The sequence below is a fragment of the Macaca fascicularis genome, chromosome 4 (genome assembly GCF_037993035.2).
Source record: "Macaca fascicularis isolate 582-1 chromosome 4, T2T-MFA8v1.1".
Lineage (NCBI taxonomy): Eukaryota > Metazoa > Chordata > Mammalia > Primates > Cercopithecidae > Macaca > Macaca fascicularis.
The window spans coordinates 3,588,489-3,649,436 of record NC_088378.1 but is presented as its reverse complement, the minus strand read 5'-3'; the positions used below and the strand labels follow the sequence as shown (position 1 = coordinate 3,649,436).

The following is a 60,948-nucleotide window of genomic DNA, read 5'->3' as shown; positions in this document are numbered from 1 at the left end:
GACTTAACATGCATGGAGTTCAGAGAAAAGGCAAGAGACAAAACATGGTCCAGGGAATTTAGACCTGAGACTGGAATGAACACTTTGTTCATTGCCTGTTTTCATGCATTTGTACATTTACACGCTCTCAACCCTGTTCCAGGAAAGATTTAAAGGACATAAGTAAGAATGCAAGCCCGTCAAGGCTATTCTGATTTTAAATGTCAGTTCAGCTCCTACTTTCTGGGGTTTGGCAAATCGAGTTAAGGGCCTTTTCCTCAAATGCTCAAACATTCCGATCAGACTAAAGCAAGCAACTGGAATCACCAGAGACCAGATTCCATTCTCCCTCCGTTTTTTGAAATCGTCACTTCTTTATCACCAGCTGGGTTTTGATGACTCTTCAGGTGTAAAGGTCAACCTCATAGAAATGGGAAAACCTGTGTTGTTAGGAAGGATGGTTTTAAGTGAGCATTTGAAGTTTTAGGGCAAGAATAGCCTCGGGCCATCTGTCAGGAAAAGCTGCCACATCTGGGCAGTGTCTCTCCTAGGGTGAAACGTGCGCAGATTAAACTGAAGTAATAACGAGCTCACGTAGAGTCTGGGACGAGACAGGAAATTTATAGGCACGGCACGTGCCTTCGGTGCCTGGGCTATGGAGGAAAGAACACAGACGGTCTTTCTGAGGTGGGGCAGACAAAACCGCTGAAAGTGAAGGAGAATTAAGGCAATATACGGTGGCCATTCAAAAAGCCTCAGATTTCCACTCCTAGGAAGATGGAACAGGCGAGTGTTTTCCTCCTTCCCGCAGGTGCAACCGGAAACCTCGGGCAGGGCCCGTCAAACAAACGCAGGAAGACCAGGGGCGGAGAGAGGAAGCCCCGGGGATTCGGGGGACCATGAGAACGACAGGATGGGGCGTTCCTGGGTTTTCTTTTTGACTCTTCCACCCCAAACTGGGTGTTCACGAGGACGCAAAGGAATGCTGTCTCCAGCCAGAGCACCGGGAGAGGCGCGGCTCCAGGAAATATTTCAAGGACCCTGGGAAATGGGTGGAGATCTCCGAATGTGAAAAATCTTCAGGAGACTGGAAGTGTTTTGAAGTTGAAGGTTACGGTTCTTTCTCATTTTGTTTCAAAACAGGACCCCCATTTCCCTTACTGTAGGATTCGAGGAGACAACAAGAGGAGGAAAGGGGTGTCAGGGTCAGAGCCGCCTCGAAGGCGACGAGAAGCAGAAGCGCAGGCCTGCGAGGTGCTCTTCAGAGTGACTTCGCTGTGGGCTGCGGGAGGCAACAGAAGGAACTCGGCTTCCACTGGCCACGTTCCCCTCCCCGGAGCGGAGGACACAGCCCGGTTTCTTCAGGCGGCGGCTCCAGCCAGCTCCGCCCCACAGGGAAGGAGCGCGCAGCTCCCACACCCCGCAGGCGGCGCTGACAGACTCCGCCTTCCCGGAGCGCAGGCGCGTGGGGGGCGCCGCCCTCTTCGCCGTCGGGAGCCCCGCAGGCCAGTGACCTTCTGCCTGGTTCTCCCGCCTCTGCAAGCCTCGCCTTCAGGACTCCGCCTCGCCGTCCTCTTTTCTGTCGGGAGACTCACGGGGCCGTCTGTCTGGACGACGTGTGCACATTTCTCACCACGATTCCTCTGCACACCAGGTCCCGGCACCGCCGCGCTGGGGTCGGCACAGCTGAATTGCGCGGGCAGCGAAGGGGCCTCACGGGGACCGCTCAGCTCCCTGAGGGCGCAGCCCGCCTGGTCCGGGGGCGAAGAATGAACTTCCGCGGTTTTCAGTGACCCAGTTTGTGGCCCGGCACATGCTGAAAAGGTAAATCTGAACGCGTTACCTCAGAGATGGGCCGTGAGCTGCTTTGTGCCGCCAAATGACCTGTTTACCCAACAGCGCCCCCTGTAGCCCCGTGCTCAGAACGGGCTTTTCCATGACGTTCCTACATTGTGTTTACAGCCCTCTGTGAGGGGTTTGCACGCACAGGCCGACCTCGTTTTATTGTGCCTTGCTCTGTTGTGCCTCGCAGATACTGCACTGGTGAAACCCCGTCTCTACTAAAAAATACAAAAAAAAAAGTCTGTGGCAGCACCGTTGGGGCACATCAATGGGTCCCATTTTCTAACAGCTTGTGCTCACTTCATCTCTCTATGTCACATTTTGGTAATTCTTGTAATAGTTCGAATTTTTTCATTATAATTATGTCTGTCATGGTGATCTGCACCTAGTGATCTTCGATTTTACTTTGTAATTGTTTTGTAACCAACAACCACACCCAGGTAAGACGGAAAACATAATAAATGTCACCTGTGTTCCACGTGCTCCACTGACCAGCTGCCTCCATCTCTCTCCCTCCCCTCAGACCTCCCTAGTCCCTGAGACACAATTGTGGAATTACACCATTAATAACCTACAACAGCCTCTAAGTGTTCAAGTAAAAGGAAGAGACACACATCCCTCATTTTAAGTCGAAAGCTAGAGATGATTAAGCTTAGTGCGGAAGGCCTGTTCAAAGTTGAGATAGGCTGAAAGCAAGGCCTTTTGCACCCAGGAGTTAGCCCAGTTGTGAATGCAAAGAAAAACAAAGGAAATTAAAAGTGCTGCTTTAGTGAACACATGAATGACAAGAAAGTGAAACAGCTTTATTGCTGATTCAAAAAAGGCTGAGAGGAGTGAGAAAACTATGGAAGAAAAGTTTGAAAGTGGCAGAGGTTGGTTCATGAGTTTTAAGGAAATAAACATGTCCATAACTTAAAAGTGCAAGATGAAGTAACAAGTGCTGATGGAGAAGCTGCAGCAAGTTATCCAGAGACCTAGCTAAGGTAAGTGATGGAGGTGGCTACACCAAACCACAGGTCGTCAGTGTAGATGAAACAGCCTTTTGTTGGAAGAAGATGCCATCTAGGACTTTCATAGCTAGAGAGGAGAAGTCAATGCCTGTCTTCAAAGCTTCAAAGGACAGGATGTCTGTTGTTAATAGCTAATGCATCTGGTGACTTAAAATTGCAGCCAATCTCACTTACCATTCCAAAAATCCTAGGGCCCTTAAGAATTATGCTTAATAGGGAGGCTGAGGTGGGTGGATCTCCAGAAGTCAGGAGTTTGAGACCAGCCTGACCCATATGGAGAAACCCTGTCTCTACTAAAGAAAAAATACAAAAAAATTAGCCAGGCATGGTGGTGGGTGCCTGTAATCTCAGCTAGTTGGGAGGCTGAGGCAGGAAAATCACTTGAACCCAGGAGGTGGAGGTTGTGATGAGCCAAGATCTTGCCATTGCACTCCAGCCTGGGCAACAAGAGTGGAACTCTGTCTCAAAAAAAAAAAAAAAAAAGAATTATGCTAAATCTACTCTGTCTTTGCTCTATAAGTAGAATAAGAAAGCCAGGATGGCAGCACATCTGTTTACAGAGTGGTTTACTGAATATTTTGAGCCCATTACCAAGACCTACTGCTCAGAAAAAAAGACTATTTTCAAAATATTACTGTTCATTGGCAATACACCCAAGGGCTCTGTTGGAGATGTGCAAGGAGAGTAATGTTGCTTTCATGCCTGCTAACACCACATCCATTCTGCAGCTCATGCATCAAGGAGAAATTTCAACTTTCAAGTCTTGTTACTTAAGAAATACATCTCATAAGGCTATAACTGCCATAGATAGTGATTCCTCTGATGGATCTGGGCAAAGTTAATTATAAACCATCTAGAAAGGATTTACCATTCTAGATGCCATTAAAAACATTCATGATTCATGGGAGGAGAAACAATATCAACATTAACAGGAGTTTAGAAGAAGTTGATTTCATTCCTCATGGATGATTTTAAGGGGTTCAAGCCTTCAGTGCAGGAAGTAACTGCAGATGAGGTGGGAATAACAAGAGGACTAGAATTAGAAGTGGGGCCTAAAAATGTGGCTGAATTGCTGCAATCTCAGGATAAAATTTGAACAAATTAGGAGTGGCTTCTTATGGTTGAGCAAAGAAAGTGGTTTCTTGAGATAGAATTGACTCCTGGTGAAGATGCTGTGAACATTATTGATACGACAACAAAGGATTTCGAATAGTCCGTAAACTTAGTTGATGAGGCAGTGGGTAAGGTTTGAGGGGATTGACTCCAATTTTGAAAGAAGTCATACTGTGGGTAAAATGCTATCAAACAGCATCGCATGCTACAGAGAAACCTTTCATGAGAGGAAGATTCAATCAATGCAGTCAACTTCATTGTGGTCTTGTTTCAGATATTGCCACAGTCACCCCAACCTTCAGCAACTTCCACCCCGATCAGTCAGCAGCCATCAACATCCAGGCAAAGCCCTCCACCAGCAAAATAATTGTAACTCACTGAGGGCTCAGATGATCATTAGCATTTTTTAAAACAATACAGTATTTTAAAATTGAGATATGTTCATGTTTTAGACATAATGCTATTGCACTCTTAATAGACTACAGTATAACATAAACCAAACTTTTATAGGCACTGGGAAAACGAAATATTTGTGTGACTTGTTCTGTTGCAATATGAGCTTTATTGTGGTGGCCTGGAACCAAATCCACAGTATCCCCAAGGTCTGCCTGTAAGGTGAGGCAGCAGCCCCAGAAACTAATGCAGCCTGCCAGGTGCTCTGTGTTCCCAGCAAGCAAGGACACTTCCCTAGATATCAGGGGAAGTGATACAAAGACAGAAAGTTGTGGTCATTTGAGAATCAACTCATAATAAAAAATAATGAAATATGGTTAATTGAAGTAAGTTGATTACAAATTGAAAATGGTATTAGAAGAAAGAAGTTTTATACAAAGATGGTTGTGATACAAAAGAATATAATGACATTTAATTTTATTGCCTTGAATAAATGAGGAATGTGGTTTTATTCCTTCCATTGTCTGCTTCTAAAGTATAGATATAAACTTTGTCTATCTGCAGTTGCAGATAAGAAACCTGGGAAGCCACAAGAAAGCCAAGTAGCCTAGGAAAAAGTGAGCATTGAGCCACAAGCAAAAAATAACAGTCGATCCTGTTGGTGCCACCTGACAGCAGAGACAGCTGATGACCCCCGAGCGTGAGTCCAGAGAGCTGCCCGGCAGCCCCACCCTGCCTTTCCAGGATGAGTCTTCTCTGGGAAGCCACTGCTCATTCGGAAGGTGAAGAATGCCAGAGTTTCCAACACCAACCCCAGCTCTGCTGACCTCTCAGAACGGCAGGACCACGCGTGACGGAACACCAGGCAGGGGAGAGTCAAATATACAAGGTGGGACGCCAGGCAGGGCCAGCATCTCCATCAGGCACATGAGGGCCCACGATACTTTTAGGAGCCCATGAAAATGTTTTAATTTCTCTTAAAAATCAGAAGGAAACAAATGAACTCTTAGGTGTAAGAAAATGTTTTAATATACACGATTGATATATCCACCTTCATACAAATGCAGTAACAAAACTTACATGTTTAAATTTTTTAATGGAAAAAAGCTCCCACAAAGGCAATGACAGTCATGATGTGGCCTGATCCCAGGTTGCAAAAAACTAAAACTTCTGTGAATGGCGTTCATTAGAAACACAAGAATGCTAATGTAGCATGTCAGGTTTAACCATAAAGGTTGAGTATGATGTCCAGTGCCTTGAGTTTAAAATGCCGGAGGAGGAATAACCAGTGAGTAACACAGTTCCCGCTGTCACACTCACACCCATAGCAAGATGAACCACAGGATTTCTGTTTTTCTTTTTAAAGCAGGGAAACAAGTAAAATACAATATAGTAATAATTATAGTAATAATTGTACAATTATAGTAATAATTGTAGGAAAATGTAAAAAATATAGAATAATGAGAAAATGGTTAATACTGTAGAGTAGGTTCAAATTGGAGGTCTGTAAGAAGTCGGTGATAATCTGAATTGTTTGGTTCTGTCTCTTGTATAAAGTATTTGTTCAAAAATATCAACCATTCTAAACCTATAATTGCAGTATTAAGAAAACTTAATTAGAATCAATCTTTAAGTGCTCAAGAAAAGGTAGTTTCAAAGGTGAATTTGATAAACTGAGCATCAGACAGAGTCGTCAGTTTTGGGAGTCAGCCTCTATGTTGAAATCCCTTTCACTTTAGCACCAATAATCAGAGTTCACGAGGCCACTCTCCACATTCTCACCTCTTCGTTTACTCCAGAGCCTCCGAGGCTCCACTCTCCACTCTAGCTGCTGGGGAGCGAAGGTGAAGGTGACTGAGCTCCATCCTCAATGTGTTGTCTAGGTGGGGACAGGCAGGTCTGCAGGTCATCGGGATACAGTGTGAGGAGGACATGAGGAGTGCAAGGTTCAGTGAGCACTTGGGGGCCTTAGCCTGGGGGTGGGGGAGGGTGAGCCAAGGAATGTTTGCGGAAGGAACGATGAGTCGGAAGAAGTCGGGTTAACCTAAGGGAGGGCCTTCTGCATGATGTGGGCTGTGGGGAGCAGGAGAGGAGAGGCGGGAGGGGCTGCACCTGATGGCGATGAAACTTGGGGCCCATGCTCTGAGAGGACCTGTGCTCCTTAGGAAAACATGGAGCCCTGCAGGACTCCACGTGCAGAGAGAGGAGGGCTCCATCCAAGACTCCCTTCAGGAGCAGCACCTGGGTGGAATGGACGGGACGCCTGTCCTGCTCCCTTCTCATCCATCCCCACAACATCCCTGAGCCGTGCAGGGGATGAAATGTCACCCACTTAGGGAAAAGGAAGTGGGGGACAGCTGAAGATTTTTTCCAAGGTGGCAGTAGACAGTGGCCCAGATGGGTGTGACTCACCCCATCTCCCAGCCCTTTATACTCTGTCATTGTTTTGTGATGGTCTTAATGCTACCTTTTTGAACAAGTAAATGTGCTTGTTTACAATTTGTGCATAAATGTGCCTGCAAATAGGTTAATAGAGACCCCTCCTCAAAATTAATGTAATAAATATAATCAGATTGTACATCTAATAAGAAGCCTTTGGGAGATTGTTAAGAACTAAAAGTAAATTCTGACTTTTTGCAAATCAGTATGAAATGTTGTTTTAATAAGCTTGTACTGATTTCCAATATTGCAGAATGTATATTCCATGAAGGGCTTCCCGCACATGGAATGTATTAATTCCATGTGCACACTGAATTAATCTTATTTGGATGACAGATTTTGCACCCGTCACTACTGGAGAGTGTACTGCAAGATGATATTTAATGAAAACTTCCAGTCAGGCAGGTGATCTGATGCCTGCGCACGGCTTCCTGATAAAATTGCATGTTTGATTCTTCCCTGATCTCCCACAGATAATGAGAAGTGCATTTTTTCAGTACAGCCGTGTATCATTTTGTTTGCTTCAGTGACAATTTTTAGTATAAGCTGATTTAAAACAATCAAAGCAACAGGCAAGTCCATTCTTTCAGCCAAACCCAAAATAGCTTTTTAATAATGGATTTGTTTTGCCGGTTATGCCTGACAAATGCCTCGCATTGATTGCTTTAGCATTCATCTGAAAACAAAAGGCCTCCATCCACTGCAATCGTAGTAGACTTCCTTTTTTTCCTTCAAAGCCAGATAGCACATGGTTCTTGAGTTACTATAAATAGCATTACCAAATATTGAGGACTACGATGATGCGTGCACAGTATTAAGGTTAAAATAATCCCTGGCACTAAAATATGGTGTTGTAGTCCATAAAAACATGAGTACATACTGGAAAAAATTAAAAAACTATGCATCTTCTGATAAGATTTTCAAGAAATTATCTCTTTCCAAAATCACGTTTGGGGGCATCCACATTTCAGTATAAAAATTAGATGAATGCCAGTCTGCTTTTGTATTTCTAGGTGGCCTGCAAAACAACAAAAGAAGTAAGTAACTGGTTATCATTTTATATCGGGATTTAAAAAAATCTCAAGTTTCAGGAGGCAACATGCTCCCCAGGCTGTGACAGGCCATGTTAACTGCACTATTGGAGCCCTGACCTGACTTGGACGCCACTTGAGTATCCTTGTAGTGACTAGAATTGTCTCCCTCTTGTCCCAGTGAGGACAGGGGTGTCGGTGAGCAGAGGTGAACTGTCCAGGCTGAGCTTCTGTAATGCTGGAGATATGAGCCGTGCTTGGGGTGGGCCATAAAGGGAAGAGGGGCTCAGCACTTTGTGAATCAGCTGGTCCAAGGGCACTTGCTCTGCAGAGACCTCCTGGGTCCATCACAAGGCAGAAATGGCCCCTGTGATGATCAAAGAGGGTGCAGTGTTGCTGGGGGCATGGAAATCTTTCTTTTGTGAGCCTTCTGTTATCTGATGGGTGCTGCTCTAACCGTATTTCCTAAATAGAGAAGAGAATGTCCTTTTCTTTGCAATTTCTAGATAGAGGCTTGGGTAGTCCTAAAGGTTTAGTGGCTCTCCAAGATCATCTGGGACAGCTAATACATTATTAGTTTTTGTCTGTTTTAGCAAAAAACTGCAATTGGCATTTCCCATGTGACGCTGCGTGTTGCAGGCTCATCTGCTTCTCATCCAGGATGATGTTTCCAGCTTCATCTTTGATCTTTACCCTCCCGGAGGCGTACTTGGTTTCCTGACAGCCGCTGCAATACACAGTCTTGATGGTGCCATCTGGGTACTCCCTTCTCTTGAACTGGGCCGTGTGGATTTCTTTCTGCCCGTTGCTGAGCACAATGGTTTTGTCGCCATTCCTGAGAAGAGAAACACGTGGAAGGGCAGTGTGCGCCAGGGCCAATGCTGCTAGTGTGGAGGCCAGTAGGGGGTGGGGGAGTACCGAATAATGGCCCCACCTGGGGCCCTTCTTCCAAAGCTCGTTAGATGGGGGTGCAGAAGGCCACGGGCAGTGGCAGGAAAGGTGCACGGTGGGCTCAGGGCATCAGCAGAAACTTGATGTGGGTGAGAGAGGGCAAGTGTGGAGGACCAGGAGGCAGGGCGGGAGGTCAGCCGTGTCTGCTCACCTGCAGGCTGAAGCCTGTGCTGACAGCTGGCTCTGACGGTGAGAGGGACGGTAGGGTTAACACAGGGAGTGACAGGGACACACATAGAATCATTTCAGAAAAGTGGCCCCGGAGGTGACAGGGAAGATTCTGACTGCTGTGAGGAAGCTGGGGGAGTCTGTTGTAATTGCCCAGGAGAGAAATGGTGAGAGCGGGAGACTGCAGAACTCAGAGAAAGGTTGGAGGTGGGGCAGCAAGGAGACACAGCCCACAGTGCTCACTCAGTGGTCACTTGAATATCAGGAAAGAAAGGGAAGGTCTAAAACAACATCCCATGCCCTCCCTTGGGCAGCTGGGTGGATCTTTACTTTCTGCACAAACTAGCATTGAAATAGCAGCTCTGATGAGCTCTTCCTTGTTGTGCCTTAAACATTTGCTTGCACGTGTTCTGCAATGGACTTGGGCTTCTAGACCACGTGGTCTGAGGTGAGCACTGAAGACTGGAGTGTATTTTTACGGTTATAATTCAAACACAGCTAATGTCAGTAAAGTAAATACCTGAAAGTCCATTTGAAACTCACAGTCTCTATAAAGGGATTCAAATCAAGGCCATAAGACAAAACTTCTGGAGTCAATGACATTATTATTATTTTTTTAATACAAGCACTTAAATGTTTGCAAAAATCTAAATTAATATAAGGAAATTATTAAATACACAAAAACTGGGGATGTTTCGGGTTCGCATTGTCTGACATTACTGACCTTTCCACCCTTACGATTGTCCCATCAGGAAATAAGGTCTCTTCCTGTCCATCCTTGAGATGTTTCACTGTCCCGTCGGGAAACACAATTTCTTTGGAGCCATCGGGGTAGAATTTTTCTGCAGAATGCAGTTTTTAAGTGTATGTTACATTGAATCTGTTTAGAAACATGTTCTATCCAAATAATCTATAAAATATTCATGAGATTTGTAGAGTATTTTCTAATCATCTGGCTTTATAACTAGGGTTGCCAGGTATAATTGAATTTTAGATAAACGATGAACCATAAATAATTTATTTTTATTGTTATTTTTTTGAGACAGAGTATCACTCTGTTGCCCAGGCTGGAGTGCAATGGCACAATCTTGGCTCACTGCAACCTCCATCTCCCCAGTTCAAGCGATTCTCCTGCCTCAGCCTCCTGAGTAGCTGGGATTACAGGCATGCGTCACCACGCCCGACTAATTTTTGTATTTTTAGGAGAGACAGGGTTTCGCCATGTTGGCCAGATACTCTCAAACTCCTGACCTCAGATGATCTGCCTGCCTCAGCCTCCCAGGGTGCTGGGATTACAGGCATGAGCCACTACACCTGGCCAAATGATGAATAATTTTTAACGTAAGTATATTTCAAATATTGCATGGAACATACTTTTATATCAAAAATTACTTGCTGTGTATCTGATATTTCAAATTCAGTGAGGGACTTGAATCAATATATTTGTTAAATCTGGCAACCCTACTTATAATAAAAGTTTAAGGACTTCAATACTATATGAAGATACTCAAGAAGAAAAACTGTGTGAACATCTGAGAGCGCATTTACTGTGTTCTGCTGTTTCAACCAGGATGTAAACAACATACACACCTATCTTTGCAAATTCAGTAGATTTGTATTTGTAAACCAGGACACTTGTGTGTCACTTAGCTGCTTAAATATATTTGGTGCCGATCTGCCTACTACAGGCTGAATGCTGTGCCCTCCCCAAATTCCTGTGTTGAAACCTAATCCCCAAAGCAATGGTGTTGGGAAATGAGGCCTTTGAGCAGTGATGTGGTCATGAGGGTGGAGCCCCATGAATGGGATTAGCGCCTTTACTAAAGGGACCCCAGAGAGCTGTCTCGTCCCTTCCACCATGTGAGGCTGCAATGAGAAGATGCCACCTGTGAACCAGGCAGCAGCCCTCACCAGACATTGCAGCTGCCGGCACCTTCACTATGGACTTCCAGCCCCCAACACCGTTGTTGGCAAGCCAGCCAGTCTGTGGCATTTTGCTATGGCAGCCTGAACAGGATAAGGCACACGCCATAAAGAACCGATATTCAACATGCAGTTTTGTACCTGCTCTATCATTTTTTATTTACACTTGAACGTCTTGCTCGAGGCAGAATGATCTTGGTCTCATTAAAACACAAAATTTAGATTCTCCCAACTTTGCTAAGTGATCTCTGGCTGAAATTTTCCTTTCCCTCCCATATGCTGTCTGACTCCCTGAGTCCCTGTGTTTGAGGTCAAAGGTCCATTATTAACCGCACAGTCAGTGCCCTCTGCTTCTGAATGCTTTTGACTGACTATGGTAAACATTCAACTTTACATTTTCATATTGATTTGCAGTTTTCAGCTGGATAATAAATCGTAAGAAAGGGCCATAATTCACCCTCTACGGCATCCTCCAGGGATGATTAGCAGTGACTTTCACCTTGCACTGGAGACAGAACCCTTGACGCAGAGGAACTCGCTGTGGAGCCTGCTGAAATACTGCTGCACTGTGCCTATTTCATTATAGGAACAGGAACGTGATTACAGTGCCTGCATGTGGGGTACACGCACAGCTGCTTGATGTGTTTGTGAAAAAAGGAAAGCTGCCAAATTAAACTTAATTGATGAGTTTCCATTTGTTCTGTTTTTCATTGAGATGGAGTCTCCCTCTGTCGCCCAGGCTGGAGTGCAGTGGTGTGATCTCAGCTCACTGCAGCCTCCACCTCTGAGGTTCAAGCAATTCTCCTGCCTTGGCCTCCCGAGTAGCTTGGGTTACAGGCATGTGCCACCACACCCGGCTGATTTTTGTATTTTTAGTAGAGACAGGGTTTCACCATATGGGCAAGCTGGTCTGGAACTCCTGACTTCAAGTTATTTGCCCACCTCTGCTTCCCAAAGTTCTGGGATTACAAGCGTGAGCCACCACACACGGCCTCCATTTGTTCTTTTACTATCCATTTGCTTCTTTTTTATTTGTATCGTCAACTGTTAGCAGTTTCTGACAGATAAGGGGCAGCACACACACACACACACACGTGTGTGTGTCTGTCTCTGCGTGTGTGTATTTAGAGTCAAGGCCTCACTCTGTCACTTAGCCTGGCATGCAGTGGTGTGATCATGGCTCACTGCAGCCTCAGACGCAGAGCTCAAGTGATCCTCCTGCCTCAGCCTCCCGAGTAGCTGGGACTACAAGAGCATGCCACGATGCCCAGCTAATTTTTTATTTTTTTGCAGGACCAGGGTCTTGTTTATGTTTCCCAGGTGGTCTCTAACTCCTGGCCTCAAGAGACCCTCCCACTGTGGCCTCCCAAAGCACCAGGATAACTAGTGTGAGCACCATGCCCAGCCCACAAAATATATTTAAGAAAAATAAATACAGTGAAGAACCTGACAACTGAGGAAATATTCTACCCCTTAAAATGATTTTTAGCACAAAATTGTAAAAGATTGTTTTCCTGTTGTGTATTAATGGAACACCCTGGAGAAACGGGGGGCTCTTCTTTGGGTCAACAGCTGAGAGCAAATGAATTCACTCACTGTCTGGTACATATCAATGCATGATTCTTGGCTGATTTGTATTAATGTATAAGAACCATGCACGTCACACACAATTGCACCTATAAAATGGAAGGAGTGGAAACAATGGCACGTCTGCTTCACTCTGTTCTGGAAATGTCAGCCATAGGCAGAACTGTTGAATGTATGACAAATATATCCAAGAATAGTAACAGAACTTAGAATTCCTGCTGGAAAATGAACTGAGACCTTCTACATGGACCAGCTGAGAGTCAAAGTTTTAGGCCTTTTAAACAAAAATAAAATACAGACCTGTAAATACTTTTCTTTTTCAAAAGACTGGCGTTAATATTAATCGCTCAGCATGACCTTCACAAACTAGCAAGTGTAATTTTTCTTTTGTCAAATGTTTGCTGGAGGTCACTCAAGAGAACAATTGCTCTAGTGCCCAATTTGCTGCTACATGCCCAGTGAGAGCCTAAATGACAGCCTGTGAAGGTGAACGTTCTAACAAGACACACAGCTGCGCTGGCTGAAATATTAGGACAAAAAGAAAAAGGGTTGGGAACCAGGAACTCGTAGGACAGCCTGAGTCTCAGCAGCTTCAAGGGCCCATCTGGAGGTCCGTTGTGTCACGGAGGAGCAGATGCCCCACAGAGGCTTTGATTCTGCCATGGCAATGGGCAGATCAGACATCCCACCCACACATCCACTACAAATACTGAGGAATGCTCAAGTAAATCACAAAAACCCTGGGAAATGAACATGCAAGTTCGTGGAAGGAGCCACAAATCCCAGAGGGTGCTGGAATGCAGACCCGAACCTGACCTGCGACTGCCCTGTTGTCCTCTGCAGTCTCCAGGAGGTTTGGCCCTTAGTCGCTCTGCTGGGATAGGATGAAGGGCTTTGTCTGGGAATTGAAACTGCATCCATGCTTAAAGAGGACACTCTCTGAAGGTTAGAGCCCCAAGGAAAGAGGGAACTAGAAAATATCTCCTTGCTGGCAGATGGAGAGCACCAAGGAGTGTGGCTGTCTATCTCAGCTATTTCCAAAGAATGTGTCACTACCGGGTGACCCTCATTTACCCTTAGCAATTGCAATTCTGCTACCTGTACCTGGGACACCTTAAACTAAGAAGCTAACATGAAGTGATCCCAGGCTGGTCGTGCCCTGGAACACCTGGCAGAAACAAAGTTTTCTGGATAGTATCTCCCAGACTGGGCCCCATATGATTGCCACCAACACAAGCCACTAGCACAAATATAAAATAGGTGAGGGAACGCAACACCATGAGGAAGTACCAGCTGCAGCCAGTGCCACGCAGAGCTCTGAGATGGCAAGCATCCTGCTACCAGAAACAGATGACAAGGCAAATGTTTGTAGAATATTTTAAAAATTAAAGTAGGGAATTGAAAATGAAAACGAGAAAAAATTCTAGGTGGATTTGAAAAAGAACAAACGAAATGAATATAATCTTCAAAATTAAAGCCAAAATGATGTATTCAATAGCACATAATATTCAGCTGAAGAGAATACTGAGGAAATAGATAAATAATTTACCCAGATGATCACAAGAAAATATAATATGTGAAGATGGAAAGAGGCTAGAATGAGGTGGTGTCATGCAGCTATAATTGGAGGTGGAGGAAAGGTAAGATTGATAAAGATAATAGCTGTGAATTTCCCTGAACTTGATAGTGTTCCCAGATAAAATATAGGACACCCAGTTAAATCTGAATTTTCACATAAACTACAAATGACTTTTTGGTGTAAATATGTCCCACATACTCAATGAAACCTACTCATAACAAAAACAAATTCATTTATTGTTTACCTGAAATTCAAATTCAACTGGGCATCCTGCATTTTTATTTGCTAAATCTGGCAACCCTAGCTTATGAAAGACACGGTGATTATATTTAAGATGCACAACAGGCTGGCTGCAGTGGCTCACACCTGTAATCCCAGCACTTTGGGAGGCTGAGGCGGGCAGATCACAAGATCAGGAGATCGAGACCATCCTGGCTAACATGGTGAAACTCCATCTCTACTAAAACTACAAAAAATTAGTCAGGCATGGTGGCATGCACCTGTCGTCTCAGCTACTTGGGAGGCTGAGGCAGAAGAATCACTTGAACTGGGGAGGCAGAAATTGCAGTGAGCTGAGATCACGCCACTACACTCCAGCCTGGGTGACAGAGAGAGACTGCGTCTCAAAAAAAAAAAAAAAAAAAAAAAAAAAAAAAAAAAAAAAAAGGCACAACAAATCCCTAATACAATGAACAAAGTTAAATCCATAACTAGACAGATCATAATGTAGCTGGAGATAGAACAGCTCTTAAATGCAGCAAGGGAAAAAAATCACAGTTGAAGGGAGAAATTAGACCACCATCAGATCCTCCAGCAGACACCGTGTGGGCCTGGAATAAAGTCCTCAACATGCTGAGAAAAATCACTGTCATTCCCTTGCTCAAGATTCTCCAACAGCTTCTCCACAATGGTCTACACAGCCTGGTCCTGGCCCTTTGACCTCATCTCCTCTACCCCTGCCACACCGGCCTCCTTGCTCTTCCTCAGACACACCACACTTTTCACGGCTCTTTCTCACTCTAGAATGTTCTTCCTGACATGCACACAGCTCCCTCTCTCACATCACTCATGGCTCCCTGAAATGTCACCTCTCAGTGAGGCCCTCCTCAACGGCCCCTAAGACAGCAGCCCAGCACACTCCCTGTCCGCTTTCTACCCTCTTGTTTGTCTTGGTAGCTTTTCATGCAGACTGATATTTTATATTGATTTTTATTTTTACCTGATTATTTTATGCTTCCCTCCAATAAAATGTCATGAAATAAGAACTTTTCACAGATTTGCTCACTGCTGAATCCCTAGCCCTAAAACAATGCCTGCTGCACAGTGGCCATGGAATAGCTACGGGATGAGTAGTCAGAAGGTGCATCAGGACGAACGACCATTCGTGAACAAGGCAAAACAAAGGACATTTTCAGGTGAGCCAAAATTGATAGGGTTGATTGCCCCCATCTCTTCATGCTCGTCAAGTAGAAGGAAGTGGTGCAGAGAAGAAAAGCCCAAGATACAAGAAAGAAAAGCCCCAAATTCTGCATACATTTAAAAAGTTTAAAGTAAACACTGGCCACATAAACACCACAGTGATAATCATAACTAATACTGGAGGTGAAAACGACTTAGAGTAAAAATCCTGGCAGAAGCCAACACAATGGCATGAAAGACTGGGGAGGAGAATTAGAACTAAAAGACTCTTGATTTGGTTGTAGAGGACAGTTAGGATACTGATACATTTTCAGTTCATGCAATAAAACCTCAGGAAAGTTATTTTCAGATTATATATTTTTCTAAATGTCTGTTTCTTATAAGATCATATTTAAAGGTAAAGATTTAGAAGTAGCAAAAGAAAGAATAGATATAGATATACCAGGCATATGTTAACTAACTGAAAGAAAGCTGCTGTACCTATTAGATTTAATAGACTTAAAGCAGAAAGCATTAAAGGTATAAAAATATGTGTCACTGGTTAAGGATTTTTAAAAAGAAACAAATTCCTAATAAAGAGAAAAATTACAAATAAATATTAGTAAGTTCATCACCAAACTAGAATTTTTTATTTTTATTTTTTGAGATGGAGTCTCACTCTGCATCCAGGCCAGAGTGTAGTGGCACGATATAGGATCACTGCAGCCTCCACCTTCAGTGTTCAAGAGATTGTCCAACCCCAGTCTCCTGAGTAGCTGGGATGACAGGTGCACGACACCGCATCCGGCTAATTTTTGTATTTTTAGTAGAGATGGGGTTTCACCATGTTGGCCAGGCTGATCTCGAACTCCTGACATCAGGTGATCCCCCCACCTCAGCCCTCCAAAGTACTGGGATTACAGGCGTGAGCCACTGCGCCTGGCCCAAACAGTTCTCTCATCTAATGCAGTGGTCCCCAACCTTTTTGGCACTAGGGACCAGTTTCGTGGAAGACAATTTTTCCATGGACTGGCATGGGTGTGGGTTGTGCGAATGTTGGATGATTCAAGTGCACTAAATTTACTGTGCACTTTATTTCTATTATTATTACATTATAATGAAATAATCATACAACTCACCGCAATGTAGAACAAGTAGCAGTCCTGAACTTTTTTTTTTTTTTTTTTTTTTGAGACAAAGTCTCACACTGTAACCCAGGCTGGAGTGCAAAGGCATGATATCAGCTCACTGCAACCTCTGCCTCCCAGATTCAGGCAATTCTCCTGCCTCAGCCTCCCGAGTAGCTAAGATTACAGGTGCCTGCTACCATGCCTGGCTAATTTTTGTATTTTTTTTTTTTTTTTTTAAGAAGAGATAGGGTTTCACTATGTTGGCCAGGCTGGTCTCAAACTCCTGACCTTGTGATCTGCCTGCCTCAGCCGTCCAAAGTGCTGGGATTACAGGCGTGAGCCACTGTGCCCGGCTGCCCTGAGCTTCTTTTCCTGCAACTAGAGGGTCTCATCTGGGGGGGTGAAGGGAGACAGTGATGGATCATCAGGCATTAGATTCTCACAAGGAGCACGCAACCTAGATCCCTCACGTGCACAGTTCACAGTAGGATTCGCGCTCCTGTGAGGATGGAATGCTGCCACTGATCTGAAGGAGGCGGAGCTCAGGCCTAACAGAGCATGGGGAGTGGCTGTAAATACAGATAAAGCTTCCCTGGCTTGCTCACCTCCTGCTGTGCAGCCCAGTTCCCAAGAGACCCAGGGATTACCCAGAGGATGGCATTTTAGAGTCCAGGCGAGACTTCGGGAAAGAACGTGGTGGCTTTTAGGACAATAAGCTGGCTGCACTGTGCGAATAAGTAACATTTATCTCGGTTGTTGCTCGAGCCATGTAGCCAGGCCCACCCAGAAAAGCTGAAACACAAGCCCCCAACTGAGGTCTGAGAGCGTTTACAGAGGCGTCCAGACCTGGGTGCACTTACACACCCACACGGAAGCCGCAGGCTTACAGCTCTTGGATAAGAACCAGGAAAACATGCATGAAGCAAGGTAAGCCCCAAATTATCTGGACAGCTGCTGCTGTGGGGAACTTGCCTACAGGGCTCAAGTGTCTGCTAACCTGCAAGTCTCCACACCTCTACACACTCACATGCAAAGGCACCTACCCATGCGGGTTCCTGGTGATGTCACTCACCTGTCTGCTTGTTAGGAAACTGCACAACTTCCAAACCATCAGGGTAGGTCGTGCGCGTCATCTGAGCATTTGCATGATAGTAAATCTGTAAGCACCAGAAACACCTATGCTGGGAGGCAGTCTGTGTTATCATTTTGAACCTGGATTTAATCTAGTAAAGTCATTCCTGCAGGTGGGTAAAAGCACTGTCCCAGCAGGTGGGAGTGGGCTGACCTTGTCCATGGGCACCCTCCACGGCAAGGGGACATGGGGAGAGGGCTTGTTACCCAAGCCCAGAAGTCAAGACACTGTGGCTCTAGGCTAGTGGGAGAGAGGACTGGACCGAGGTGGAGTTCCCAGTCCTTCACCTGGTGGGTTCTGAGCTAGAGTTTGCTGGACCTGGCAACCTTGGGGGCCCGCAGGAGATCCAGGTCCAGCATAGTGAATATGAGTGGGGAGCCCCAAGACCCAAACCTCACAGCTCGCAGACCAAGGGTCTCCCAGCAGCTCCAAACAGCAGAAATGCTCCAGTCATCAACTGTCCCTGGGTTATGCCTCTTGAATTGTCATGTTACTGTGAAGTTTCCCATCATTGTGACACCCTCTGGTTTCCAATAAAGTGGGGGAAAAGAAGAGGGGAAGAGCTGCTTTGGAAGAGGACAGTCATCTGTGTCAAGCGAGCCTTGACCATAAGTAGGGAAGGGGGAATTATTAAAAAATTAAGGATCCAGGCCTGGCGTGGTGGCTCATGCCTGTAATCCCAGCACTTTGGAAGGCCAAGGCGGGCGGATCACCAGGTCAGGAGATTGAGACCATCCTGGCTAACATGATGAAACCCCGTCTCTACTAAAAATACAAAAAATTAGCCGAGCATGGTGGCAGGCGCCTGTAGTCCCAGCTACTCTGGAGGCTGAGGCAGGAGAATGGCGTGAACCCGGGAGGCGGAGCTTGCAGTGAGCCAAGATCGCGCCACTGCACTCCAGCCCAGGTGACAGAGTGAGACTCCGTCTCAAAAAAAAAAAAAAAAAATTAAGGATCCAGAAGTAGACATCAGTGAGATGTACATGTTCATTTTGCAGTGGGACCACGGACAGGCATCCACTCTCTCCCGAGCTCTGGGACCTGGCAGGTCACTGTGTGTCTGCATCTATCATGGCAAGAGCATCGCTGCCCGTCAAAGAAAGGCTGAGAGAAGGCAGGAGAGAATAGGAGTGGTGACTTATTTAGAAAAACCACCACACTGAAGTCGAAGGGACTATTTCTGTGCCATTATTTTAAAGGCATTTTTCTCACATGGGAAATTTGTCCAAATGTCAGAAGAAAGCCACAAATGCTCAATTCTGCATCATTCCAATAATGATCAAGTCCAAGCTCTGGCTTCTCGCTGGGGTCGGGGTTCCCTTTGGAGACCAGAGAGGTTCGAAGGGAACGGAGGTGCCCTCAGGAGACCTGGGGAGGTGCACACTCGCTGGCCTGCAGTGGCCATTACCTCTGACCACGCAAAAGGTCAGAACAGGAGGATGTCCTTCCAAGGCCTGTGCCAGGCCCTGTTCTCTCCCGCTGACTCATCCTCACCTCATCAATTCTTATATTGTCACACTCTGCCTCTCTACACCTGCATGTCTGGCTAAGAAACAGCTATTTCCTACTCCAAAGTGACGGAAACCCAGACCTCACAATGAAAGGCTGGGGCAGGCTATGAGATCAGTATCACAGATTCCCCCACTGGCAGTGACGTAACACAGGCCACCGTCTAAAGGGGGTCATCCAAGCTCTCCTTGTTTGCATTTCCCCGTGAGAAAAAAAGGGAGCATGCGAGTTAGTTCAGGTAGGTGGAAGAGCACGTGATGGGCACACCACGCCTGTGTCCACACTCAGGGCTTCTAACATCCACCCTCAGGAAGGGTCAAGAGGCTTAGGTGGGATAAAATCACAGAGCCACAAGTAGGCGCCTCTCATTAAAGCAAGTAACACAAAAACCAGAGATGCGCTCTGCAGTCTCTCGGAACTCCTGGACCCTGTGCCTCTAAATTTGTACCCAAAGCTTGGCTAACAACAGGGAAATTGATCATTCTAAAGAAGGAAATGTTTAGAATACAATTTGGTAGTGTGTGGGTACGAAGAGACTATTCACAATGCACTACAAGCCCTGCCCTAACCCCCCTTATCTCATCTTATTTACAATCTGTTTTGTAAATTACCCAGGTTTTCTTCAGTGAGAATCAAGTTATACCCTGGATTATCTGGACAAAAGTATTGCCACCCTGGAGACATTGCCTGGAAACCCTCCAGACTCCTCAGCATCTGTGTTTTCTGTCTGTGATCCCTGGACACACAGAGACATGTAGTGTGAACCAGGGGGTCACAGCCCTGAATCTTACCTCCCTGAATCTCACCTCCAGCTTGTACCAGGGATTAGCTCCTGACTCTAACTTTGTTGCAATACTAATGCTAGTTCTACAATCAGTGCACATTTACTAAGTGTTTACCATTGTGTTTCTAGAGAGTTCTGCAGAAGAGACATTATTTAATGGACTGTTACTTAACTTTCATAACCGTCTGTTGAGTTAGGTTGTAATTATCCACCACATTTTGCAGAGGTTTAGAAAAGCTGAAAATACTGACTGAACTCAGAGCCAGGAGGGGTGCTGGTGCACTCTTGTGTCACCACGCAGATCGGAGGGTCTTGATGACAGAGTCTCACTTGCCTGAGTGCACCGAGGAAGCAGAACAGCCAGGCTAACACACAGGTTCACCCGACTGCACAGCCTGTGCTCTGCCCATTCCCCCCCCACCCCATCCTGAACACACAGAGGAGATGGGGTATGGATGTGCAGAGTCATTCCTAATAACTGAGTTAGTTTTGATTTCTTTTAAAAAAAGACAGATCTTTAAAAAACAAGATCCATTGTACACACCACTCTCTGATCGGGTTTGACCTTCTTCACGTCGCCGTTAGAAAACCGGATGACGGTCATCTTCTTATCTGCGCTCGGCTCCTTCTGGCTGGTGTCGGGGAAGGTGGTGATGGCACAACTTTCGCTCGGTGCCCGTCCTACCTTTATGGAAACACAAAAACTCCAAGATGAAAAATGATGTAAAGTCTGATTATTGTGGTTTCATTATTTTTCTTCTATTCAGAATTGTTATATGATTATCGCCTACATGGTATTCTAGACACCAGCTGTGATATTTCCCCCCAGATTGTACTAACGGAATAGATCAGGTCCAAATTCCCATCCCTGAGTGTGGTTATCAGTAATGAATAAGTGCTACGATCTGTCCCACAAATATCCGTCTTTCATGAGCTCGTGCACACAGTGGCCATCAGTCTCGATCATCCATGGCTGGTGACTTGGTGAGTTTAGAATCCTGGGCCATAGGAATTGTGGTAATTACTATGTAAAAATTACTCTTGGCACCTTTTTCTTTCCTTTTCATCCCATTCTTCTGATCTATACGCTCCTACGGCCCATCCCAAAGATGTATTGATTTTCATTAACTATCAGCAAATATTATATAACCTCATATGCATAATGCTGGACAAGGAATGTAGAAAGAATATCTTTGTCTTCGCATTGAAAATATTACTCATGTGAAAATTAGCAAAAGAAAATATATGAGAGAAATAGTCTCAAGATCTGGGGAGTTAAGATAAGTGCATTTGAAAATTCCAAATGACAAAATGTGTTTTCGTTATTTATATCGCACTGTCACTCTTAACCATAGCTCAGAAATATAGGCGTCAATTCAGCTGAGAAAATACAAAGGGAGTAAAAGCGAATGCTTGGCTGCTTTAACTGTCTTCAACCATCCACCAAACAAACCTTGACGGTGTGCGCCACCTGCTGGCCGGGACAGCAGCCTCCTATTTGATGGGGTTTGAACCAAGACGACTCCTTCACCTACTCTCAAACCAACTCGGTGAATGAAGCAAGGATGTGTTCAGTTCTGTATCCAAAGATGAATTTTTAACCAACACTAAAAACTCCAGCATCGTTTAAAGAATCAATTACTCTCAGAAGTAATAAAGCACAAATAATTTTTAAAATGTTCCACATGAAAAGAATCATACAATCTATTTTGGAGTTTATATCATTAAAAGAAACAAAATACAAAAAGGGAAAGAATTTTGGCATATCCAATGCAAGATACACAAGAAGTAGATGCAAGATGAGTCACGAGAAGAGAAATGTGATGAAGACCTGGGAGGGAGGGTGGGGCAGCCATGGACGTGGGGGCAGGCAGAGGTGGGTGACCGTTGGTTGTGGGGAGAAAGGAAGGATGGCACTAGTAGAGGGCACAGCGCGTTACCTAGGTCTTGTGTCCTCACCTTTACAGTTTCATGAGCTTGAGTGATTGATTCCTCCATGCACTCAGCCAAGGAGGAACATCACTTATGTCTCATGGACCTACCTATGGAGACGGCAAGATCAGGTACTCAAATGATGTGGGTTTCCTTTTCCCCTGACGAACCACTACAGCCACTGCACTAAAGACAAAAGCATTTCAGGGAATTCAAACTGTTACTGCAAGTAGCATTCCCTGTTGCTCACTTGTCCAAATGCTTTATGCACTTGCAGGACATAAACTCGCCTTTACCGAGGCAGAGTTCACTCGGCAAAGCAAGCATGAGGCCGACTTCCAGTTTCTAACAGGCCAACAAGAGGCGTTAGATGAACCACCTGTTGAGCTGAAGAAGAAGCGATGATGTGCTGCCCCAAGCAGGACTGGGTCTCCTCGAAACTCACAAAACACCGTGGCTGCAGCTGCAGCTGGTGCCTCTTCTGACCCCTTCCTGAGTCAATGCTGACCACCGCCACCTTGACGTGTCCTTCCGGAACTGAGCTCTCCTCAAGGGCTAAAATGTGGTGGCTGGAAGATACTTGAGGCCATAGTTTTGGGGAATTTTTAAGTATTTAAAACAAATTTTCCTCCTGAAAAGTGTATTGCTTTATTTACTGGAAATAAACTGGCAGTCAACAATGCTGGAAACGTCTGGCCTCCAGGTCAGCGCCCCGTGGCCTGTCTGGAGGGAGCAGCATGCAGAGCTCCTGGAAATTGACTCAGGGAAACTGGACCCTTGCCATTTGGATGTCGTTTTGCTTCCTGTACTTCCTCCTTTTTCATCTTAGTGTCCATGGGCTATGCTGTTTCTAGGGAAGGTGGTGGGTTTACAGGAAGATTCTGCAGAAGGAGCATAATCCTAGTCTCCCGTGGTCTCTATGAACACTGCAGTATGAGGTGGGAGAAATGCACCTCGCCCTGGCATTTTGCAGCCTCTGCCTCTAAGTCGGTGGGCGTGGCTGAGCCCCAGACAGTCAGCACCAGGACTTTCGACCATGTTTTGTGTTTTATTAAAGTGCTTGTCTCCTACTTGTATGTTTGCCCTGGGGTCAGGGTGGCCACAGTCACAACTGCCCCATTCAACACCTGATACAAACAGCACACAGACACCACCTGCTGTGGCTGCGCGCTTTCTAAATGCAGATCATTGGCCCTGAGGCTTCCAGGTGAACTCATTAGCTGGACCCCCAAACAAAACAAAAAGATGTTCATACTCGTCCCCCAACTGAAGATGTCGGAAAGGGCAGAACAGAATGTGGGCTTTTCACAGGAGAACAGAAAACAAGCGGGACCTGTGTTCTGAGACTTCCCCGCCAGGTGCCTACTTTTACATCACATGTAAGTTCACAGCCCAATTTCCTGCCGTAGAGAAAATAATTTTATTTTGTTGACTTTTTTTTGGTAAAATATAGCATGTTACAAGTAGACCACTAGCTAGGGCTTAGAAGTATGCTTGCTATTCTTGCCTTCGGGTCTATTAATGTCAACTGAGAACTGTAAATCAAAATGATAAAAAATGAAATTTTGACATGGGGAACTCATAAGTCATGAAAAATATTCATCTTGTTTGATTATGTGCTAAATGCAACCAACTTAAAGCTTTAAAAAATAGTCTGTCTTTGAAAGGCTGAGCCTCAGGAAGTAGACATTTGGAATCAACTTAATTTTCTGTTCTTGTCGAGAAGATGGGAAGATGCAACCTTCTCTTGACACCCGCTCTGAATCTCACTTCCCCAGGACGAAAAGGTCATCTTCTCAGGTCTCCCTGAGGGGAGCTGGGCCGGCCACCCTTGCAGAAGCCACTCAGCTCACCTACCTGCAGCTCTTCAATGTTTGGGGAAGAACCGGTCAACTCATCAGCTTCAACGTGGCTGAGAAATACACCTTCGGAACTCTCTAAGACTGATGAGCTTCTGTCTAAAAAGCAAATAAGTTAAATTTAGAAGGCCAGTGCATATACATTGTGGAAATATCATTATCCTAATGCAATTGCTAAATCCAATTTAAGTGAATGGGTGAACAGGCTCTCTCTTGTTCATGAGATCACCATACACATGTCAGATCAGTTCAACAGCAGGTGATCCTGTAAGGAACATTACTTCTTTAATGAATACACTCAGTCAGTATTTCTTGGGCTTCGCTCTCTTTCGAGTATTCTGATGGATCAGGTGATTCATGGATGGAAAGGCGCTGCCTCAGCCCTGAAGCTTCTCCCGGTACTGCGGGAGGCAGACACAGGAGAGAAAAGCCGGATCCCTGTGCCATTGGCTTACGGGACCTATGAAGGGACAGGGCCGTGGTGAAGGAGCATCACAGGCTTCCAGGAGAGCCAGGGATCAGCGGGGGCTTCCCCAGGATGGCCTCACTGGCAGCTGAGATGATGCCTGGAGGTTGCGGAGGTGCCAGCAGGTGTGTGGGAGACAAGGCCTCCCGTTCTGCCCGGCACCTGCAAGTAAACTGACATCTTGTCCGGGGGCCTGAAGGGAAAGGGGCAGCAGGAACAAGGTGGCCAGGCTGGTGCAGACCCAATGGGAAGGGCTTCCCTGCCCTGCAGAGGAGTGCAGAGGGCACTGTGAGGGCACACAGAGCCTGGGGTGGTCTGAAGCAGACAGATGACCCCAGCCTCACCTCTGCGAAGCTCCCTGCAGAGGCCATGAAGCAGCCTGGGGGACAGGAGGCCTGGGGAGCAGACCCAGAAGGAAAACAGGGTTGGGCTCTGCCCTGCAGGGCCACACAGGCCTGGGCCAAGGATGGGAAGGAGTCCAGGTGCCAGGCAGCCCAGGGGGAGTGGTGCCCACGGGGTTGGGCTGTGTTGTGCATAAGGACCACACCTGAGGCTTGCCCACTATGAGGCCTCTGTTTCTTTACCAAGATAGGTTCCTGCGGGATTCGTGAAGCTGCTATGGCCATTTTCTGGCAGCAACGTGAGGAAGGAATTCTTTCCCGACTCTCCCAGGGGCACTCTTGGCTCCTCCTGCTGGGACCCCTGATGCAGAAAGCACCCACAGCTGCATGGACAGAGCTGGGGCTTGGGAAGAGGCCAGGCAGGTGCCAGATGAGAGGGCACTCCATCAGGGTGGCAGCAATGCCATGCGCAGGCAATCGGAGAAAAGGGAACAAAGCCCCTGAGGCCTCCCAGGCCCAGCCTTCTGCTAGGAGTGTGCTCAGGGGGAAGCGGCCAGTAGGATTCGGAATCTCCAGCCACAGGCCCTGGAGACCAGCATGTGGGCTGTGTGTGGGGTGAAGTTGGGGGTGTCGGCAAGACTCCCAGGTGAGGACCCAATGAGGGAATCAGACAAAAGGTGGCCAGAAATTAGGCAGCTCCAAGAAGGACATGTCCTTGCTGTGGTAGGATGTTCTACTCACGCGGATCGACAAGAAAGCCCTGCGTTTTACAGGAAGCATGGAAACAGTTAGGAGTCCCCGACCCTGCTCACCAGCTCCTCCAGCTGCTGCCGTCTGCTCCTGCAGTGTGGCGGCCTGGGAAGCCTGCACTGGTGATTTTCTGCCACTGGAGTTCTGTGGACTTCGGGAAGATGGGTGCATTACCTGGGCAATGACAGTCAGAGGCCCCCCTTGTTACAAGGTCCCTGCAGCCAGCAATGCCTCCAACCCAAAGGCTGGGAGCATGAAGCCATCTTCAGCCATCCACAATTTCCAGCAAGAACCCCAGGGCTCACCCAACAGCCCTGCACTCCACACTACAAGGTAGGTCAATTATTATTATTATTATTTTTTGAGATGGAGTCTTGCTCTGTTGCCCAGGCTGGAGTGCAGTGGCTGGATCTCGGCTCACTGCAAGCTCCACCTCCTGGGCTTACGCCATTCTCCTGCCTCCGCCTCCCGAGTAGCTGGGACTACAGGCGCCCGCCACCTCGCCTGGCTAGTTTTTTGTATTTTTTAGTAGAGACGGGATTTCACTGTGTTAGCCAGGGTGGTCTCGATCTCCTGACCTCATGATCCACCCGTCTCGGCCTCCCAAAGTGCTGGGATTACAGACTTGAGCCACCGCGCCCAGCCAATTATTTTAAAGACTCTGCAGAAATATACCTACTCCAGAGCTCGGGAAAGCAATTGATTTTTCAAACCCAATTCAAGTTGTTCAGTTTTTTAGCATTAAAGACATGTCTGAAGCAATTCAAGGTTTTATCTACAGAAACATATTTAGGTTAATAAATAATGTTATTTATTTATTTATTAATAAATTTATATTAATACGTAAATAAAAACATAATTAGGTTAATACTAGGTCTATTTTGAATAACAAATTGAGTACTCTTAATAGACCTAAGTGGAAGTTTATCTGAATCTGAATTTTCCATGCGGCCAGTGTAGAGGGACCCAGGTTTCCGAGGTCACCTTTCCATCTTCAGACACCCCCCATCTTTCTGCACCGGAAGTCGGCCTTCTAGTGGGTGTCGGACTTCCGTCTTGATGTCTCCCGGGAGGACCTTTCTCTCTATCTTCCTGTGGTGGTGTTTTCCCCAAGTTAATTCTTTCTGTCTTTAAACTCATTGCCTGAAAATAAATGTGGGAATATTTTTGCATTAGTAACCATCATATTATTTTAAAATGTTAAGCAACACATCACACCAGCTACCACAGAATCTAGATGATTCTATCCCTGTTTCCTACAGAAGGACACACGAGGCATCCACACTTGGTGTCTCTCATTCCCCATTTTACATTTTACACTTTACACTTTACATTCCACGCTCTTGAGGAATTCAGGAACTGTATGGCTGATATTGTAGAATAAAGTCAACAGTGAAATAAAGTGTTTGAAACTCAATTCAAAAATGCATAATGAAAATAATGTTCTACCTTTTCTGCTGTTTAAAAATTCATGGTTTCGAGGCATGGATAAGCCACCCATTCAGTTATCTATTTACTCGTACATTGCCCGGCACACGTGTGATTAACTCAGGTCAATGAGGGAGTGTGAGAGGAGTCCGTGTCTCACAGGAGGCTGGACCTATGCAGTCTATCCTGGGACTTTCGACGTTTTGTACTCTTAGGATCTGAAAAGGCTATTTTCCTACTTGTGACAAATGCTTGGAGTAGATTTCTGATCTTCCTTCAGGGAATAAAGTATTATCTGCTCAGCAGTTGCTTTGGGAAAGAATGTGAGGGGATAAATCATCTTCAGGAGTTGGGGGGCCGTCTTCTCCATCCACATCAACCCAGTTTCAGCTGCTGGCTGAGGACTCACGAGTTTGCCTCCCGAGTGTGAGGGTGACACAAAGCTGGGACAACAAGAGACACAATGGCCACCAGCAGAATGTTCTAAAGAGGAGCTAATTTTAACAAGGAAAAATGTGATAGAGACAAAATAGCATCCTGCACTGTGGCCCCCAAGCAAGCAGCACAGCTCCCGTTCCGAGGGGTCCACGCTGACAAGCAGCAGGTGCAAGACCGCAGTGCAGAAGCAGGGAGTGTGGGGTGCTGTGAGCCCCAAGACACATGGGCCATGGCGTGTGGAGAGAGCACCATGCATGTCACCTCCATGGGTGGCATCCACGGAAACAAAGCTCCGAGTCCACTTGGCCCCAGCCAGACACTTGCTGCTGTGACTGCTCAGAGGGAAGCCGCTGGGAGGACTTGGAATGTGCTCTACAGCGGAAGTGCTGTGGGTTAGGATCTTGTTTGAAAGGCACGCACCCGGGTCCTTGGAAGAACGCGGGACTCCAGGGAGCACCATGCTCGCCCAGGGAGGTGAGATTGTGTGGTGAGGAGCTGACGGGGTGTGTGTGTTTGCGTCCAGAACCTCTGCTGCTCTTTATAGATGATAAGCACCAAGGGTCACCTTTGGAGGAGTTAAGTTGTTAGATGACGACCTTTGTCCCAGAACAGTGGCACTCTGACTCTTGTGGCAAATGTATTTGGGCATCGTCTCCTCATCAACTGGCAGAGGTGAAATTTTTCCAAAAGCGAGTTCCCATGCCTAAAAGACAAAATGCAGGGAAAATGTTCACATTTTCAGAGGGAAAATAAATTCAAATTTTAATACAATCAAAAATAATTGGAATGTCCTAGAAAATATTAGGGTACAAGGTGGGGGGACTTGGACTGGGTTTTCCTCCTAACATGTTGATAAGAACACAAACCCTCACCCAGCGTTTGTGAAGGAACCTTTGCGGAGCCCATGTTTGCCTTGTGTTTCTTATTGTGGTTCCCTGTTTCAAAATGATCACAGGCTCCCAAAGGCCACAGAATACACAATACCCAACGTATCGTCCTTTAGGCTCCTGTGTCTTCAACGGGGAATGTGGTAACGGAGGAGGAAAGTGTGATGCTCATTCTAGTGTTGTCTCTACAACTTGTCTAAGATTCGAAATGCAAATTCCCAACTTTCCCTGTTACCAGCAGACTGACCTGAACAGCATGATCCTTCAGGTGGGAGGAGGTGTGTTCGGTCTGGAATGTCTAATTATCCCCCGCTGTCCCCTCTGAGGAGGAGGAGGGAGTGAGAAGGGGAGACGGTTGCTATGAATGAACCCTTAATACCAGATCCGGAGTGGCTCACCCACACAGCCGTGCCCGCGTTCCATGGGTGCTCGTGCCTCAGCCTTTTAGATACTCAGTCCCTAAAACTGCAACTACACAGATACACCTACGCATATTTGAAGTGTGGGATTCACATGTCCCGTCCTCTTTCTTCAGATCAGGTCTGCTCTTGTGAGCATAGATCCTCTTCTCATAAACAGCCCCATGGTGGCCAGTACGATGCACAGAATCAAAAACATTTGGAAATTCACCAAACTCTAATCTCGAAATAAGAGAATGATCAAAACTGCAGGGAGTGTGAAGACAGAATGAGACTTCATTGACTCTTGGGGTTATTGTTATGGTAACATTTCGGCCAACATACAATGATGCAAATGGGGCAGTAGATGCTATTTTTTAGGAACTGGCATACAGTATACGCAGGGAAAAGTATCCCTGTGGGTCTTTTCGGGGTCTCCCCACAGAAGGCAGACAATCCCGGCCAGTATTTGTGGCAATTTCCCCCTCTCTACCTCTGATGGAGGAACAGCCTGACTGGCTTCCACTCTTCCTTCTACCAAAGGACTGGGTGCTTTGCTGTGCTGAGAGGCTAAACCCGCTTTCTTTCTGAGGCAACAGAAGCCATCTCCATGGAGAAAAAGCTCTCGCAGAGCTCCCGAAGAGTGGGAGTAACTTCCAAGATTTCCTGTAATTTCTTGTAGAGGAATTTGTGGCTGTTCTTGCCATGCTGGGAGAACCGACCACAGAGCAAGCTCCTCTGGAATGTATTCCGTGGGTGCCTCTGTGTGTGTGTGTGCGTGTGTGTGTATGTGTGTGTGTATGTGTGTGTATGTGTGTGTGTATGTGTGTGTGTGTATGTGTGTGTGTATGTGTGTGTGCGTGTGTGTGTGAGTGTGTGTGTGTGTGTGTGTGTGTGTTGTAATCACTGTGCCGTATAGGAACTATTCTAAGTCCTGGAAGTACCGATTTAAAAGTTCACACCATAAGTGCAGATAGGAAATGTCAGTACTTTTCTTAACCCACTGAGAAACATCTCCACTTACATTTGGAGGCTGTTCACATGGTTCCATGTGTCCTTACCTGTGCGTATAATTTTAATGATTCAAGCTGTTTAGACCCATGTGCGGGAAACAGAGCCCAGACAAGGCAGTGGTAACACTGGCCACATTCACACTGTCTTAGACTCGGTCTTTGAGCCACATGTGATCAAGCTCGAAAGCTCAGGGTTCTATGAAGGCAGCGGGTGCTGGGAGGCACTGACTACTTCAGCGCGATAATGCTGATTCTTCGTTTGGGAGAGAGCAGGGCAGTGACATGGGACGGGGGCAGGAAAGTCCTGGGTAGAGAAGGGCAGGTCCCTGGCTAGGGCTCCACCCCCGGGCCTGTGCCCACGGACCCAGGCATTTCTGCTTTCGTGCCCAAATGTTGCATTTCCCAAGACCACCCTGGCCCGCCACACTCCCATTTTGTGCCTATAAAATCCCCAAGACCCTAGCGGGCAGAGACACAAGTGGCTGGCATCCAGAGGAACACATTGGCAGATGCCAGCAAGCCATTGACTGGCTGAAAGACACCGAGATTGGTCAGCGCAGTCAGAGGAGAGCACGGCCGCTGGATAGCCCAACTCCATGGGAAAACCACCTTCCCACTCCATCTCCATTCTGGCTCCCCCGTCTGCTGAGAGCTACCATCACCCAATACAAAACCTTGCACCCATCCTCCAAGCCCACGTGTGATCTTATTTTTCCAGTACACCAAAGCAAGAACCCAGGATACAGAAAGCCCTCTGTCCTAGTGATAGGGCAGAGGGTCTAACTGAGCTGATAAACACAAGCCGCCTACAGACAGCTAAACTGAAAGAGCGCCCTGTAACACACGCCCACTGGGGCTTCAGCTGTAAACATTCACCCCAGACACTGCCGTGGGGTTGGAGCTGCACAGTCTACCGGTCTCTACGCTCCCCTGGAGGTTTGAGCAGTGGGACACTGAGGAAGCGAGCCACACCCCCATCGCACACCCTGTGAGGAGGACAAGGGAACTTTTCCCATTTCAACAGGTCTCTATTGCATTCTACACAGCTGTCCTAGTGGATGAACAGAAGGACACCAGGCCCCTGAGCTGGCTCTGGAGTCAGTCTGGGTTCGAATCCCAGCTCTGCATTCTCCAGCCCATGACTGTGATGGAGTTAGTAATAATATCCACTTCATAGGGTCGTCGTAGAGAGTAAGACGGTAAAGCTCCCTACCTAGCCCATGTAAAGTCCACAGTAAGGGTCTGCTGCTGTTGTCCTGAGGCATCATGAGATGTCTTAGAATTCTAGACATGAGACACGCAGCCTGGAGGCGGCTGTGCTTCTGTCTGCTGGAGCTCCAGCTGAGAGGCCTGATGTATCCAGTTCTTTAATCATTACTTATGGGAAACGGAGATGATGGAAAGATAGGGAACCCCCCACCACCTGGAGCGTGTGTGATACCACGTCACCCAGCGATAAAGCCCACATCTTTACGGGGACACTATTTTTACATAATGCAAACAACACAAAAACACAAATGCACTTTTGGTACCAGAGTGTGTGATTCTCGCCCTGCGTGTGGGCGTGCTACAGGTTTCTTCCTGGCTTCCCATTGCTGCCTCTTCAGATCTCTCAGCTCTTCTCGGAGCTCCAGGTTCTGCTTCCTCAAAGCATCTATATGATTCTGGAGTTTTCTGTGAACATCAGCCCACAGAGACTCCTGTCTCCCGAGCTCTTGGTGGAGTCTGGTGATCTGCTGTTGTAATGGCTGTTATTGGGAAGACAACAACAGAAAACCTCTCAGACATCACAATGGGTACATTTATCTGCAAAATACTCAAGCCCTCTCTGGTGTAAGACCAACATCTTTCCGGACAGAAAGACACCCGATGAGATAAACAGGACTACCGCAGCCTTTTCCTTTCTTTCTTTCTTTTATTTTTATTTTTTTTTTTTTTGAGGCAAGGTCTCACTCAGTCACCCAGGCTGGAGTGCAGTGGCATGATCTCAGCTCACTGAAGCTTCAAATTCATGAGCTCAAGTGATTCTGTTGCCTCAGCCTCCCTAATAGATGGGACTACAGGCATGCACCACCACACTTGGCTAATTTTTGTATTTTAGTAGACATGGGGTTTCAACATCTTTTTTTTTTTTTTTTTTTTTTTTTAAGACATGGTCCTGCTCTGTCAACCATGCTGGAGTGCAGTGGCGTGATTTCAGCTTACTGCAAACTCCACTTCCCAGGTTCAAGCAATTCTTGTGCCTCAACATCCTCAGTAGCTGGGATTACAGGTGTGCAGCACCACACCTGTCTAATTTTTGTATTATTCGTAGAGATGAGGTTTTGCCATGTTGGCCAGGCTGGTCTTGATCGGACCATAGAACCTCCAGCCTGGTTCTGAGAATAAATGGAATCGTGAGCCCTGCACTGTGTGGCCCTGACCACAAGGACCCGTGGCACTTTCATCAGAGCAAGCACTGTCCAACAGGGTGCGGTGAGGAAGGTGCTTGCTGGGATGGTGTGAGGCATGTCAACCTTCTGATTTTCGTTAATGAAGTTTTTAAAGCCTGGTGCCTTCTCCTGGATTAGAGGAGAAAAGCTGGAATGTTAATATTTTCTTTAACTCCCCATCCTGTCTCCCATCCACTAAGAGAGAAGGTTGCAGAGAGGAAGAGAGCCACGTGCCCCTCAGAGAGGAAGTTCAGCATCAGCGTCCCAGGGTGGCTCATTCCTACAGGGGTCCGGTGAGGGGAAAGTCCAATGACAGCCCTCAGGGACAGGAATCAGGGTCCCGCCTGGTGGGACTAACTCTGTCCCCACAGAGGTCAGCTCACCGGCATCTCCCCGGCGTTGCCATCCTCCCTGGGGACCTCGGCGGCCGCAGCTGTCTTCTCCATGGCAGCCCCAGCTCCCAGGCATGGGTCTTCTGGGTGGGTGCCCTCCTCGGGCTCCCCGACCTCGAGCTGACCCTCCAGCATCCTGGCTGGGAAAGGAAGAGCTATGGCGACATCTGAATGCAACCCCCCTTACCCACTCAGTGTGGGCTGAAGGCCCCAGCCTCAACCTAAGGGCAAGCAGGAACCACAGCTGCTCTTCTCCCCTGGGGTCCTGTGCACATTCCCAAGCCCGAAGCTGACCAGGTGAAAGGACACCACGGATGGAGGGACTGAGCCGTCCACACCTGGCTCTCCACCATCCTCCACGGAAAACACTTCAGTTCCTAGAAGATCAGCCTGACACCTAACACACTCTCACCATCCACAGACGGAGGGACTGAGCCGTCCACACCTGGCTCTCCACCATCCTCCGTGGAAAATGCTTTAGATCTTAGATCAGCCTGACACTTAATGCACTCTGGTCATCCAGAGAAGGGTGTGAGCAGGGTGTGAGCTGGTGTGAGTGGGATGTGAGTGGGATGTGAGTGGGATGCGAATGGGGTGTGAGTGGGTGTGAGTGGGTGTGAGTGGGATGTGAGTAGGATGTGAGTGGGGTGTGAGCAAGTGTGAGGGGAATGTGAATGGGTGTGACCAGATGTGAGCAGGAAGGTCTCGGGGTATGAGTGGGATGTGAGTGGAATGGTCATGGGTGTGAGTGGGATGTGAGTGGGGTGTGAGCGGGTGTGAGTGGAATGTGAATGGGTGTGAGCAAGATGTGAGTGGAATGGTCGCGAGTGTGAGTGCGATGTGAGTAGGATGGAGTGGGGTGTGAGCGGGTGTGAGTGGGATGTGAGTGGAATGGTCACAGGTGTGAGTGGGATGTAAGTGGGGTGTGAGCGGGTGTGAGTGGAATGTGAATAGGTGTGAGCAGATGTGACTGGAATGGTCGCGAGTGTGAGCGGGATGTGAGTGGATGGTCACGTGCGACCCTGAGGGAATCCTCAGTCCTTTAACCGGCACCACTGGATCAGCACCCATTGGAGGACACAGGCAGACCCTCCACTGTGTTGAGTCTGAGTCTTGAACCATCAGATGTCTTTTGTGAATTCGTGGTGAAGACGCGGAAAGGAAACCCCTTTTTATAGGTACAGCATTTATGCCAGTTCTAGGAAGCTCACAGCAATCAGAAAACTAAAACAAAAGAGAAAACGCAAAGCTTCCTGCAAGCCCGCAGGGTCCTCTCTGAAAGCCGCTCCCACCCCTGCCTCACTCTCTCAGTTTTAGGAAGCGAGTGGCCCCCAACGAAACCCCAACTGTTTATTCATAAACTTCTCACTGTATACAAACCTGAGAATGAACAGTTTAACCACAGTGATCGCAGAAATGCTGTTTAAAAGAGTCTCCTGATGGAAGCGAATCGAAGGTCAAGAGCAAGACCTACCAGTAAGCGGATCCCTGGCCGTTCCCTCCCCGCGGGGACTGGGACAGTTTCTGTGGAAGTGGGCGGGGGTCCACGGTCCTCACAGCCCTGAGAAAGCACCTTCTTTTCTGCTCCTCCGAGGGGATACCCCAGTGTCCTCGACCCCAAACTCGTGACCCCCTCAGTCCGGGAAAGACCCCTTCCCTCAGCCCCAACACCAGACCTCCTCACCTCACCTGATCCCCGCCAGTCACTTCTGCCGGGACCGGATCATCTGGGCCGTGTCCCCACAGCTGTCCCCAAGTCCTCCCGCCTCATCTCCGGAGACCAGGGAGCAGCAGACGGTTCCAACGGACTTTCTGTCTTAAAGGGGCATGAGCGTCTCACTCAGCGTGACCACTGGACCAGCTCAGACAATAATTAAACATCCCAAACCTGCAATTCGAACAAAGAAGCTCGTCAGTGGAGTCCATCCATCCACAAAGGACATTGGAAAGAGTCAAACTGCTCCTTCTCATTGACAAAAGCCATGTGTTTAATGTCAGGTCTTCAATATGCAACGTGTAGTAAGAGCTCATTTCTCTGAGCATACATTCTTCAGAAATATAAACTTTGGATGTCAAATTATTTACTAGAAAAAACATTTTTATGAAGGGAAAATAATATACGTGAGTCTAAATAGGAGACAGGCTTCAAATTTTCATCATTTCACAAAATGCATCTCCATCTGAATTGTCGTGTGATTTTTGTGATAGAGAAGTTAGTGAGGAGCAAGCGACAGTCCACGTTCCTGTTAAGCCCTGGCCATCCTTCTCATCCACGTGCTGCCTGTGGAAAACACGCCTGGGGCTCCCCTGAGGCTGCTCGTGCTGCGTGTCACCCGGATAGTTCTGCAAGCCACTGGCGTGCAATAGGCAGTAAACACCGACATCGTGAATGAATGAAGAAACTACCACAAAGAGGAAACAGAGGCACTTTTGTCCCTGCGCGTCATTCTAATTGTGGGAGTGTGGGTCCTCAGGTGTGTGAGAGGTTGTGTGTGTGTCCCGATGTGTGTGAGGGGTTGTGTGTCCTGAGGTGTGTGAGGGTTGTGTGTGTGTCCTGAGGTGTGTGAGGGGTTGTGTGTCCTGACGTGTGTGAGGATTGTGTGTGTGTCCTGATGTGTGTGAGGGTTGTGTGTGTCCTGATGTGTGTGAGGGGTTGTGTGTTCTGAGGTGTGTGAGGATTGTGTGTGTGTCCTGAGGTGTGTGAGGGGTTGTGTGTCCTGACGTGTGTGAGGATTGTGTGTGTGTCCTGATGTGTGTGAGGGTTGTGTGTGTCCTGATGTGTGTGAGGGGTTGTGTGTTCTGAGGTGTGTGAGGATTGTGTGTGTGTCCTGATGTGTGTGAGGGGTTGTGTGTCCTGGGGTGTATGAGGATTGTGTGTGTGTCCTGATGTGTGTGAGGGGTTGTGTGTCCTGAGGTGTGTGAGGATTGTGTGTGTGTCCTGAGGTGTGTGAGGGTTGTGTGTGTCCTGAGGTGTGTGAGTTTGTGTGTCCTGAGGTGTGTGAAGTGTGAGTTTGTCCCAAGATGAGGGTTGTGTGTATCCTGAGGTGTGTGAGGGGTTGTGTGTGTGTCCTGAGGTGTGTGAGGGTTCTGTGAGTCCCTGAGGTGTGTGAGGGTTGTGTTTGTGTCCTGAGGTGTGTGAGGGTTGTGTATCCTGAGGTGTATGAGGATTGTGTGTGTCTCCTGAAGTGTGTGAGGATTGTGTGTGTCCTGAGGTGTGTGAGGTTTGTGTGTGTGTCTTGAGGTGTGTGAGGGTTGTGTGTGTCCTGAAGTGTGTGAGGGATTGTGTGTCCTGAGGTGTATGAGGGGTTGTGTGTCCTGAGGTGTGTGAGGGTTGTGTGTGTGTGTGAGACTTGAGGTGTGTGAGGGTTTGTGTGTGTGTGTCCTGAGGTGCGTGAGGGTTGTGTGTGTGTGTCCTCAGGTGTGTGAGGGTTGTGTGTGTGTGTGTGACCTGAGGTGTGTGAGGGTTGTTTGTGTGTGTCTTGAGGTGTGTGAGGGTTGTGTGTGTCCTGAGGTGTGTGAGGGTTGTGTGTGTGCGTGTCCTGAGGTGTGTGAGGGTTGTGTGTGTCCTGAGGTGTGTGAGGGTTGTGTGTGTCCTGAGATGTGTGAGGGTTGTGTGTGTCGTGAAGTGTGTGAGGGGTTGTGTGTCTTGCGGTGTGTGAGGGTTGTGTGTGTGTGTCCTGAGGTGTGTGAGGGTTGTGTGTGTGTGACCTGAGGTGTGTGAGGGTTGTGTGTGTGTGTCTTGAGGTGTGTGAGGGTTGTGTGTGTGTGTCCTGAGGTGTGTGAGGGTTGTGTGTGTGTGACCTGAGGTGTGTGAAGGGTTGTGTGTGTCCCGAGGTGTGTGAGGGTTCTGTGTATGTGACCTGAGGTGTGTGAGGGTTGTGTGTGTGTGTCTTGAGGTGTGTGAGGGTTGTGTGTGTGTGACCTGAGGTGTGTGAGGGTTGTGTGTGTGTGACCTGAGGTGTGTGAGGGTTGTGTGTGTGTTTCCTGAGGTGTGTGAGGGTTGTGTGTGTGTGTGTCCTGAGGTGTGTGAGGGTTGTGTGTGTGTGTGACCTGAGGTGTGTGAGGGTTGTGTGTGTGTGTCCTGAGGTGTGTGAGGGTTGCGTGTGTGTGTCTTGAGGTCTGTGAGGGTTGCGTGTGTGTGTCCTGAGGTGTGTGAGGGTTGTGTGTGTGTTTCTTGAGGTCTGTGAGGGTTGCGTGTGTGTGTCCTGAGGTGTGTGAGGGTTGTGTGTGTGTGTCCTGAGGTGTGTGAGGGTTGTGTGTGTGTGTGTCCTGAGGTGTGTGAGGGTTGTGTGTGTGTGTGTCCTGAGGTGTGTGAGGGTTGTGTGTGTGTGTGTCCTGAGGTGTGTGAGGGTTGTGTGTGTGTTTCTTGAGGTCTGTGAGGGTTGCGTGTGTGTGTCCTGAGGTGTGTGAGGGTTGTGTGTGTGTGTCCTGAGGTGTGTGAGGGTTGTGTGTGTGTGTGTCCTGAGGTGTGTGAGGGTTGTGTGTGTGTTTCTTGAGGTGTGTGAGGGTTGTGTGTGTGTGTATCCTGAGGTGTGTGAGGGCTGTGTGTGTGTGTCTTGAGGTGTGTGAGGGCTGTGTGTGTGTGTCCTGAGGTGTGTGAGGGTTGTGTGTGTGTGTCCTGAGGTGTGTGAGGGTTGTGTGTGTGTGTGTCCTGAGGTGTGTGAGGGTTGTGTGTGTGTGTGTCTTGAGGTGTGTGAGGGTTGTGTGTGTGTGTATCCTGAGGTGTGTGAGGGCTGTGTGTGTGTGTCTTGAGGTGTGTGAGGGCTGTGTGTGTGTGTCCTGAGGTGTGTGAGGGTTGTGTGTGTGTTTCTTGAGGTGTGTGAGGGTTGTGTGTGTGTTTCCTGAGGTGTGTGAGGGTTGTGTGTGTGTGTATCCTGAGGTGTGTGAGGGTTGTGTGTGTGTGTGTCCTGAGGTGTGTGAGGGTTGTGTGTGTGTGTCCTGAGGTGTGTGAGGGTTGTGTGTGTGTGTCCTGAGGTGTGTGAGGGTTGTGTGTGTGTGTCCTGAGGTGTGTGAGGGTTGTGTGTGTGTGTGTGTATCCTGAGGTGTGTGAGGGTTGTGTGTGTGTGTCTTGAGGTGTGTGAGGGTGTTGTGTGTGTGTGTGTCCTGAGGTGTGTGAGGGTGTTGTGTGTGTGTGTATCCTGAGGTGTGTGAGGGTTGTGTGTGTGTGTGTCCTGAGGTGTGTGAGGGTTGCGTGTGTGTGTCCTGAGGTGTGTGAGGGTTGTGTGTGTCTGTGTCCTGAGGTGTGTGAGGGTTGTGTGTGTGTGTCCTGAGGTGTGTGAGGGCTGTGTGTGTCTGTGTCCTGAGGTGTGTGAGGGCTGTGTGTGTCTGTGTCCTGAGGTGTGTGAGGGTTGTGTGTGTCTGTGTCCTGAGGTGTGTGAGGGTTGTGTGTGTGTGTGTCCTGAGGTGTGTGAGGGTTGTGTGTGTGTGTGTCCTGAGGTGTGTGAGGGTTGTGTGTGTGTGTGTCCTGAGGTGTGTGAGGGCTGTGTTCTTTTCTGTGCTCCTCTCAGGTACCTCATGGTTTTTGTTCGTGGGGAGAGACGTGGCCGGCCCCGCTCCCCTCTCCGTGGGGCGGGCAGCTTCCATCCCCATCTTCACGGTGTCTCCATGCTCCAGAGACTCCGTCATCCCTGGGACACACAGGGCGTGTCTCTACCCTGGCCTCACAGCACCCTGAGAAGTTTGACCCAGCTGGAAGTTGTAACGTCCTCGAGTTTCTGGAAGCCTTTCTCAGTCATCTCTACAGGTTGGGGAATGAGGCCCAGTATCTCATGTTCATTTCCACAGGGTTTTATTTGTTATCCCGAGGATGTGTGAGCTCAGACCTGTCCATCTCGCTATCAAAGCAGGTCCACCCGCATGTTTTCATCACCAGCCATCATCGATGTGTTTCAGGCTTCGCAGCTCCCCTCCTGAGCCTCAGCCGGGGTGGTTCCCGGGGCAGGGTCCCCCTATTCCTCTCTCTGCTGCGGGTCTCTGGGTACTGCTCTTCCTGGCCTGCCCAGGCCATTTTCTTCACTGAGTCTTCCCCAGATTCTCGTCCTGCAGCAAACACGTGCCGCCACGGGTCAGGGCGGCGCCTCCTGGGCGTTTGGACTGTGGGGCCCTTCCCTTCTCTCTGATAAGGCCCCGTTTTCTGTTCAGCTTCGTGGTGCCTTAGCCGCGTTTCACGCACGGTCTTCCAGGGACCTTCTGATCTGAACATTCTGCAGAGGAAACCATGGCACATCTTTCACTTATCTTTTAAAATCAGAAGCCAGTTCCACAGTTGGCTGCTTGGAGTAGCAGCAGACACACTTTTTAAAGTAGCTTAGCTGTTGAAATTTCTGTTTCGAAAGACTAATTTTATAGTGGTGCAGACCCTGACAAAAGAAATCACCTTTTATAAATACCATCACTGCAAATGGGCAATGTGACCGGGGAGCTAGTGAGATGCCATTGAGATTGGAGCCCACTCCACTGGAGGTAGCTGAGCGAATTTCAGGATGACTAAGTGTGGGAATACTAACCTAGGCGAGGGGTGCATGTCATCCAAGGAATGACATGAGCTCATACTGTGCCTCAAGTGACACAGATCATAGTAGATTCCAGCGAAATACTAGCAGCTATGTTGAGTTCCTCAAACTACCACAAAACTCTTATGGTAAAACTTGTGAGAGGAGAAGAGAAGAGAGTATGAGCCCTGTGATCAAATCCAAATATGAATTGTAAAATACGCCTTAATACTATCACCAGTAGCTATAGTGTACAATGATAGAACAAAAAGAGAAAGATTTTCCACATTTTCTAGTTGTTCCCTCAGTGGTGCATTTTAGCACTCTCAAAACTCCACTTTCTTTTGGATTTTATGAGCTGAGTCTGAATGTTATAAGTGACACACTCCTTTTTCTTTCTTGCAAGACAGGGTGTTGCTCCATTGCTCAGTCTGGAGTGTGGTGGTGCTATCTCAGCTCACTGCAACCTTGCTCTCTTAGGCTCAAGCAATCCTCCCATCTCAGCCTCCCTAGTAGCTGGAACTACAGGTTCACACCACCACACCCAGATAATTTTTAAATTTTTTGTTGAGACAGGTCTCGCTGTGTTGCACTGGCTGGTCTCAAACTTCTGGGCTCAAGCAGTCCACCTGCCTCAGCCTCTTAAGTACTGGGATTATACACTCTTTAAGCATGTTCTCTGTACAATATTTTGTAAAGGTTGAGAATAAGGAAAGACATTGCCCCTTTAAGCAAACTGGTAAGGCAACATATAAAAACTATTCAATCCACAGTAGTGAGAACTTCCATTAATTACATTCTAAAGATTTTTTGTTTAAAATGAATTGGGGGAGTACATTATGCTCTTCAAGGTAATGAACAGAGAAAAATGTCCGATGATTGTTAGCCATCCCGATAATGTATTTACCCTATGTTGTGTTGTTTTGTTTTTGTAGTGGGACCCAAGTGATTAGAAATGATATCACATAGTCAGTGACCAGCTGAGAATGAGTGCGGACAGGGGAAGAAGCTAACTTACACCAAAAGGGACCGGGGTCAGGAGACATTTCTAGATAAGCTACTCAGCCATATAACATCAACCCATGGCTTCCAATACCAGTGCTGAAGAGGCCACAGAGGAGAGAGAATCCCAAGAAGGCTTTTAATATCTGAAAGTTCTTGTATTACAAGAAGTGGAAAGTTTCTTGATATGTGTATGAAGGCCAAGATTGAGACAGTGGTGCTGAGGGTGGGATGATACCACATTGAGGCTGGGAGTTTTACTTCTTTTAAATCTTTCTGTAGGTATACCTCTGTGGATCCCCACCACTTCTAAACCATAGTTACAAGGCCAATAAATACATAGAACAATGTTCCTACTGCTCGTGGGCCTCATGCTCTTCCTAATAGTTCTATCTGAACCCTTGATTGCTCATGACCTTGTGTCCATATCATGCTGTCTGATTATTCATCATTTTTCCTGGGTCCCCTTGATATGAAACGTGGATAAAACCATATTTGAAGAAACATGTTATAGGAAAGAAACTCCAATCCCCGACCTTGGAATCTGAGGATTTGTATAATTTGGTCTTTACACAAAAGAATTATGTAATCTGGGGCAAGTCCCTTACAACTGTATTTGAACCCAATTTTATTGCCCCTCTTAGGTCTAAATTCTCAGCTGTGAGTACTAATTTGTGGCATGAGGGTGAGGTGAAACAACAGAAGCCCATGGCACGTCATTGCAGAATATCCATTAGACTTTTGCAAGTCACGATCATGGATTTCAAGATCTGACTCTTGTCATCATGGGAGACCTCAGAATCTGACTGTTCGTCATCATGGGAGACATCAGGATCTGACTGCTCGTCATTACGGGAGACGTCAGGTACAGCTTAACAACTAGCTAAGGGGTTCATCTTACAGATACCTCTAATTACTGCTTTAGCTAAAAAAAAAAAAAAAAAAAAACCATGAAAGACACAGGTTTCCTGCATCATATGAACCCATAGTAAATATTTTGTGACCTGATACTTATGCAGTCAGAGCTCTGTTAGCCAAAACTAAATAATCGCCAGAAAAATGAACACTAACATTCATAATACTGTTCTGTAAATACTATAAAATCATGGGACTTTTGAGTCATCAGTGAAGGTAAATACTTAACGCAACATGTTTCTATTCTGTTCCTTGTTATTTTGTATTTCACTAACTGTAAACTAATCTACAACCTCCAGCGCCTAGCACTGTGCAGGCCGTTGCAAGACTTAAAGACGAGTATGGCACGTGGTCTTGGGTGCCTGAGAAGTCAAGGCATAGTGAGAGAGATGAAGAGACTGCACTAGGACAATTAGCATCTAGATATTAGTAGCGTAGTGCTGAGCAGAGTATTTCACACAAGAGGGGACACCTTTCCAGGTCTTGAGCTGAGGCAGCTTTCTGTAGGATCAGAGAGAGAGAAGGGATATTTCCAAAGGAAGGTGGTCAACCAAAGCCCAGGAGGAAGCAGTGGGTGCCTCCTCACCTGTGTTTCTGCACCTGTGCTTCCTCACCCGTGCCTCCTCACCTGCGTCTCCTCACCTGTGCCTCCTCACCTGTTCCTGCTCACCTGTGCCTCCTCACCTGTGCCTCCTCACCTGCGCCTCCTCACCTGCACTTCCTCACCTGTGCCTCCTCACCTGTGCCTCCCCACCTGTGCCTCCTCACCTGCACTTCCTCACCTGTGCCTCCTCACCTGTGCCTCCTCACCTGTGCCTCCTCACCTGTTCCTGCTCACCTGTGCCTCCTCACCTGTGCCTCCTCACCTGTTCCTGCTCACCTGTGCCTCCTCACCTGTGCCTGCTCACCTGTGCCTCCTCACCTGCACTTCCTCACCTGTGCCTCCTCACCTGCGCCTCCTCACCTGCACTTCCTCACCTGTGTCTCCTCACCTGTGCCTCCTCACCTGTGCTTCCTCACCTGAACTTCCTCACCTGCGCTTCCTTACCTGTGCTTCCTCACCTGTGAGGAGCTGTGCAAAGACTATTTGGATGGGAGAGGAGCTTTTCTTTAGGATATAAACCTAGAGGTATAGCATGGGTTGGATGATGGTCCTTTCAAAATTCAGACACTCAACCTTGGACTTGACATGATCATCAGTAGGAATGTTTTTAAGTTTAGCATGATGAAATTTGTAGATTATATAAGATGATTCTGGCAGAAGCATATAAATAAATTGGAAGAGGAAGAGAGAGAAGCTGAGCCCAGTTGGGAAGCCATTTAGTAACCCAGTCATGAGGGAAGAAGATTTAAGCTACCAAGTTTACATATTTAGTCCATAAAATGTGTGACAGGCAGAATAATGGCCCCCACATTCTAATCCCTGGAACTTGGAAATATGTCAGCTTACAAAGGGGACTGTGAGGTGATGAAGTCAAGGATCTCGAGATGGAGAGGTTATCCTGGATGATCTGGGCAGGCTCAATGTCATCACTAGGGATCTTTACATGAAGGAGGCCAGAGGGTCAGAGTCAGAGAGACGATGTGACAATGAAGGCAGGGAGGCCAGGCACAGTGGCTCATGCTTGTCATCCCAGCACTCTGGAAGGCCGAGGCAGGGGGATCACTTGAGGCCAGGAGTTTGAGACCAGCCTGGCCAACATGGCAAAACCCTATCTTTACTAAAAATGCAAAAATTAGCCTGGTGTGGTGGTGCACTCCTATAGTCCCAGCTACTTAGGAGGCGGGAGTGGGAGGATCACTTGAGCCCAGGAGTCAGGGGTTGCAGTGAGCTGAGATTGTGGCACTGGACTCTAGCCTAGGTGAGTGAGTGAGACCCTGTCTCAACAAAGAAATAAGGAAGGAAGGAAGGAAGGAAGAAAGGAAAAGAGATAAAAAGAAGAAATAAAAAGAAAGAAAGAAAGAAAGAAAGAAGGAAAAAAGGAAGGAAGGAAGAATGGGAAAGAAAGAAGGAAAGAGAAAGAGAAAGAAAGAAGAGAGAAAGAAAGGAAAACAGAAGGACAGAAAGAAAGAAAAAGAGAAAGAGAGAGAGAAAGAAAGAGAGGGTGCAGAGAGGTTTGAAGAGGCTCCACTCCTGCCTGAAGAGAGGAAGGGACCAGGAGGCGAGGAGCTCTCAGCCCCAGAAAGGGCAGGAAAGCAGAGCCCACTTCCAGCCTCTGGAACGAACAAGCCTGCCAAGGCCTGATCTGTAGCTCCACGAGACTCAGCCAGGATTCTGACATACAGAACTGTAAGAGAACATGTGATCGTTGTTTTAAGCCACTAAGTTTTGGTAATCTGTTACAGAAGAAACTCTTTTTGAATGTACATTTCTAGGCCTTACCCACATAAATTCTGATTCAATAGTTCTGGGCTGAGAATGTGAATTTTTAACAAGTACTTAAGTGGCTCTGACGAGGTGCCAAGAGTGACACTTCAGGAAAATGTGACAGACAGTAAGCAACAGAAATATGAAGAAAGAGCCACCACTACCAACTCTACGCGGACACAAATGGAGGTTCTGGAGATCGATGAGGCTCTGATGATGGAGGAGCACCTGGGCCAGGATGGGTCTCACGTTTCCAGCCAGAGAGGAAGGAGGAGGCTGAGTGGCTGCACAGAGGAGAGGTCCACAGAGGGGAGAGTCCCCTCTTGGTTGCACTGGGTCTGCAGCATGGCTGACCAGGTGCCCTAATGCAGGAGGCATCGGAAACTGTGGGCTCAAAGCTAAGCTACGAGCGGGATACTGAAGATCCGGAGTCAGAGCTTGCTGCACAAGTTTGATAGTCGAGGGGAAGAAGTTAGATCGGGTTATTGGAGTTACAAGGAGAGAGGGACAGGGCAAGGATTCCAGTACTGGAGAATGTCTAGTTTACTGTAGCCAAGATGCTGTATTTTAGGGCATAATTTAAAATGCTCCCTTGACTCCCCCACCCCATGGAAGATCTTAGGTGGAGGGGCCCTGCTGGCCCCGCATGGGGTCCTCTGTGAGCACCAGCTCCTCTTCTCCGCTCTTTCCCTCTGTCATACTGAAGCTCTCTATTGTGGGAGTTGGCCGTATTAGGGGCAGACCCTCCTCCCCTCGATGTTACCTCTCTGCTATCTGAGTATCAAGTCAGAGTCTCCTTCTCCCTGAGCCTCCCAAACTGTGGGGACTTACGTACCAGTGTCGTTTCAGTTTTTGTATGACTGTAGATATGTGAAAATGAATATTTGATTGATAAAATCTGATTGCTTTTAAAAATTGTCCTGACCTCCAAGCCCTGGGGCTCCTCCTGACCCCTGTGGGAACCCACCACTTAACTATGCAAGGGCCTGACTCATCGAGTGTCACAGCTTGGGGAAGAAACGCCAGCCATGAGCCAGAGAAACAAAAATGAGGGCCTGTCCCTAAAATGCAGGATCCAAGGGCCTCCAGCTGGATGGAAATCAGGCAACACCTCTCGGAATCCAGGCTCACAGAAAGTCAGTTTCAATTAGAATTTTTTTTTTTTTGAGATGGAGTCTCGCTCTGTCGCCCAGGCTGGAGTGCAGTGGTGCGAACTCGGCTCACTGCAAGCTCTGCCTCCCGGGTTCACGCCATTCTCCTGCCTCAGCCTCCCAAGTAGCTGGGACTACAGGCGCCCACCACCTCGCCCGGCTAGTTTTTGGTATTTTTAGTAGAGACGGGGTTTCACCGTGTTAGCCAGGATGGTCTCGATCTCCTGACCTTGTGATCCGCCCACCTCGGCCTCCCAAAGTGCTGGGATTACAGGCGTGAGCCACCGTGCCAGGCCTAGAATTTAAAACATCCCTCTTCATGCCACAACTCTTCAGGCCACTGACAAGGTGACAGGGCCACACTTTGTACAGGATACAAACATATTCCCCATGGGTGGACAAAACGACCCCATAGCCCGTCTACACCAAGGAGCTACACCTGTGCCCTGAGTAGCTGGATGCAATTTTGTATTGTCGGAGAATCTACTTTAAGTTGTTCTTCAGCAAATTCTTCCAAAGTACTGTTTTCTTTCCTCAATTCCTGGCCTAGCAAGTGTAGAAAGAAAACAAAAGGAATGTAAAATGTTCTTGATTGACTTTACTCTTAATTATTTAAAAGCAAGCAGAGAAAATTAAAATCAAACACGTACAAAAAATTCTTTTAGAGCCTTGCACACAATTCCAGTTCTCGAAATCGTTCATAAAGCAAAGCGAATGAAATAAACAAAGGCGTGGCTGAACGGATATGCATCGTATTGTGCTTATGGTACTAAATTGCTCGCTGCATCTCTCGCTCCATGGCCTCCGGGCTCATCTGCCGGAAGCCTGCTCCTGAGCTGACTGGGGTTCTGGGCCAGGGGTCTCGAGGAGTGAGGCCCAAGCTCAGGAGGACAAAAAGCAACCGCCTGGAAAGTGGCAAAATCTGTAAAAAATAAAATCTGAGTGGTCTCAGGAGCAAACACTGTGTCCAGAGCCTCATGTCCGGAGGCCCGACCCAACCTCCTGGCTGAGACTTCCCACCAGGACACCCTGAGACCGTCCCAGCCCGCCTGGGGTCAGTTTGCGCTGTTATTGCCTGGCATCTGCTCAACAAGCTTTTGAAATGAAGCTCCTGTTTTAGATGACGGAAAAGTCACAGGAGTAACCCAGTTCCTGCATTCCCTACGCTCTCAGCTTCCCTGCTAACAGCTTATTTGTGTAAAACACTTGTGGCTGTTGAGCTCATATTTACACACTGACACTAACTGAAGTCCACACTGGATTCGGATTTCCTCGGTTTTTGCCCAATGTCCTTTTTCTATCCCAGGGTCCTGTCCAGGCTCCCACACAACGCCTGGTGACACGTCTTCTTGGGCTCCTCTTGGCCATGACCATTTCTCAGACCTTCCCGGTTTCTGATGACCTTGGCTGTTTGGAGGACGGTTTTGTCTGATGTTTTTTCTCAAGATCAGACCAGGGCTGTGGGTTTCGGGGAAGAGGACCCCAGAGATGAGCTCTATTCCCGTCACATGCAGTCAAAGACAGTGCTGTCTATGTGATTGTCACTGGCCGTGCTGACCTTGTCCACCAGATGGAGGTCATGCCTGCCAAGCTTCCCCTCCACACTCTGCTCTCTTTAAAAGGAAGTCACATGCACCATGCACACAGGAGCATGACTGAGCAGGGCTAATTCTCCACCTCCCGGGGGCGTGCCCCATAATCTTCGATGGACACCGGTTCCAGGGCCTGCACCAGGGAAGAGCTCAGTCCCCGGGGGCCCTGTGACCTGCCCCTCAGTAGATGCTTCATGGTAACCCCGGTCTTCACTGCACCTGTGTCTGGGGCAAAGCTCTATCCACCCGTCCTCACGGTCCGAGCAGCTACGCCCTGTCTGAGCCCGGGCAGCTGCCCAACAGACCTGAGGCTGGCTGGACAGTCTCCTGTGAGCACTCAGGGCCTTGGTCTTATGCTGCTGAGGCCTGGGTGCAAGGGGCTGCGTAGGGCTGGCTGAAGGCAAACAACCCTCCCAGCACGACTGTCTTCCACATTGGCGTGCAGTCTACTTCATTTATGTCTCAGAAAAACGACACAGATATTATTATTATTACACTCACTTTAGAGATGAAAGCTATGACTGAAGAGGGCAAGCCATGTCACGGGGCTGTGCAGCTTGGGAGTGGAGTAGGAGGGATTGAAATCCAAGCACTTCCGATCCCAAAGTCTGCACCCTTCACCCTTGAGCTCAGGGTATGCCTTGACCACAGCACCACACGAGGCCTGGGGACCGGGACTCCCTTCCCTTGGCCTGATGGGCTTCTCAGGATTCTAAAGTCCCTGGTGAGGCTGCTGTCTCTGTCCACCTGGCACCTGGTGGACTGCCTGTTCCCACTGGCACCTGGTTCAGTTCTCTGGGTGTGAAGGATCAGCCCTGCCCTGCACAGGTGTGTAGTGGTCTCCCATTGTGGGAACTGCTAGATTCACAACAGATACTGAAAATGCCAATACGGTCGTTTATATTTTACTTTCTTAGTAGTCTCCTCTACTACAAAAGAGTGGTTTGTACTTCTTTGTTTTAGAACCGTGCCCACATGGACCCAGGCTGTGTTAAGAGGTAGCCAGCAAGTTTGACTGTGCCAGCCTTTATCTAGCCTGGGGAAACAACGCCACGGCTGACACAGGTCTCTGGATGGTAAGAGTATTCAGCAATGCTCATGGAAAACCTCAAGGCCTCCTACGTTGCACCCTTCCTACATATGCACTGGGAGTATCTGTGGCCCCATTGTTCACTGGCCTCAAGAACTGTGTTATTCGGGGAAGCTGATTACACTTCCAAGTGTGCCCTCCTCATTTGCACAAGGATGTGCATAGTAAAGCGTTGACTCAGCAGGCTCGGGGTGTCCAAACCCTGCACATTCAGAGAAAGGCCTGGCCCTGTCCTTCTTCCCAGAGGATACCCTTTGAGCCCTTGGATTATCTTGGCTTGATAAGAGTGTCTTTGTTTACAAGCAGCCTCCAGCCATGGCCAAGAGTTCCTGGAGTTCATGTTAACAGTGATTTATGCGGAGCCTAGAGCCACACTACATGAGTTTGACCTCTGGTGTAGCTGGACTGGGTGACTAGGATTAGTCAGTGGGATGATTCAGGCCTATGTGACTCCCTCCCAGGAGAAGCCCTGGATCCCAAGGCTCGGAGGCTCCCTGGCAGGTGGTGCTGTGTGTACACTGGCACAGTCATTGCTGTGAGAATGAAGTGCATCAGTGGCTCCCTCAGGACAGGACGGCGGGCAACTCACAGCTGGTCTCTCTTAGACTTTGTCCCAAGCACGTTTTCCCTTGCAGATTTTAATCTGTGTCCTTTTGCTGTAATAAATGGTAAGGTTCTGTGAATCTTTCTAGTGAATCATTGACCCTGAGGGTTGTTGGAGGAGTCAGTTACAAAGGGGATAAGGACACCTGCCCTAACTGCCTCAGATGGGATGGGGGATAAGGACACCTGCCCTGACTGCCTCAGAGGGGCCGGGGGTAAAGGACACCTGACCCTCAGAAGGGCCGTGGGGAGCTGAGATCCAGCCATCACAGTGGGGCCATACAAGTCTGGGGGTTCTTATGACGCAGAATTCTAGTGAGGCAAACAGAACTTTCAGACTAAATAAAGGAGGGGTGTCTTTCACTTCCAGCGTCTTGTGGTCTGCCGAAAGCTACGTACCCTCTCCACGGAAGATACAGGGGCCGGGTCTCCCATCCGCAGCAGGCACACAGACGCCCAAAGGGCCTGGGTGCAGAGCTCTGAGTTAGGAACAGGTTCCCCACTGGGAAAGCCCCATACTGCCTTGGTCTTCTCAGGGTCCCTGACACCATTTAGGGTGGGGACATGGGAAGCTGGCTTCATGGTCAGACCTGAAGACAAGTAGCTGACCTGGGAGTTGATCCAGGACTCAGACCTAGGCCCTTCTCCAGGGGACTTTACCAAAACCAGTCCCATATCCTGTAGACATGACTTTTGTGAACACACACACATATCCTCTTCATATGCACACGTGTTCATGCAAAAGAAATGTATGTTTATATGCCAAGGTGACTTAAAAATTATAAAGTGCTGTACAAATATGTTATTTAAGGTGTGATGAGGATAAGGTTTGGATTCCATGCTGTTTGTAACGATGTCAGTTGGAGTTCTTCCTGGGATAAAGGAGGGCAGGCGGTCAGCACTGTTTCTGTTTTGTGAATCACGGACCTTTGTTCAAGCAGTCCTTACTGGACACCCGTGTCCCCATCCTTGCTAATACACCGACCAGCCACACACACCACACTACGGAGTCCCTGTGTCACACCAGCCCTGCAGGCACCTGTTTCTTGGTGCTAAGTGTCTTTCACGAGTGTGAACCCATCTGATGTTAGTGCCCAGTAGGGAAAATGCCCAAAGGAAGCGGGGTGTCGGGGGGACCCGAGCCTGTGGCCTAGACGGTCTGTGCAGTGGGTTGCTGCCAGTCTGTGATATGCTGATGCAATTGATAGCTGCTCAGCACAACTCTGTCCAGATTTTGTTCATTATCCTACTAAATAATTATGTTCATGGTCTTCATCTTTTCATGGCAATGCTGATGTCTTTCTATTAAAATCTGAAGAACGCTTTCTCCACGGGGCAGACTTTACAGGTTAACTGGTGAGAAATCGAAGAGGAATAGGCGATCACGTAAGTGCCTTTGGAAGACCACAATCCCGGTACACAATCACTCAATTATAACTCAGTGGGAAGGGAAGCAGGGAAGTTTGAGGAGGTGAGAGGCGGTACTCTGGTTCAGAAACCTGTGCTCAGGCCTGGGTCCCTCTCATTGGCCGGGAGTCTTGCAGAAGGCACGGCCTCTCTCTGAGCTCAGTTCCTGTATCTGCAGGGACCACGATCCATTAGCCAGTTGATAGGAGGAGTGGATGGGGGACCCATGCGACAGCGTGCAGGACCCTCTAGAACGCTGCATATTTCTCTGCATTTCATGTGTATGACAAGCTATGTGGGGTTGTTATTTCCATCAAGCACTAGATGAAATCCATTCCTCCCGATTCTATCTGGTTGCTGCCCTCTGAGAAACACAAGAACAACCTGCAGCACCATCCCCTTCCGGTCTGTGGCATTGACACCATTAAGGAATCTACTTTTGTGCTTTTACACATCGAACTGAGGGGTAAGGTCAGGCATCAATGGTCACCGGGGCCAGTGGAGAGGTGGGAGGGACGCCCACATCCGATGAATCCTGTATCACTGTGTTGGATTTCTTGTTTTTGACACTAAACTTGTTCACATTCAATAACTTGAGCACGAATAAAGGCAGCTCACAGCAATAACGCCTGATGGGCACGGGCCCTGCGCTCTGCTCCAAACACTGCTCCTGTCACCCCTCCAAGATGTAGGTCCCGCATTTTACAAACATGAATTCCGAAGACCACGAATAACTGATCTTGCCCAGCTCAACTGGGCCTTAACCCTGTGCCTGGGGTAGGGATGCGGGTCGTGTTTGGAGCCTGTTGCAGATGCGGATTTGTCTGCTCCACACGGGGTGCTCTGATGCACTCTGTGTAGCCTGGAGCTCAGAAACCTGTGCTGGACCCAGCGCCTGCAGACGCTGCACCTGGGGAGCTGTTTTCCAGGGATCAGGAGACATGCTCCGGAGGCTCCAGAGGCACAGATGGCCCCGCTCCATACGCAGCACCGCCTGGGAGCTGATCGGAGATGGGCTCAGGCAGACTCCAGCCTGGGGGAACATTGAAGTCCAGCAGCGCCAGGCTGTGGCTGTTTTTCAGGCAGTTACCTGATTCCTATGATCTAGGAAGTTGGGAAGAAAAGAAAATTTGCCTACTGCATCATGTTTCCCACAGCATGCAAAAATCTGACTCGAGAGACAGGATTTCCTGCCGTCAGCAAGCAGAAAGTTATAGGATTGACGCCTTTTCCTTTGCTAATGAGTCAGGGTGGGACTGCTCTAAAATCAGGTACAAAAACACACATGAGTTTTCAAAAGAAGAGTCTGGAAAAAAGCAACCCTCATGCCTTCCTCCAAATTGCTGCTGTAAAGTGTTTAGTGAGCATCACTTCCCAACCTTTAGCTGATGAAATTCGTGTTGGGGGTGATTGGCAGGAGGTGGCAGGAAGCCGTGTTTACCCAGTGTGACCAGGCGGGGCTGTGCTTTGTGAAAAGTGGCGCATGTGGCTGGCTCGGGAAGGCTGCAGCCAGCAGCCAGAGGACTCTGCACACAGGGAGCCACAGTCGGCTGCCCTCACTGCAGCACTTACTCACTTCCCCTCCAACATGCTGGCTCTGCCTGGAGTCCACCTCCGGTCTCCAGAGTCTATGCTGTCTCTGTCCCAGGGACATGCCAGGGCTCTCGGTTCCGAGAGACACCCCTGCCTGTGAGGGAATCCTCACCACAGCCTCACTGCAGGCTTTGCCTCACATGAGCATTTCTCTTGGGAACTTCCCAGTCCTCAGTTTTGCTGCATCCTCGTGGGAGAGAGAGGGAGATTCACGGACCCGTCAGGGATGGAGACGGGGAGAGGGAAGCGAGGCTTAGTTGAGTATGGGTTTCCTTCTCGAGAAGGAGGAACCAGAGGTGCATTTATCAATTCTAAGTCACTGGGATTCTGGCACCATCGGCGAGAGCTGGCCCAGGAGCGCAGTGGGAAGGTGAAGAGACATTATTAACATTGCAGCCAGGTTACCCCTAATTGTTTAAGCTTTTTATTGACTTCCGTGTGTAGGGGCCAGCCCTACAGGATCAGATGGTTTTTCTCCCCATGTGTGGAGACGAGAGATCATAGAATAAAGACACAACACAAAGAGATAAAAGAAAAGACAGCTGGGCCTGGGGGACCACTACCACCAAGGCGTGGAGACCGGTAGTGGCCCCGAATGCCCGACTGCGCTGTTATTTATTGGATACAAAGCAAAAGGGGCAGGGTAAGGAGTGTGAGTCATCTCCAGTGATTGATAAGGTCACGTGAGTCACATGTCCACCGGAGAGGGGGCTCTTCCCTCTTAGGTAGCTGAGGCAGAAAGAGAGAGGACAGCTTATGTCATTATTTCTTCTATGCTCTTTTCAGAAAGATCAAAGACTTTAATACTTTCACTAATTCGGCTACTGCTATCTAGAAGGCAGAGCCAGGTGTACAGGGTGGAACATGAAAGTGAAACAGGAGCGTGACCGCTGAAGCACAGCATCACAGAGAGACGGTTAGGCCTCTGGAGAACTGCGGGTGGGCCTGACTGATGTCAGGGCCTCCACAAGAGGTGGTGGAGCAGAGTCTTCTCTGAACTCCCCCGGGGAAAGGGAGACTCCCTTTCTCCATCTGCTAAGTAGCGGTGCTTTTCCCTGGCACTGACGCTACTGCTAGACCATGGTCCGCTTGGTAACGGGCGTCTTCCCAAACACTGGCGTTACGGCTAGACCAAGGAGCCCTCTAGTGGCCCTGCCCGGGCATGACAGAGGCTCACACTCTGACGTTCTGGTCACATCTCACCGTGCCCCTTCAGCTCCCATCTCTGTATGGCCTGGTTTTTCCTAGGTTAGAGTTGTAGAGCAAGGGTTATTATAATATTGGAATAAAGAGTAATTGCTACACACTAATGATTAGTGATATTCATATATAATGATATCTATGATCTATATCTGGTATAATTCTTATCTTATATATTTTGTTACACTGGAACAGCTCGTGCCCTCGGTCTCTTGCCTCGGCATCTGGGTGGCTTGCCGCCCACATCTGTGCACTTTCATTTTACTGCGCATGGTGGAATGATTCACACACCTCCCCTCTCCATGTCCTCCCTCTGCTAGGGGGCCCGGAATTGGGAGCCTGGGGACTCCTAATGTTTGGCCAATGGACCATGATGGCCTGAGAGGGGAAGGCCAGAAATGAGCCAGCACGAGCAGGTCAACCTTTCCGGTTGTTGAGCACACCAACCAGGAGGTCACACCCCAGACAGCTGCTGTTCCTTCCGAGTGGGTCTGGGCAAGACATGGAGAAACCTGAGTCCAGCCTGGGGTCTGGGGCCACTGACCCACAGCCTGAGGGCACACTCTCCTGTCAACCCACTGAGCCAGGTGAGAAAAAGAAGGGCCAATTGTCACCAGCCACTGTGAGTCTGAGGTTGTGTGTTATGTGTGAGCCTGAGGTTGTGTGTTATGCAGCAGACAACTGACTAAGGCTTGTGGTAATGCATTGACTTTGAGCAAAATTCAAAAGGTGCAAAGAGAATTACAGTGACAAATCTCCCCAACCATGTCCCTCAGCCTCCCAGCTCGACTGTCCCACTATTATTACAATATTGGGAAGACATAATAACAATCCTTAATTGTTCTAGGTGTATGTAATTAGAAAGAAATATATATTTAAAATAATGGGACTAGTGCCATCCCTAAAAAGGACTGCAAAATAGTATGGTAAGAAATCCACAGTGGCTCAAAATTCAATATGTAACTATCTGAAAATTCCCCCATCCCATATCTGGCCCGTCTTTCTATTTTCAGGAAGGAAAAGGAAGGAAGAAGGCAGTAGGGAGGGAGAGAGGGAAAAGAAGAGAAGCAATTATAGAATGAGACAGATGGGGACTCTGCTTTGCGCCTGTGGGAGAAATGCATGGACATTGCTGCTTCAGATGAGCATTCCAGATCCTGCTTTTATGTGATAACCAAAGCCTCTGTCTAGTTAAATGCTAAGCAGTTCACCTCTGTTGGATAAATGGACCCCTGTGCTCAATTTGTACTTGATAATTCAATGCAGTCAGTTCCTCCTTTCTCCCCAGCAGAGGTGCTCGGGAGGGGGACTCATGTGAGCTGCTGGGGACACAGCAGAAGGCAGCCTTCCCGGCTCTGCTGCCTTTAACACTCATGGTCGCTTTCCGGTTTCTGTCCCTGTGACTGATAGCTTCCAGGCTGCCCCTCCACTCCCCGAGATGCACACTGACTTCTCTCTTTGTGCCTCATGTTTTTATAGATCTGAGAATCATTTCTGAAATCGCAGCCTGGAGGATTTGTCCCTAGTTGTTCCCGCCTGTCTAGCTACAGAAAGACACTATGGAATGACTAAAATAAAATCTCCAGGCTGGAAGGAAAAGGTGGAATGAGCAGTGGTTATATGGCGCTTCCAAACGTGTGAACAGTTCCAGGCAGAGCGGAGGGAGGGAGGGGTGTCATCTCAGGATGGTCAATGCTGCTGGGCTGTCCCCTGGCACCCCAAGCAGTGCCTCATCAAAACCAGGCAAAGCAACGATGCACACGCCGAGAAGACCGCACAGAAAAGCAACACAGTTCAGGATGGAGGGAGGGCTCTCCTGGGGGACATCCGCAGGCTCCATAGGTCTTGGTCATGCTGGTCCATCTCTCGGGTTGGGCATGGAGCTCATGGTGCTCATCCTTCTCTTAGTCCCTTAGTGTTGCTGTAAAGGAACACCTGAGGCTGCAGGGAAACTTATAAAGAAAAGAGGTTTATTTGGCTCCTGTGTCTACAGGCTGTACCAGGCTCATGGTGCCAGTATCAGCTTCTGGGGAGGCCTCAGGGAGCGTCCACTCACGGTGGAAGAGGAGGGGGAGTTGGCGTGTGCAGATCACATGGTGAGAGAGGAAACAAGAGACAGGGAGGAGGTGCCAGGCTCTTCTTAACAATCAGTTCTCACGGGAACTAATAAAGTGTGAACTCATTCATCACTGCAAGTACAGGCACCAAGCCACTCGGGGGATCTGCCCCTGTGACCCAAACACCTTCTATTGGGCCCTGCCTCTGACACTAGGGTTCAAATGTCAACATGAGATTTGGAGGGGAAAACACCAAAACTGTGTCACAAACCACATCCCAAGCACAGCAATCCTCCCACCATTCTTTCAGTGTCTCATGCAGACGCCGTCCCACGTCGGGCTACGTTTCCCCGAGGGCACCTGGTCCATTCACCTGCTCCATGCTGGCTCACAGAGCATTCCTGTCCCCGCTGGTCCCTGCAGGTCTTTTCTCGTGGTGGCTGGAGAAAGCTCTCTACAGAAATGCCCGTCCTCCATGCCTTCACCCACGTGAGAGCATCCTCTGCTCCCTAGACCACACCAGGACAGTCCCATGCGGCCCTCAAGAGCTCACAGCCCAGCCCCCTCCCCGGGGAGCTCTCCACAGTTGGGACTGGTCATTTCCAGGGCATGGTCTGCCTTCCTCAGCTTCGTGTGAAGCACCTTTGGTTCAGCCTCACTGGTGAGGGCGGAGGCTGCCTCCCGTCCCCTTCTTGTGCACCGACAGGTGTCAGCAGGGCTGCAATTGGACCCCTTTAGACCAAGGCACAACCTGGCTCCTCTGTTCTCAACAGGATCAGAAATGTCACGCAGGTCATATCGGGAGTGGTTCTCTTTTTCCCTTTTGTGGAGGATTAGAGTGGTATTCACATCTAGGCACATGTACGTCTGGAATCTGTGATGGACTGAATGTGTCTCCCTCCCAAATTCAAGGGCTAACCCTCGCACCCCAGAATGTGATTGTATTTGGAGACGGAGCCTTTAAGGAGGTGATAGAGTTCAATGAGGTCATACATGTCCCCTAATCCATCGTGACTGGTCCTTATTAGAGGAGAGGAGGACACTGACACATGGGATGACGGCCACAGGAGGACACAGAGGAAGATGGCTGTCTACACAGCAAGGAGAGAGTCCACAGGGGACACCAGCCCTGCCAATACCTTGACCCTGGACTTCCAGCCTCTAGGACTGAGAGAGAACAGCAAACAGCTTCAGAGGTCTCAGCCACTCAGCCACTGTCCTTTGTGATGACAGCCCTAGAGACTCATCAGCCCCGACTAAAATTTATTGCTGCCTCGTGTAAGGAGCCCGGAGCTAGGTGTTCCGGCTCCTTAACTGGCTAAGCCAAAGGCTTCTGGAAGGTCACTTTGTCATAAAGCAGCCAGGCAGGGGAGCAGTGGGGAAGGAAGAGCTCTTCTTCCCACTCACCAGGCCTGTGGGCTGCTGTGGGCACAGAGAACAAGCTTGAGATTTACTCTCAAGTCACCGCATCTTCAAATAACAAAGCAAGCTTCCCATCCGGCTGTGTGGCGAGCAGGAGACCCTGAATGCAGCTGTGGAAAGTGGAGGCACCCAGGCTTCAGGGCACTGGCGAGACAGCCGGAACGTCGCCGCCTGGCCCTGAGCGGAGGTGAGCCAGGAGAAGGGCCCACCTGCGCCATGACTTGTGAATGTGGTGCTAACGCGCCCAGAGTACTTCCAGGATCAAGGCGGGAAACCAGAGGGCTATCTTTAAACCCGAGCACAAGGGAGGAAAGCTAGGGTCCGATCCGTGATTGCCCAGCAATCTGAAGAAGGGTTCTACTCACAGAGGCAGAGTGGGCTGCGTGGGCCTTAGAAAAGGGAGACGTAAGAGCTGAGGCTGACTGCGTGCATGCAGCAGTGATCTGAGAGGCGGCTGCGGAGTGGCTTTGGCAGAGTGAGTGTCTGAGAGCAGGGACAGCCCCCCCCTCCACAGGCTTCACCACAGCCAGGATGCAACAGTTGCAGAAAGCTCCGGGCACCTGCATTCCCATCCTGTGGCTCCAGATGGCCTTGAATTTAGAGTTCGATTTCCCAAGAATCCTGACACCAGGAATGGGTGCCCTTGGTGAGGGAAACCTACATCCCATCATAGCCCTTTGTTACCACCTTGTAATTAAACATCACCATTCTAGTTCATGCATTCATTGATTATACGTTTACATAAAGCGAGTCATTTGTCCAGAGCCTGAACATCTGCAACCTGCTCCGCCTGTGACGTCCCAGAGACTCTGCAGCAATGAGCAGCTCCAAGTTTAGGGCCTGGAGGCTGCTGAGTTCTCCCAGGACAGCAAAGACCTTAAGGATTACACTGGGCCTTGCTGACTTTGCAAAGCAGATGAGTAGGTGATAAGCGACTTTTAAAAAGGTCTTCCATTTTGACCTTGTTTAAAAATCCAAAAGCATAAGCTATGTCAAGACTCTTGGGAGACATCTGAGAGAAAGGTGGGAGGCCCCCGCATATACCCCTCTTGGCCCAGCAGCCCAACATTCACAGCCCACCTGGACAGCAAGGCTGGAAAACAGATGGCGATGCCAGACCAGTGGGAGAGCGGAGAGAGGACCTCCCGTCTCAGGGCACAGCATAAGTGGGACCGTGGCTCATCCCACCAAAGGGGCGGATGGCAGTGGGTAGAAGGACAGCGCTGGGCGGGAGGACAGTGCTGGACAGGAAGCTGGCGCTGGGTGGGAGGACAGCTATCTTGGAGACCTACTTACACCCTGCATGGCCACATAAACCCATCCCAATACCTGTGACAATGTCCTGATGTGTGACGTGTGAGTACAGGTGACTGGGAAGTGAAGCTAAGAACCTGGTTTCTGAAATGTAGGGCACTTTTATTTTCTGCTTGCAAAGATGATCACAAACCTAAATGGCATCCAGCCCAGCTCCTTGCAGCCATCTCTCCCTGAACCTGAAATGCCACCGGAGCAGCCTTCCCCTGCATCTGGAGTGCGACAGCTGGCGGGGCTCAGGGGACTGTGCTCTTTTTTTTCTTAAAGACAAATGCATTTATTACGAAGAAAATCATTCAAAACCATTCCCACTTTTGACATTGATGGGACATTTTATCTTACAGCTATTATAAGTGACCTGTATAAAATTTTTACTTTTTTTTTTAAGAGATGGGATCTTGCTACGTTGCCTTAGCCTCCCGAGTAACTAGCCTTACAGGTGTGAACCATCACACCCAGGGGGGAATTTTACATGTTCCTTGCACTCCCTGCACTCCACGCCTCTCTGTATACATCATATATATATGTGTGTGTATATATATATATATATTTTTTAATAGCTGCAAAAACAGTTGGTTAAAGTTTCAGGGTTTTGGTAAACCTATAGTTTATTAAAAACAGCCATTATTAAAAGTTAAATTACATAAACTTGCAATTGAATAAATTATTTCAAAACAAAGTTAAATACTCAAAACTCATCACTTCCTAGCAATCTTACTAGACTTTGCACCTGTTTACATGCTGAGGTTATCACACCTGCGGTGTCTGGAGTGGCAAAGGTACCTGAAACGTCTCCTCCCAGCTGCTTTCAGTGAGTCATCTCAGCAGCCTACAGTCAGCCACGTGGGAGGATGGACACCTCCGGAGTTGGCAACAGCTGCAAGTGAAGGCTTGGCTGATTATTCTGTTGATTGCATAGATTTAAGAAAGTGATGGAGAAAATGTTAACAATGGGGTGTCCTGTGTGGGTGGTGTCCGGAGCCAAAACTGAAAGAGGTCTCAGTTTTGTATGTAACATATACAAGGGTGAAAATAGTTTACATCACAAATCTGATTAAGGATACTAAATTTATAGGGAAAAGAGTTAGCAGATAGGGATGTGATTAGATTAGTCAAATCATGTTTCAACAAAAATCAGTGAAAACATTCGGTGAGCATCAATTGGTTACGTGGAATTCATGACAGAGTGCAGCATATTTTTTTATTTGTAAGCTGTATGCTACATATCCTTGATATCAGTAATATTTGTAACAAACTTATATCTGTATGTATATGCGTGTATATTTTGGGAAAGCTGTTGTTAAACATTTAAGAGTGCATCACTATCTACATAAATACATACACTGAAAATGCATAGTAACTCCAGGTGCTCCGATCCCAAACACGGACATCCATGAAAATGTCCTACCAGAAGAGGAGGGAGCTGCATCAACTGCGCTGATGACCCTGGGCTGACTATCCTAAGACCTTTTATGTCTGTGATCCGGGAGGGCCCTGGAGATCCTGAGGCAGCAGGTGAGGCCTGAGGCCTGGAACCCCGAGCATGAGGCTGTGTAGCGGATGCTGCTGCTATGAAGCTGGGGAGACACCGGTGTCTGTAGAGACCTGTTGCGCCTACCCACGTGGCCTGTAGCAGCATTCATTCACTCATGGTGCCTGCTTTCTTGAGCCTGGCTGTCACCTGGCTGATAACATTCATTCATTCATTCATTCATTCATCAGGTATTTCCTGTGGGCCTACCTTGTGCCAGGTATGTGCTAGGTTGGTTCTAGGGTAAAAATGGTCCTTTGCCCAAGCTACTGATGGAATCACAGGGATGATGGGGAAATCAGTGAGTAAACAGGCTGACGACAGAAGGCAGAGACTCGGGGCAGAGCCCGACCATTCTGTTGGTGTGGGGAGAGGGTGGAAGCCTTGTCCGGGGAGGTGGAGAGGCCACAGCAGGAGAAGTGTGCCCAGGCTGAGACCAGAAGTTTGAGAGGGACCAGAAGGAGGAAGAGCCAGGCTGGGACAGGGTGAGGTTGTGGCTGGCGTCAGTGGCTGCCAGTGGCTCAGTTCATCCACAGAGAGCAGCAGGGAGAAGGGTGAAAGAAGACTGGGGATGGAGAATCAGAGTTGCGCCTTACAACCCTGTCTCAGGGTGTGGCCTTGGTCCACGGGGAACAGGAAGTCAGGAGCGGTGTCAGGCAGGAGGGCAGTGAGCGTAGGTTCCTTGTGAACTATGAGCAGAGAGGGGCTGAAAGCCGGGCCTGGTCCGTGTTAAGGGGTGCAAAGGGGAGAGCGTTTTCCACCAGGGCTCGGGGGTGTCATCAGGGACGGGGCAGGGCCCTGAGAGCTGTGCCGCTTCGTGATGCCACTGCGACTGGTGCTATGTTTCAGGGGCGCAATGCTGCAGGTGAAATTGATGCAGGCCCAGGCTTCAGACCTGTTCTCCGGGACCGCAGTGGTACAATCACAGCTCACTGCAGCCTTGACCTCCAGGTTCAAGAGATCCTCCTGCCTCAGCCTCCCAAGTAGCTGGGACTATAGGCACATGTCACCACACCTGACTATTTTCTTTTAATTTTTTTATTTGTTTGTAGGAACAGGGTCTTGCTGTGTTGCCCAGGCTGGTCTCCAATTCCTGGGCTCACGCGAATCTCTCACTTCAGCCTCCTACCGTGCTGGGATTACAGGCGTAAGCCACTGTGCCTGGCTTACTTTGGGTAACTTTGAGTCACCTGAAGAGTCAGCCTCAGCCCAGGAGGGTTCTTCCTTCCCCAGGGTGCTGTGTTTGCACAGGAGCACAGAACCATTGCCCCACCAGGGCTTTTCCGTGGAACCGAGTGCCCCCACACAAGCTTTGTCTCCGGATGCACACGAGGACATTTTGCAGCACAGTGGAGTCGATTAAGTCATTATAGCTTTCCAGAAGGAAAAAGAACATTTAGGACATGTAGAAACTAAGTCTTTCCCCACAATCAAGTTTCCATTCAAATTATGAAAAGGAAGCGACCTTTCCGTTCCCCCATGGATCTTCCTCCCTCTGGCTCCCTCTGCTCCTGACGCAAGCACTGCACCAAGGCAACTGCCCTGGGCGCCCAGGCTGACTCCTGCACTCGGACGCTGACCTCACGGCCGGGCTGACTCCTGCACTCGGGCGCTGGGCTCACGGCCGGGCTGACTCCTGCACTCGGGCGCTGGGCTCACGCGTTGGGCTCACGGCCGGGCTGACTCCTGTGCTCTGATGCTGAGCTCATGGCTGGTTCTGAAGAACTCCGGTTCTGCGCATGCCCCACGTCAAAACAGGCAAGTCTTCAGGTGTGGGATTTCCCAAGCCAAAATCGTTTTCGTAGAATTGTATTTCAATATTTACATTCTCTTTAAAGAAAGTCCAACTAAAAATAAAAAATAAATAAAAATGTTAAAAATAAAATAACCCACGAGAGAAGTGGGGTCTACTTGAATGCAATGCAAGATGAAGTGGATATCTGGACGCCCCTCCTCCAGGGATCCACATGCTCCCCGGGGCTCAGGTTCTGGGGTGAAGAAGCTCCTCATGGCGGCGCAGAGGGAGGGGGTCCCCAGGTTCTTGGTCAGGGCAGGTGCAGGCCTGCGGGACACCAGGTGAAGGAGGCAGAGCTGGCCGCCATGTGTGGAGTGACTTACTCTAATTCAAACTCTCCTCTTTTCTTCCTCTTCTTTTTTGGGGAACTCATCCCTCTGAGACCTCAGACAGTCATGCGCCAGGCTATGGGTGGGGGTAGTGCAGGGCGGGCAGGGCTGTGCGGGAGAAGCATTCTGCTCTTTTCTGCAGTAAGGTAAATATCGTGGCCGTCCTCTGTTCTGCCTCCGCCCTGCTGTCTGGCTTCCTTAGTGCAGGTCAAGAGCACAGGTCAGTGCCCTGGAGGCTCAAGGGTGTTCAGGATGACCTTAGCAGAGGTCTCCATGTCATGAAGGGAACCCAGCCTCGCTACCTGCTCCAATCTCGGTGTTTGGCACCCCAAGGGCACACAGAAACCATTGTGGTGTGAGCTGTGCTGGAGCAGCAGACAGAGGCCATTGTTGGGGGTCGGTGACCACTGGGCTGCAGAAGCCGTTCTGGGGGGTGGGGGAGTCCCCGCTGGCTTGCGTGTTTTCTTCCTTAGCACCTGCCCCTCAGAAGCAATACAGGACTTTCCCCAGTGTCACCTCTGCTGAGTCCATGCCGGGGAATGGCTGAGAGACAACTTCCTGCCAGAATCCTGTCAATCTAAGTCTCTACAAAATTCTAGGAACCAGGAAATTATAAACGAAAAGCTCTTAATGAGAAGCTCTCTGTGGGCAATGATCTGGGCTCTGCAGGGAGCTCCAGTAGCAGCCAGAGGGAAATAAATGTGGACAAGAACAACCTGAGGCTGCTCTGCTGAAGACTGGAGCATGGGGACTGCCCTAAACTCTCACTCATGGTGCAGGGAAC

The 60,948-nt window shown here is 48.5% G+C and overlaps 1 protein-coding gene and 1 long non-coding RNA gene across 14 annotated transcripts; one reads left to right on the top strand and one right to left on the bottom strand.

The window, feature by feature from the left end:
* The first annotated feature begins 1,463 nt into the window (after window positions 1-1,463).
* Window positions 1,464-11,541, top strand: LOC107129388 (uncharacterized). 13 transcript variants are annotated; one of them, XR_012434378.1, is made up of 6 exons: window positions 1,464-1,803; window positions 4,902-5,226; window positions 8,468-9,374; window positions 9,679-9,790; window positions 10,130-10,267; window positions 11,264-11,541. It is a non-coding gene; the product is annotated as an uncharacterized lncRNA (long non-coding RNA). The 13 variants fall into 13 exon arrangements; XR_010586158.2 differs by having other exon boundaries at window positions 8,401-8,566; XR_010586156.2 differs by having other exon boundaries at window positions 8,401-9,374.
* LOC101867510 (T-complex protein 10A homolog 1) lies at window positions 7,436-32,739 on the bottom strand. The gene is made up of 8 exons (XM_045391729.2): window positions 32,296-32,739; window positions 31,013-31,228; window positions 27,748-27,885; window positions 26,301-26,459; window positions 25,379-25,490; window positions 23,754-23,858; window positions 9,651-9,768; window positions 7,436-8,642 (listed from the first exon to the last, which is right to left on the bottom strand). Exons 1-8 carry the CDS (start codon window positions 32,437-32,439, stop codon window positions 8,381-8,383), a joined length of 1,254 nt encoding a protein of 417 aa, XP_045247664.2. The 5' UTR covers window positions 32,440-32,739; the 3' UTR covers window positions 7,436-8,380.
* Window positions 32,740-60,948: the final 28,209 nt, after the last annotated feature.

Coding starts and splice junctions, on each gene's coding strand:
- LOC101867510 (XM_045391729.2), bottom strand. CDS start 32,439: ATGCTGGAGGGTCAGCTCGAGGTCGGGGAGCCCGAGGAGGGCACCCAC. Junction 27,886..31,012: donor GGCGAGAATCACACACTCTG/GTACCAAAAGTG, acceptor TTTGTCTTTTAG/GCATGGGAACTCGCTTTTGG. Junction 25,491..26,300: donor GGGTGTCTGAAGATGGAAAG/GTGACCTCGGAA, acceptor GTCATTGCCCAG/GTAATGCACCCATCTTCCCG.